We start from the raw sequence: 66,021 nt of genomic DNA, 5'->3' as shown, positions 1-66,021 counted from the left end.
TGTAGAAGTGCAAACTCCACAAGTACGTGATTATATGTAAAGGATTTTACTTTTAGCCTGCTGTCTCTGTGGTCTGACAGACCCGTGTTCTCAGGTTTGGGGTTTCCTGGTATATGACACTCAGCACTTATCCGTGCAGAAGTCATTCCACAATAAGCTAAAGGTTTACACCATTAAATAACAGAAAATTACAGTGAGCAATTTGAAAACTCAGAAATCATTTTTAGGTAAATAGCAAACATGCAAGTGCATTTTACGGGAACGATGAAGTAAGAAACAAGCCGCCCTCCCTGAATCCCCGGTGCTCAAGTGGCCTCATCCTCCCAAAACCCTTAAATACCCATTTTACAACCCCTAAAAGGCGACGGCCTGGTTTGATACAAAATAAACTTGTAACCAAAGGAAAATAGTTAATGTCAGTGGAAAACAAGGAATCTTTTTAGAAATAGGACAAAACAACCAGTTACAGGACAAAAAGAAGAAACACGGGGAAGATTTAAGCTTCGATGTTTCCAAGGCCAAAACTGCAAACAAAACTCCACCTTCAAACTGTGAGATAAAACACAGCTTTATCTACAAGTAAACAAGAAAGATATCGTAGCTGAGCCACAGAAGAGGAGGAAAGGGGCTTGACCAGAAATGGCAGAGAAGCACTGCCGGTTTCCTCTGTAAACCAAATACGTCTGCCTCCTCAGACGTTCACATTCACTCACACACGAATAACACCAAGCAGCACGAGTTTGAAATGTTCACACATTAGATCCCTGGCCCAGGGGAACAGGAGATGGCATTCTTTATGCAGTGGCCGACAACACATCCCAGCTGGGGCATTAACAGGCACAAAGGAAGAGTGCTCTCATGAGGACACCTCCTAAAGGTCAGCGACTGTAACACCCATTACAAATTATTCATCTAAACTTTAGATTCATAGCAAAATCCTCGCTTTATCTCTTCTCCTCACGCTACCCTTGGAAGAAGGTTAAATGAACAATTGAGATTTTGTACATTCATTATCAAATTGGCATTCAGGATGAAAGACATTCAAAATGCTTATTGGTGCATTCTGTAAGTCCAACTTTGACTAACAGCATTTCAGAAAAACAACATTATACCAACATTCAAACATGGTGGCCATTAACCTGACTCCGCCAGATAGATTTGCTCCGCATATCCATCTGGAAACCTTCCGTTGAAGTAATTTTGGGAAGGGGCGAAAATACTGGTTAGCTGATTGGCCTATGTTGGTGATAGACGGGCCAAATAAACCAATCAGATTCGTCGTCGCTCTGTTACGAGCGACGACGAAAACACAACCACATGCCAAGCTACTCTTGCTGCTGCAGGTAAAGGCTCGTTAGCTCAGCAGAGAAATACTCTGTAATGCCGATAAAACTTGCTCGATAGCCACGCTAACGCTAGTTTCATCGGCTGAAGCCGCCATGTTCTTTAGACTGAACTGTCGCGTTTCTCGTTGCGTCACACCTCAACCCGCCTCAAAGCCAACGCTGATTGGACGTTCGTTTGGTGAACGGCTCCAAATTTTCTTTAACGGAGAGTAGCCAGACTGATCTGCGAGTGAAACCTTGAAAGCTCGCAAGATCAGGATGGTCTCACGAGGCTAGGTGGCCATGGCCTGCTTTGGTGCTTTAGAACCTGGACGAAATGCAACTGAAGGAACCATGATAGCAGAAGATCCTAAAGGAGAATGTCAGGCCATCAGCTTGTGACCTTAAGCTGAAGTGCACTTGATTCATGCAGCAGGACTTCCACTATGTTTGAAGTTAAATACGTTTATTAAAATGGGTGGGGTAAAGATTCCTCCACAGGGCTTTAAACAACTCATTACCAGTTCTTGTAAATAGCAGTTGTTGTAGCCAAGGGTAGCACAACTACTCAAATCAGAACTGTCATGCTATTAATGCCTTTCAGATGCCAGCGTTTCCATTCTGGATGTCTGCTGTAGCGTGTAAGTGAGATCTGCTTAATTTTGCTTCTATTAATGAAGTGAATCGACCGTAGAGGTGGTCACTTTACATTTGGACTCTTCAGCCACTCTTGATCTGTTGCTTACAAAAGTGTTCCCCTGGTCTAGGTGCTATACACCTGCTGAAGCCAAAAGTTAAGCTTCATATAAATAAAGGTGCAGCTCCAAATAATGAAAATACAATAGAATAGAATAGAAATATCCTTTATTGTCCCACAGTGTCGAAATTCAGCTGTGCCAGCAGCAAAGTTAAAGACAAATGGAAGCAGGCAGGGGTAAAATTATTAGAATATGAGACTACACTGTTATCAAGATTAAAGAGATATGCAACTGAGAGGAGTGATTTGAACAATGTAAAAAAAAACCTGCATGTATATTTGTGCAGAAAACAACAGACTATATGCAAGAAATGAAAAAGCTCTGCTAAAACAGCAGGGATGTACCCACTCATTGGGTTTGTTAGGAGCAGTGATGGTTATAAAGTCTAACAGCTGCTGGGAGGAAGGACCTGCAAAAAGCTCCTTTGTGCACCGAGGATACCAGTCTGTCACTAAAGGAGCTCTGCAGCTCCGCAGCATTTCATGGGGTGGGAGACATCGTCCAAGATTCATGCTATTTTTGCTGGAGTGCTCTGTGTCCTACCATCTGCACTGGGTCACGGGGGCATCCTGGGACAGAACCGCCCTTCCTGAATCACTTCATCTCAACTTCCGAATGTGGCCGCCAGGGGAGGTAAAGGAGAAGTCCGCCGTGTACAGGGTGAACAGGAAACGTGCCAGCTCAGTTTACTGAGGCTGGCAGAGACACATCCCTGTGTCCTTACATATGGTGGGTGGCTGGTGAGGTCCGGTATCCACTGGGACAAGTGGTGACCTGGCAGTTCCAGCTTTTCCTTCAGAAGTCCCAGGTGGATGGTATTAAAAGCACCGGAGAAATCAAAGAACATGATCCTCGCAGTACATCCAGGTTTCTTCAGGTAGGTCAGAGCTCGGTGAAGGAGGTAGATGATGACATCCTCAGCCTTGATGCCACGTAGTTAGGTAAACTGCAGTAGATCCAATGTAGATCCCACCAGGGGGTGAAGATGGTTCAGGACCAACGTCTCAAGACTTCTCATCAGATGCAAGGTCAGTGCAACAAGCTGAGATCCTTCAGATGTGTGGTATTTACCATTGATACCACACCAGAGGTCTTCCACAGCAGTGGTACTTTCCCCAGTTTCAGGTTCATGTTGGACATATATCCCATGATACCACACAGTTGATCTGTCCAGCGCCTCAGGAGCCCGGAGCAGATGCCATCTGGACCTGCAGCTATGCTCACCTTTCACAATATGTTCCTCACCTGAAGTTCTGAAAGGGACAGGATGGTGATGGCGAACGAATGGGGGTTGTGTGATGGAGTCTTCTGAAGCAGAGGGGCTGAGAATTAAGAGGTCTGGGAAGAAAAGCAGGAAGCCATGAAAGATCAAGGGGTTGCAGCAGGGGTGATGGAGCAGGGCGAGGGGTGAGTGTCTGATCAAACCTGTTGAAGAACCGGTTCAGCTCCTTCACCCAGATCTAGGTCTGGGTGAATGATCTAAATCTCCTACAGCCTCAGAGTTTGGTTTGTGACCTAAATGTTTTTTCATGCTCCTCCAAACCCCGCTGATGTTCTTGGTACTGCAAGAGAACAGGAATACAACGAGTACTCATGTCTGAGCTTTGTTGGAGTAATTTTGTAGGTCTTTGATTATCGAAACGGACAAATAAAAAGCTGAATTACAAACAGCGTTTAGGTCCCAAATCAAACACTGCTAACACAATCCTGCTGCTGCACCACCAGCAATGACGTAGATAAACATTAGTGAGACTAACCTGACTCTGCCAGATAGATTTGCTCCGCATATCCATCTGGAAACCTTCCGTTTAAGTAATTTTGGGAAGGGGCGAAAATACTGGTTAGCTGATTGGCCTATGTTGGTGATAGACGGGCCAAATAAACCAATCAGATCAACGAAGCATATGACGTACTCGTCAACATGCTTCGTCGTCGCTCTGTTACGAGCGACGACGAAAACACAACCACAAGCCAAGCTACTCTTGCTGCTGCAGGTAAAGGCTCGTTAGCTCAGCAGAGAAATACTCTGTAATGCCGATAAAACTTGCTCGATAGCCACGCTAACGCTAGTTTCATCGGCTGAAGCCGCCATGTTCTTTAAACTGAACTGTCGCTCCTCGTTGCATCACACCTCAACCCGCCTCAAAGCCAATGCTGATTGGACGTTCGTTTGGTGAACGGCTCCAAATTTTCTTTAACGGAGAGTAGCCAGACTGATCTGCGAGTTAAAACCTTGAAAGCTTGCGAGATCAGGATGGTCTCACGAGGCTATAGTGAGACCAGAATGCATGCACAAGTCTGACGCTATGTATCCATGATGATTTTTTTTTTTGTTTTTCTGTTTTTTTGTCTAAAAACTCAGTTAACAATCAGCTTTCAATACAGTGATATTAAATGTCGTTTTATGCTCCATGTATCGTACAAACACTACTTGCTACTTTTACAGTACATGTGACAAATTTGTTAATTTACTTTTGTGAATTAAAGGTTACATGGGAAATTTAAAGCACCTCTAAAAACCGCCTTACTCTATGTAGGGCATCGTAGTGATTCAGTGAATGATTGAGCTTTTTTTCTGCCACTCCGTCACACTTGATTGCGGTTTTCACACCTGCATCTGTTTAATCAATCTCGTCTCTCTCAGTTTATGTAGTCTAGTTCCCTTACATGCAATACACCCATTATCAAAGATGTTAAGTCTTCTCTGTTTGGTCAGTATCAGAGAGACTATACCCCTCCAACAACACAGATGCACAAAAAACAGAGGACGCAGTTATATCTAGCTGCTGACATTTCAAGCTCTAACTAAAGCAACAGTAAGCGTAGTTTAGAATGTTTTTTAAACAGGCAGATATGTGGTAAACAGCCCCACCACACAGCCAACCTGCTGACGTTTCCTCTCACAATACATTTACATCAGACTACCTAGACCTGTAATAGAGACAAATGTCACAAGAGCACTTGACTCAATTATCACTATGGATCAAGAGGTTATTACTTGAAAAGGTGATGTGGGGGGGGGGGGGGGGGTTGGAAGGGTGCAAAGTGGAAAAATAAACCTAGAACTGACTCCTAACAAATCTAAAGAACTAATATATATATATATATATATATATATATATATATATATATATATATATATATATATATATATATATATATATATATATATATATATATATATATCCCTGTTACGATACTTAAAACATTGATTCAGATAAGACTTCCCCTCGCCACTGGCTGTCAGAATAGGTAGAAAACGTGATGAAGCAACTTCTATTTCCAGCTCAGACTGTAGAGCACAAGGTGAGTTTGACTTAATCATCATGGAGGACGGGGCTATACTTTCTAATGTCTGTTTTTCCTTTGCTTTTGCTGTTTTACAACACTAACAGAGCCTCTATATATTGCAACACACTACTTGGAGTGATCAAGTTTTTTTGTGTCAGAAAAAAAAACAAAAGCGTGCATTTAATGCCCCACGGGGGGAGCGGTACCTGTACTTGCTACAATGTTCAAGCACCTACATGCTCATTGTTGCTGGCATCATAAAACAACCATGTTTGTTAAGCCGTGGTTGGATTTAGAAGGATGGGTCACTGGGTTGTGTCTGTGAGTCTCTGAGGCAGACAACCTACTTTTAAGACCAGGCTTGAATTTTCCTTTTTGACAAAGCTAAAAGTTAGATTGTTTTAGGTTATCCTGAGCTATATCTGTAGTTATACTTCCCTAGCCTTAGCCTTAGCTGCTGGAGGACATCAATACCTATTTCTCTCACTCTGCCGAGTTCTCCTGCTGTTCTCCAGTTTTGCATTATTTGTTTTTATTTAAACTTTTAAGTATTGCTCTGTGTTTTTTTCCTTCTTCATAGTAGGTGCATCTGGTCTGGCAATCTGTTTCATCCATGGGGGCAGATCATCTGTCATTATCCTCTCTAACCTAAAAAATATCCCTGGATCAATGTGAGCTTCTATGCTCTTTTGTGTATCTGCTCTGTCTTCTCAAATCCCCATTCTGTCATGGCAGATGGTAGTTCACACTGAGCCCGGTTCTGCTGGAGGATTCTTCCTGTTAAAGGGGAGTTTTCCTCTCCACTGTCACTTCATGCTTGCTCAGTATGAGGGATTGCTGCAATGTCACCAACAATGCAGACAACTGTCCACTGTGGCTGTACGCTCTTTCAGGAGGAGTGAATGCTGCTTGACTTGATGCAATCTGCTGGGTTTCCTTCGACAGGAAATCTGTCTGTGTGATTTGATTGAATGTGACTTTGTAAAGTGCCTTGAGATGCCATGTGTTGTGAATTGGTGGTATATAAATAAAACTGAATCACAATAGATTAAAGCTATTGCTTTTTTGTTATACTGGCAGAAATCATCCGTCCATCCTGGAAGTAGTCAATACATTATGTATTCAGAAAAAGGAGGTTAAAAAAATCGATCTGTGTGGGAGCTGCAGGCCTGTAAAAACTCTGACCAATCACTGCTCTTCACAGAGAAGGGCAAGGCTTTGTCATAGTTTTTGGTTTAGTTTTTGCTCTCACTGTATACTTTGCACATGGCTGACAGTCATAAGAAGTTTATGAGAAGAAGAGGAAGGCCTCAGTAGAAAGAAATAAGACCAGGATGGATTTATTTCACATGAGCAGGGTAAGAGAGTCTAGCACATGCACAGTTATTGAAAAAGGGGAAACTTTCGGAAAAATTGCCAAAGCCTAACTTAGCTTTAAAAGGCATGTACCAAATGATATAAATATGGCATAATTTCTATAATTGTCACCATCTATGCAAAGAAATTAACAAAAACATTACAGCAACTACATCAGGCCATTTGGTGGTTTTGTAATATAGTTTTTGAAATACACACACACACACACACACACACACACACACACACACACATCCTTGATTTAGTACTTACTGAGGACCTAACCTTGACTTGCATTCATTTCCAACCCTTTCTATAGGCTTACCCTAACCCTATCCATTCCCAACACATACTGATATTAAAAAACCTCTACATTTATAAAACTGTATAAAAACTTATTGTCCGATGAAGTTCATTTTATAAGACGGAATCACGATGTTGCTATCTGCCAGCTTGGATGCCTTGTTTATGCTTCAGGCTCAATGCACAGACTTGTCGTGTACAGTACACACTGCAACATGTGACTTTCCAGGTTCCATGATTACATTTGTGAACAACAACAACTAAACATGTCTGCCTCTAAATATTATCTAATATCTAACATATATTGACATGTTTAGAAACATGTCTATCACCAAGGAGCAATTTGTCGTGCAGACAGCAGTCACATAAAAACAAGCACACAACACATGAAAGAAACAAAATGAAAAGTCTGAGTTCGTTCTTGGATCCTCGAAAGATGTCTTCAGCCTATTCTTTCTCCAGCTTTGCATCCTGCACCTCCTTCCTGAAAGGAGGGCTGCAGGCGGCCAAGATGATCCATGCCTTCTTTAGGATTCTGGGGTTAATGCAGGCAACATTACTGCATACATTTGCAATACTCCCCAGACAATTGTTTGACTAAAAGTGGTCCGTGCCAGCAGATAATAAAACCAGAACTGAAATTAAAAGTGTGAAGCTTTCGATTAAAGTGCAGACACTGGTGAGACTTTCTGGTCACTGACTCCACCTGTGGTTAGAAACTAAATTAGTCATCGATAACCACCCAGGCATTTGCACTGTGGCACCAGCACAACAGTTTGTTTTTTGATTGTTTTTGAACACGCATTAGTTCCTTTATTAGCTATGACTCGTTATTTGCGTTGCTTTATATGTCAGAAGGAGGATCATTACCCTAGTGAGTAATGCGAGTAGATATCAATGGAAATCAGGTGTGCTGGGTATGAGCAACTCGTTCTTCTCCTCCAACTTCCTGGATGCCTGCTCACCCTGCCTAGGACTCAAAAATAGAGGAGTTGCACATCACAAGCCAACACAATCATGACAACATGCGCTTCCAATTGGTAAAATAAGCCGACAGAACGGGTTTAAATTTTCACAGTTATGCTCATGATGTTCAGCTATAGTTATTCATAAATCCTGATGAATCCAATCAGGTAAGTAGACTATTGGATTGTATTGATGACATAAAAAATTTAAATTTTAACTTCAGACAAGGCAGATGCTGTCGTATTTGGAACAGAGTCTTTGCAAAAGAGACTGCTTAGCAGTTTCTCTTGATCTAGATGGTATGTAAATTGGCCTCTGGTGATAAAGTCAAAAACCTTGACCAGTATATATCATAACAAATAACATATTTTCTCCTTTTCCGCTGCTTCCTCCCCCAGATGCTCCACTATACCTGGTTATGCACTTGACCTTAAAAGTGCAAGTGAGTGACCTGGAAATTCATAACCAAGCAATGGGTTGCCCGCTCCACCTGGAGAGGAGGGGCCTGATCCACAAGCAGAATCAGCTCCGTATAGATCAGTAGAACACAGACGCGTCTGCCCAGCCTAATGTTCGCCCTGTCCACCTGTATCAGAGCTGAGGTCTTTGGCTTGTGGTGAGGGGAAGTCTCTATAGAGGCTTGGGACATAGGGGGCTGATTAGGAGAGTATGACTCAGAGTCTGATGTGAGACAGCAGAGGTGGGGGTCTTTACTGGGGGCACAGGAGACACACAGCCAGACAGGCGGCACTTGTTGTGGAGCTAAAACGGAGGTGGGAGGAGGCTGTTGTTGTGGGTTAGGGGTGGCAGAGCGTTTTCTTTCACTTTTCTAGCAATAATGATCGCTAGAAAGGTGACACGTTGAACTTAACTGATCATGTCAAGACCCCTAGAAATGAAGTAAACAAGGAAATCATGAAAACAAAGACAAAAGAAAACCAAATCCCTAACACCTACTAACATCATAATATGCCTGATTGCGATTTGTCTTATCTGCAGGGCCAGTGAGAATTGTGGCTTATCTCAGTAGTCAGCCCATGACAAAAGAGGTATTTCTGGCTAAATTGCAAGTCCATCAAGTAGTAGACAAAGAAGAGTAATTACTATAAAGCTGTCAGTTAACTAAATATGTATGTCTTTTCTAACTTCAGAAGAGAAAAGCAGATAGTCCAGTGATTTTTTTTTTTTTTTTTTTTTTTTTTTTTTGCATTTCAGTCATTTAGCGATACAAATCTCAATCTCCGGACAAACAAAATATCACAAAAAGACTGAGTAACACTGACTAACACTCATCTGTTGACAGAGCTGAGTGAAGCGTGGTAGGCTTGAGTAACATTTATGGTTTGCTTTTATTTTGACTAAGGAGACAAAAATATGTATTTTTTTATTCGCACATTTGGTCAAAACGATCTCTTCTTTGTCTTGCATTTGTCTTAAATTGACATACTGGTCCCAATACGTGTAACACAGTGGTAAAAAAAAAATGCTGTGTGCTTCAGTTTTGCAAATGTTTGTTACATTTGAAGAGAGATTATATCTGCTCTGCCAGCAAGCACCTACACAATAATCTACATAAAGGCAGGTGCGTTTATATGGAAGGTATTGATTGCACAGTCATCGTTGCCCTTTGTGGTTTTACACTGACAAATCGCTTTAGAGTACTGTTGAGAACTACGTGAATGTTCGTCATTTGCTACGTCACGTCCTGAAGGAGGTGTCGGTACCGCAACCTCTTGTATGGGCGGTTACATTATGTATGTGAGAAACTGAGGAAAAGAATCGCTCGGTATCTGTGGTTGTACGGCGAAACATGAAGAAAAACAGAAACAAAAGCTAAAATTGATCCCACAAAGACACTCATTTATGGTCTATAGTTGCTGCTTATTTGTGCAGGCTTTGGAGGACAGTAAATAAAGCATGCACAGCAGACCAGTTAACCTGATAGTCTCATTTTTGGATTATCAGAGAAGAGTACCAAGAGAGAATCCACACATGCGCAGGGAGAACATGTAAACTTTGTGCACTCCATAACCCAGCACCTTCTTGTTGCGATGCAACAGGCCTACTTTGCAGCCCCACCATAAAGATATGATAGTGAAAAAGGAAATCCAGATATCCGATGTGCTTGTGCAACACAGTCCTACGTTCCATTGCCCACCATCATCTCAAGCTCCTTCTGAGGGAATGGCTTCAAAGAGGAGAGGTTCACTGACTGTGGCAAAGTTTCCCCAAAGTCTTGTACTGGAACGACAGAGACCTCATCAGAGTGGATTTTTCAAAGTCACCACATGACTCCAGGCTCTGACGGTTTTCACGTGGAGCATGGTGAGACGCACTGGGAGTGAATTGTGTATCGCGGCAGTTACCTCACAACAAATACCCTGCGTGCTAACTACATGCAGCGCATGCAGAAATATTAGAGAAAACAAATAACATAAACAATTATTACAGAAAGATAGAACAGTTATTGACTAAAATCTGACATTTCATTAATGGATTAGACCCATCCCAGATGCCAAATAGGAAATTTTGTCAGATTTATGAAGCCTTTTAGCATCCTCCTTGTTTTTTCCGAGGCCAGAGAAGATTTCCATCCCACCCACTCGCCGGTGCCATAATAAACAGAGACCCCGGGTTACACTTCACCTGTTGAGTGGTCATAATGTTATGCCTGATCAATGTGATCATTGTTAGGTCAAGGATATTTCTAACACTCTATCAAATGTGACGTGTGAAGTGAATATTTTAATATCAATTGACTAACTGTGATACAGTTTGGTACAAGGAAAAACTAATTATAATGAAGTTTTGAATTAAAGAGCTCACCTACTACAGTTTCTTATAAAGAAGCTACAGAAACGGCACAAGGAAAGTCTAACAAAGGCTTAGCTGGAAACAAGTAAATCTTTATTACCAACATTTACAGAATCTAAACACAAATATATTGTAGACCTACACAAACAAAAACTAAGACATATATATTGCTTATATTAAATATAACATGAGTAAAAAAAATTTAAAAAGCACAACCAAAATATATAAGTAACTGAAAAAAGCCGATATTTATCTTCAGGTGCTAGTAAGTTGGGCTAAAGTTCAAAAAATCCCCAACAGGTTTGTTCCGTGTAAGGTACGCCCAGTTTCTCTGAAACTGCACAGCGACTTCCTGGATCAGTGACAGTTGCAGACAGTTTTGTGGAGGTACTCCTTCCTCTGTTTTTTTTTTTATGTCTGCAACAGATGTTCAGACTGAGAAGCAGTGGTGAAGCTTGCATGAATGGCGCCCCGGGGAAGTCATTTGCTCTACAATTCAATCCATTAATGAACATATATATACAAATACAAAAAAACAATTGTTCACCCTGTAACTTTCTAGAAGCATTAACGCTATAAATATTGTATAAATGTCAACATAAATATGACAAACAATCTAAGGGTATACTCTTCATAAAAAGCATTACATTTTAAAAAGAAAATAATAATTCTCAATCTCAAGGTAAATTGTGGCAAACAGCCTGTACTTTTATAGCGCTTTCAGTAGCCATGGTCTGACAAAAGCGAGGCTGCCATACATCGGCACCAAAGTGTTTTGCCCAAGGACACAACTAAGATGGTGGGGGCAGGGAATTGAACTGGCAACCCTCCAGTCACAGGAAGAACCCCCTAACTCCTGCTCCACTCAAAATAATAGATCATCCAGCTGTAGAATTTAAACCACAAGAGGGCGCCACTCCCTAATGACTGGATTTGCTCATTGGTAAATTCAGTGCAGGTGCAAAAGGTCACTTGAAACTGTAACAGCTAATCGCTTATGTTTTTCTCTCTTGTGGCCAAATTTTTCTCTCCTCCAAGCAGAAACTCACACCACCTACATAATAAACCAAATTGATCAAAAATAGAAGCTTTTAATAAAGCAACTGAAGGAGTAAAAATTGTTTTTTGTCTCTTAGAATGAATCAACTGCAGCTTTTCTTGGGTAGATTTTACTCCAAATCAGGCATCTCCTTTCTCCGTTTACAATGTAAACAGAGGAAGATGATGTTTCATACTCCTCTTACTGACCTTATCTAAGAAATATTTCCAGCAAGTCACAACCTACATGAAAGAGTTCACATTTACAACATCTGTCTTTCCATAAGCCGGAACAAGAAAACAGAGGAGGCATTTCTTGGTGGGGGAAAAAAAAGAACCACACTTCGCTTCACTTGGTGATTCCCCTAACCCCACATATTTCTGAAAACATCTTTCTTTTTATCTTGTTCTGTTCAAGACAGACAATGCGACTAGTGGAACAAATGGAGGAAGCATCACAAAAAAGAACATAGAGGCGTTAAAAACGATGTAAAAAAAAAGAGAGACACATGTTATTCTATGGTTTTTGCTTGTAATGTGTCTATTATACAGCAATTATAAAATACTACCAGTACTCAAAACCAGTACTCAAAATTCTCAGAATTGTCCTAACCCTTTTAGAGCTCCGACGCTTTATGAAAAATGCTGTAAACATTTCTGTGTATACATCTGCATGTATATATATATATATATAAATGCATGTAAACACGCAGATGTTTACACAGATGTACATTTTATGAAAAAAGCCAATTGGTTGTGTTAGCAATAACATCATCAAGCAGCAAGGTATGACAACAGTTGAAGGTAAATGTCTACCTTGAATAGTTTCACAGTTTTAAAAAGTGAGGTATAATTCTTGCACTTTAATTACCCTATATTGTCTTACAACAGAACAAACTAAGGTCAAATATTGACCAGAGCATATGTTGAAAACGCACCTGTTACAATACAGGTGACTTTGATGCATGTTTGAAAGGCAACAAACGACATAAGCAGGACTTAAAAGATTTATATCAATCTGCTCCGGTGATGATTCTCTGACATATCACATGAGGATTTGGCTTCTAAAGGAAAGCTTCACCTCAGGGCTCCGGGTAGAGTTTCAGGGAGGACTCACTGCTATCGCCGCTTTCCTCAACTGGCCTCCGACACAAAGAATCCTTGGCTGCATTAGAAATGTAATTATGATTAATAAAAATAAAAAAAACATTTAGGACCCATTTTATCACCACACTGGATTATTTCACAATGACTAAATTGTACCAAATGATCCAAAAATAATGACCTCATCGTTCAACAAAATGCATAGCATTGTAGACATTTACTAAAATAGTGATTATATTGCTTGTTTATGAGTTAAAAGGGATAATTAGCTGTAAAACAGAGAGGCTGCAAACATGCTAGCATCTTATCCCAGTATTAAGACTGAATGAGCTGCCTCTGCTCTGTCCAAAGTGACTTTATTCACTGACAAGACTCCTTTGCTACAGCCAGTTTTAAAACGTGGACATAAAGGTGGCTTCGATCTTAATATTATGTCAAAAACGTATTTTTTCCCTAACATCAGATCATTTAAGACCATTATAACCACAGTTTTATCTTACTCTGTACTGCAGGTTTTGTCCGCCAGCAGGGAGTGACATGCAGCTTGCAGGTCACTGCTGTCAGCACGAGCAGTCCAACAATCCCCAAAATGAGAATGGCCGTTCCTGGAACACAACGAGGCAGGCCGGCTACAGATTACATCCCCCTTTGGGTCTGAGAGTAACAGAAGGTAGAAACGTGTCTTACCTATGTGGTAGGTAGTGTTTGAGTTGGGGGAGCTGGGCTGCATTGTGTTTCTCACAGTGGTGCGTTTAACAGGAGCTGTGGTGGTGCTAGAAAGTATCTTCTGTGTTTGAACCCCCTCGTGTAGACGACGTGTTGTTGAGAGTGGGAGGAAAACCTTTTTGATTGACGCGGGGGATGTAGTGGTGTGACCACCATTCAGCTCCTCATTACAGATGACATCAGAGGTCGCAGTTCCAGCCTTTTTTATCCCTGCGGATTTGCAGCTGGGATAAAATAGAGAAGAATACAGCAACTTGTTTTAGTTATATGTGTGCCTGAGATTTACGTGTAAAACAGTGAACATTTACATAATTGAAGCAGATGGAGAAGAAAAATAGGTCATACTCTTTCCATTTTTGACAGGATGAATCAATATCTGTGCTGAAATATCCTTCTTCACATCTTGAGCAAACTGGCAGTAGAAAAATATATATTTTTTTAGCCTTTAACTTGGATAATAAGAGCTAAAATCTTGTTATATTCTATACTTTACCTCCATCTTTAAGTCCAGATCCTTTGTCACATTTACAGATGGCATAATCACTCGAGTACTGAACAAATCCTTCACGGCATCCACATACTGTGTCGGTATACTTGGTGCACTTCACTTTGACAAAACTCCCTGATTCTGCAAATCAAAACAAACAAAACTCAGAATTGTAAGATTTCAACTATAGACCCGTTGTTTTTATTTACAAAAAGTACTTCAAAGTAAGAGATAATAGATAAGATAAGAGATATTCACATCATTTTCAGATCTATTGATTCAGTGGATTCATCGGTTGCTGTTTATAGAACAGGTTTTTCAGTACATCTTAGACAAGCGTTGACTCCTACCTTCATCACACCTTAGACATGCACTACAGCTTCTAGTAGATTTCGCTGTTGCCTGAAAATATCCATCCTCGCACGGCACACATTGTGTTCTGCCTCGAGATTCAACCACTCGCTCACCTACATATGTCACATGGTGGAAGAAAAACAACACTTTAATAATGATTTAAAAAAAACAAAACTTAAAACACTGCAGATAAAATGACTTAAACGAATACAGCATTACACAGAAGAAGGAGAAGTTTTTAAAACTCTAAAATATCCAAAGGGTTATTTTTCTCACCTTTATTGCAAGATAGCGCATCCGACTGAACAATGATTTTGTTAAGTGTCCAAAGGAATACGAGCAGATTGCACAGACCCATTTCAGTCCTTGCCAGTGGTTCCACGAGGTGCTTTGAGTTCGACAACACGAGATACTGAAACAGGAAAACTCTGAGACGTGTTGGTTTTAAGCGAACCCACTCATGATCTCACTCATCTTTTCTGGTGTGGGAGTCTTTCCCCTTTAAAGAAAAGTCAACATATCAAAACAACTCAAGGCGCAAATTATTTTGCTCTTTCTTGCATTTCTGATGATTGACAGTTTTAAAACCCTTACTTTTAAAAGAGTTTGTTTATTCCATTTTTTTTTTCATTTTCTGATTTTTTGAGTCCTTTCTTCTGTAGTTATAGTTGATCTCTGTGTTGCTCTTTGTTTGTATTTATTAGTTTTGTTTTGACCCCTCTAGCCATTTGTCCGGTGTCTTCAATGTGTGACATTTAAAAAAATGTCTTTCATTAAGAAATTTGTACTGAAGGAAGTTACCATATTAGGTTCTTTGCCCAAAAGTGGTAAATAAAAATCCAAGAAGTGTAAATAATAAAAATAAATCACGAAAACACATAAGGTGTATAGAACATGTAGGTTTGAACATTAGAACATCACTTTTAGAGCACTACAACAGAAGTGACTTTACAGACATTTGTCAACATACGCAGTATCGCCTTAGACACTATTAGGGCTGTTTTTCATGATATCTAATCAAGCAGTTACACTCCCTGTTCATGCAAAGGTGGACCTTGCAGACCCTGCAGACCACATTTAACAAGAGAATGTTGCCTTTAGTGCTGCAGTACTTGCAAGTACTAAAGTTTGGCAATACACAGGGTTATGGAAGAAGGATATATCAAAGTGCGCAACCTCATTTGGTGTCCCTGGATAGGTTTAGGGACATCAACAATGGTGGTCCGGCTGTCAACAGATGAAGATTAACTTCTTCTGGAACTAGATGGGGAAATCATCTGGCTGCTGGCACCCTTGAATACCTGGATTCTGAAATCTTTCCGAGATTAGAATCCAGCCTGTACACAACCCATGCATTTGTGAGACTAACATCAATGAGATATGCAAACAGAAACTGGTACCACCTATTGGACTTCACGTGGGTGTGGTAGAGGTGTACCAGCATGTCACTCTTATCAATGCCTCCCATGTTGGCATTGTAACTTTTGAAGATAGCTGGACAGCTCACTGGCTCCTTCATCTTGGACTCTCTGCAGTATCTGATGACTGAAGACATTGGCTCCACCATCATGTCTGTTGATGGCAGACTATTTTGTTGTCCTTCCACCCGATGGCCAGTATGCCATCATCGCTGGTACTGTAGTCACAAATATCACGAGGGAGAGCCTTTTTCATCCATCTCCTTGATGGACTTGAGTGAAGGTGTTTACCCTGTGTACCGCAATTGTGGTCTAGAAGGTACCACACCAACCTACGGCTGGTGAAACATTTGTCAGCAAAGATGGCTGTGGTAGTGGGGGGAGAGGACATAGTATTGGACAGGTCAACTTTGTGCCAGGTGGTTGGCCTGATGCTGACTTACTGGGTTTGCTTGGCTCCTGGGTGGTGCTCGCTGCCCATTATCCTCATCGTCCTCACTGTCTTCACTGTAATTCTCACTGCCACTGTCCTGAAGCACCTCCACTGCAGGCTGGATGCATTTATTCTTGGCACAGAGGCCTCGGTCACTTGGGGCTGGAATGTCCTGGTTGTTGTCATCTTCCTCATCATCATCATCATCATCACAATCATCATCATTGATGATGATTATGATGATCACTGATGACAGCAGGGTATTTTTTTGGAATCCAGAGCAAAAGAAGAGTCTGATGCACCCCAGGTCTCTCCTGATTGGAAAAGGTCACAGTAGTGGGATTTGTGATCTGGGCTGATATCTTCTGAATGACTGAGTGAGGAACACTTGTTTCTTAGCTTTACTCAGGGACAGGAAGGAGGCCAAAAGCAGTGTGCAGAAGTTACCAAAAACAGTCACTTGTACAACGAAGGGTTTAAAGGTGCATAGTGTAAGTTTTGAAGTTAAATATTTTTTATTTTCTTATCCTTACTGCAGTTGTCTCTTTAGGCGGATCCATCTGGGCGTGTGCATGGGTGTGACGCGCTGCACCTGATCGTTCATCTAGCTACTTTGTTCAGTCTCCACTGTAATCGACACACTAGCAAGAGAACATGCGCTAACTTCAAAATTTGTAACTTTCTTACCTCAGATGACCACGCCTCTAAACAAAAGAACTGTGCAGTTGCAGCAGCAGATGCTTTTCCTCTTCTCCCATGCATGTGCACAACACTGATGTCATAACAACTTGTCGCCAGAGGGGGGAAACTTCTCCAAAAATGCGGGAACTTGTGCTATGCCCCTTAAATTTAAATTCTGTTGTGCAATATTTAGCGTGTCAATCTATAAGTTTGTTTCAAATGCACCCAACTGTGAGTTACACAGTTTCTATAGATAGACTCAAGCAAACAGTTTCACCGTACTTTACCAGTCAAAAGTATGGACTCAATGTCTTATTCAATGGCTTGTCTGTATTTTTATAACTACCTCTGGGAACTCTTTCAAGACCGTTGGAAAACCATTTCAGGTGACTAAACTTATAGGGGTTGTATCTGCAATGTAGAATGTCATAGAAATAAGGTAAAGCCATTGAATGACAAAGGTAATTCCGAACTTTGGACTGGCAATGTATAACTTTTCAGCAGAGCACCTGTTATTGCGCTTAGAACTAGAAACGGAATAAACAATCTTTTGCCCCTCTGTGGGGAAATTCAGGCATACCAGCAGCAACGTGAAAGGCAAATGGAAGCATACAGATGTACAAAAAGGTAAAAACACTAAACCAGAGTAAGAATTAGGGACAGAATATGAAACAACACTATATAATTATCAAAAAATAGCCTACTCAGATTAATTAAATGTGCTGATGAATACGGTGTTTTAAAAATGTTATAATCGTGCATGTGTATTAACACCAACATATTATATGAAAGAAGGAAAAATCTTTACAAAAACAGCAAGGATGTAAACACTTATCGAGTATGTTGGGAGCAGTGATGGTTATGATGTCCAACAGCTGCTGGAAGGAAGAATCTGTGATTATGCTCCTTTGTTCATTTTAGGTGCAGCAGTCTGTCAGTGAATGTGTTTTCCAGTTGTGCAACAGCTTCATGTTTTTTGATTGGTAGATCGAAAAGATTGGTGGATGCAGACTGGTCACCTGGATGCATACAGTCCATAATTTCATCTCACTGTTGTCTGTGCACCCTTGTAATTACTCTGAGCCTTTGCATCATCCAGAAGATTGTAGGGGTGAACTGTTGTTTTAGTTTGGTCCCAGTTTTCTCCTCTTTATTTTAGTCAGGGGGGTAAGTTGTTGGCATTTTGTTTATTTACCGTCTCTAGGTCAGTTTGATTAACATTTCAACTAGTTTCCTTTTTTTGTTGTTTGAAAGCTCATCCTGAAGTCACACACAGCTCCTCCTCTCTATGTAAAAACCTTAAACGAATAACATGTTAGTAAAACATTTTAACCGTTCAACTTTCTGCTGTGGCTTCTTGATGTCCGATGAGGATGGATCATCTTTGTCTTGTGATCCGGCCACCCCTAGACAGGTGATAGCAAGCTGTTTGCTTTTTAATAGGAATGGGATTGAAATTAAGTAATAAAAATATAGCCTATTATAGCAACATTAAGATTCAAATGAGTATTTTCCAATGTTTTCAGTTATTGTATGGAAACAAAATACTATCTTCAGTAATTAGCTTGCTCTTTAGAAGTATTTGTTAGATTTTCTACCCTCTATCTGGACCATTTCCTCTGTTTTTCAAGGAGAAAAAAAAGTACACTGTGGTTAGGTAACGGAAACCCAGCAAGATTGTGTTGTTTTGCCAGTAAGAACATGACTATGCGTTGAATTGGAGCACACATGGAAATAACCACACGTTCACGATTAACCTGCAAGATATACAACCACACACTAGCATGCCTCTTAGCAAATTGATGTCATCAAACCCCACTCAGGCTTGAACTTTTGTTGCAATGAGAATGTGTTACAGACGAGATGAGTCACCAACTCTTTGATTGATAAATTGAAATTACTGAAAGATTGAAAAATATCTTAAATCCTAAACAAGCAGAGTTTTTGCTTCAGTGTTACTTCACTCTAAGGGTAAAATACTATACTTGAAGTAATTACTTTGAATTGGAGGGATGGTTCACCAAACTTTGTCGTTCTTAGGGTAGCAAATTTACACAAGTTTTAAATCTCCCTTATGCGCATTTCTGGCTCCTGCACACTCATGTGGTTTCATTTGTGGGAATTTTGCTATATACTATATTCTTTTTACCAGTTTTTCTTGCTAGAAGAAGCAAAATGTCAGATTTCTGCAAAAAACTGGTATGATATTCTATACTTCTCTATACCAATAAAAACTTATATGGGCGATTACATATGTTTTGTGCTAACCCTATTCATCTCTGACATTAGTCCATCCAAAATGACTAAACCGATGTGATGCACATGAATGTGGTTGCAACGCATATTCTTCTGAGAAACTGAAGTCTCATCAATGCAGCATTGTGAATCCTCATTGAGAGAAAATTTCCCATAAACCATTTTTTTGTTTTGTAGAAACAACAAAAACTGCTGATGATGTCTTTCTGGGGACTCAAGCACATAATTTGTAATTTAAGACCCTTGATTGAGAATGCCCCTGCTTTGCAAAGATTTATTCCGCTAGTTTTGGGGGAAAACACGCCAAATGAAAGAAAGGGATTGTATGCATAATCTGTCCGAGTGCCCAAGAAACTAATAGTTTTTTTTAGCACTGCGGATAACGTGTTAACATTGAGTCAAATATATGCATGTTATAAAAACATATTCGACACTGCCTCCATAAGACTAAAGAACCTATATTGAACCTCACAGTATTTAGTGTTTTTGACCCAAGATAAAGGATTAGACAAATTAAGGTATTGGTATGATATTGTGGTTGAAATATTTAACATCATAGTGTATCACTGGATATGGACATTTAAAGAAATAAAAACTATATATGTCCTCCACATAAAATCTATTTCTTTAAACCAGTTCCCTTCTGACTTTTTTTTCCAGCTCATTCACACAATTTTCGATGTGAAGTCAGTCATACCTCTATGAACAGGATGTGTTTTGAATTATGTTTACGACAGCTGCAACCTATATCTGGAAGAATGAGGTTAGCCTAAGCTTATCTGTTAACTAAGCAGAATATGTTAATCTGAAGAAAAAAACTAAGCAAGTCCACTTGGTAACACTTGTAATATGGGGGGAAAAAATACTATAGATATGTATTTAAACAGATATGAATCAGGCATTAACAAGCATACAACGTCAGTAAGAAAAAACCTTTTTATTGTCTAACATCTTAATAAGCATGACTTTCATATACTTAAAACCAATTATATAAAGTTATAATAACAAAAATAATAACTTGGTGTTTTCAAGCATTGTGTACTCATTGTTTTTTAATGCAGCATGTGAGTTAACTTATGATTTTATTTAGTCGTGTAATGTTTTTAATTTTTTTAACATCTGGGAAAGTCAAACAGGCAACAGGCATAGAATAGCCTACTTACGTTTTATTTTCTTCATTGTCTTCCTCTTCTGATTAAATCTCCAACCCATAGACAGAGGCACAGCATTGAGTTGTTCTTTAGGTAATTGGGAAGTCCAAATCGTCCTTGTAGTTTTATTTACACAGAAACCTGAAACTACAGAGATCAGAACCACATAACCTCAAAGCTGAGTGCTCTTAGCGCCTCCTGGCCTTACAAAAGCACATAAAAACATGTAATTACTGTTTGCGTGAAAAGTAAACAGCATGCATTCTATGTCTGGCTGATGAGATTAATCCGACCTTCTGAGTTAGAGATCCGGGAGTCAGTTTTGATTGTGTTCAGGTGTCGTGCCAAAGTTATCCCCCACAGTATTTGCATTTCCTGTGTCAGGAGTTGAGGACGTAGGGATCCAGTTGGGAGCGCTGCAATCAATGCTTGCTGCAAAGTAGGGGAGAGCAGGGACAGTTACAAACATTTTTTAGTCAGAGATGGTTTGGATTAGACAAACCACATTTTTATGCAATAAACTTACATCTGTCTGTTAATAGTCAAAATCATTTAAATTGTGTTTTCTAGGAGTCATACATTGCTCTGATTTTGTCTTGTGCTCCTGTGATAATATTCTTCCCTCTATGCAATAGTCATCGTAGTCTTGTTGGCATATCCGACTATTGTGTATGAAAGGTTGTAGCACATACTTGTCTGCTTGTCTGTTTTTCTGTGTACGGCATGTTTGGCTGGGTTGCTGCATTGAATGTCCCTCTGTGGAATTAATAAAGTTTTTCTAATTCCGAATCCAAAGTTGACTTAAGAAAGTATATTTTTCACAATTCGCATCTGAATGCAACCCACTCCGGGCCCGGGAACATTTGCAACATTGCTTGGGCATGGTGGCAATATGCAATATAATCTATTTCACTGTTAATAAATAGTTATGCATTGTATTTTATATTTTTTTTATTTAAAAAATCTATGATAATTATATTGCAGTGTTATTGGCTTTAATCGGGTATCTCTCTCTCTCTCTTTCTCTCTCTCTCTCTCTCTCTCTCTCTCTCTCTCTCTCTCTCTCTGTGTATATATATATATATATATATATATATATATATATATATATATATATATGATGAGTAGGCCTTATATGCTGATGTCAAAGATTCAAAAGTATATAAATATAATACAATCGGCTTTCAGGAGGAATGGGACAATTTGTGAGCCAATTAACTTCTATTTTCTCAATTGTTGGTACATGCATTCGTTAGTATTATATTTGTTTTTATATGATTAGACCATTCACTGCATCCTCCTCAGCAGATAAACACATGGTTTTAAAAAGGCACAGACACATGCATGCATGCATGCATGCACAGACACAGACACATACTTTAAACCACCTGTTCCTTCTCTAACCTGATGAGCTGTTTATTTAAGAAAAACACTGATGAAAAGACCTTATGTGGTCTGATTTATATTAGGGGGGATGGTTGCAACAGCTGTTGCAATCGTCCCCTTTCCTGTTAGGCATGATAAAATCTCATGTACCGTCTCTTACCTCGCTCTACCGCTCCTGAAAAAAAATCAGCCAAATCCACTCTGGTCTTATTTCTTTCTGCTGAGGCCTTCCTCTTCTTTCAGACATGAACGTGGTTTGCTTCTTGCGACTCTCAACCATGTTCAAAGTATACAGTGAGAGCAGCGGAGCTACAATGAACGGCTAACCGCTAAGCTAAATGGATGCATAGAAGCTCCCACAGAGATAAAAACAATTTTTAAACCTCCTTTTTTTAAATACATAATGAACTGACTTCTTTCGGGACGGAAGGGCGATTTTACCCAGTATAATAAAAAGTGCTGTTGAACAGGATTACCAACTATAGCTTTAATCATTTTTTTTTGCAAGCAATGTTGATTCTTGCATTATGTAGGCACAGTGTGGGGAATGGATCAGGGTTACTATGAATCTGGGGTGGACACGAGACTTATCTTATCTTAACTACAGTGGAGCAAAAGAAATATTATTATTTTTCAACCACTGATTGTTCAAGTTCTCCTACTTAGAAATACGAGGGGTCTGTAATTAAAAATAAACATTTAAGCAAAACAACTGAGTTCATATGCATTTTTATCAAATTTCTAGCGAGACGTATGGATATTAGATTCATAATCTTTGTTCAGTGATATTAAATAACCTTTCCTTTATTAGTTTCGCAGAGGTTTTTCTCAGAAAGATGTGAGGAAGTGACATTTCCTACGTAAGCCACCAAACATCACCGAGATTCCAGTACATATGACAACAACATTTAAGCAAAACACCCACAGTTATATGCATTTTCTGATATCTCTAGCAAAACATTTACATAATATATTTGTAATCCTCGTTCAGTGGAGATAGACAAGCTTTCATTTATTAGTTTCACTGAAGGTCTCAGTGTCACGTGTTCTCTCTGACCAAAAGCAGGGTGCGTTCCATTTGCTCTACTATATCCATCTGCCGAACTTGGAAAGAGGGAAATGAAACATTTGAAGACAGGAACTGCAATTCTTTACATTTCTATGACATTTCTAGCAAAAGTATGCATAAAATTCCCATGATATAATTTAAAGAAGTGTAGATGATATTTCGTTTAGTAGTTTGCCTAAGCCCAACCCTATGCCAAACCCATTTGTTAAGGCTTTTTTTTTAATAGAGGCTGCCATCTTTTTTGTCTTCAAAACATTGAAAATACTGAAAATTACAAGAAATACAGATCGACAATCTATTCAAGAGACATCAAGAACATTAATCATAAAACAATGATCACACAAAGTGCCAGTGGGGTACATAACTCAGTTTTTACAGAAGCTTTTTTAAGGACCTGAGTGAAGTTGCCCCCCCCCCCCCCCCCACCACCCTCTTCAAATCAGACGAAATTGGTGTCAAACGTTTGTGCTACGTTTGTGCTGGTTTGTGCAGCAAAAATTTTCGTTTGTGCATTTAAAAGATATAAACAAATGTTTTTAGAGGTCATCAAAGGTCAACCAGCCCCCCCACCTTCTTCAAATTAGACGAAATTGATGTCAATCAACTCAACTCCGTTTGTGCTGGTTTGTGCAGCAAAAAGTTTCGTTTGTGCTGCTTTCGTTTTGAAGATATTAATGAAAAGGTAAAGGTCAAAAGGTCAACCAGCCCCCCCACCTTCTTCAAATTAGACAAAAGTGGTGTCAAACGTTTGTGCTACGTTTGTGCTGGTTTGTGCAGCAAAAATGTTCGTTTGTGCCGCTATCATTTTTTTCCAGGTTAAAATTAAATTATTGTTATTCATAGGTTAGCAACTTATAATTTGTATGAAATTCACATTTTCAGCATGAACAGATGTTTACTGACCTTTGATGACCTCTACAACTTATTAATATCATTAAAATGATAGTAGTGCTGAGTACTTGACATGAGGCAGTTTATGACCTCCCTGTCTCCCCATGAACTTTTTAGAACTTTCACCTCTCATGCAGCCCAGCTCACACTCCACCTCCTCTTTAGTTCCACCTGTCGTTTCTAATTATCCAGGACTCAGTACACCTGCCAACACCTCTTCTTAAACCCCCCTTAGTCTGCTCTTCCCCGCTGGTCAAAATCAGAATTCAAACTGCTGAAAGTACTGTAAATATAAGAATATTACATACTGTTCAATAAATGATAAGCTTTTTAATTAAGAGTCATTTTCATTTTACGGTCCTTTTATGGGGGCAGCCACCTTGGTGAAGAACAGTACTGCCTCCTCCCAGTTTGTGACGTCAGGTCGCGGTATTGGCTGTAGAGCAAGTCCCAATGCCCTATCTGTCCCCTTGTAAGTAAATATCCATTTTCATGCCAAACTATGTTTTAACCCCTTATACAAAGATAGACATGATATTAAGCATTTCAATTTAAATTAATACTAATTTTACATTTTAGAGACATAAAAAGACAACAAATAAGCATTAAATACGTTTTATGGGTTGGGTTCTGCAATGTTATCAGGGAGTAAAAACTCATCTTTAGAACCAATCTCTGCTCAAAATGGTGATCTGCACCGCCTAATCTACTTTCAGCAGTTATCATCAGTTATTGCAACCGTAAACTGCAGAAAATACGGCCAGATCGGCTCCTTCTGAGTTCACTCTGCTCCTGTCAGGATGAGCTGCAACATGTTATGAGGCGGAGGGATATTTCAACGTCACTTAGTTTAGAGCCAAAACAAGCAACTTCATTTTCAGAAACAGGCCCAAAGAAACCTGTAACCCGCAACTCATGAAATTTACAAGCGACTGTAAAAAAAATTAGACCAAAGTCACATAAAATAAGAGGGCTTCACAACAGTGAGCATCCTTTCAGAGTGTGTCGTATCACTCCGCCATTATTGCCCATATACAGTGATTGAGACGACAATTTATGCTTTTATTTTCTTATTGATAAACCCTAAATTCATTAAATCACCACGAACGTTTAATTTTAGGTATAGCTAATGATCCCCTGATTTTTCCTCGTTGACCGGACTTCTCCTTTAAAATGAAAGCGGCACAAACAAAAAATTTTGCTGTACAAACCAGCACAAACGGAGTTGAGTTGATTGACATCAATTTCGTCTAATTTGAAGAAGGTGGGGGGGCTGGTTGACCTTTGATGACCTCTAAAAACATTTGTTTATATCTTTAAAATGATAGCGGCACAAACGAACATTTTTGCTGCACAAACCAGCACAAACGTAGCACAAACATTTGACACCAATTTTGTCTAATTTGAAGAAGGTGGGGGGGCTGTTTGACCTTTTGACCTTTGCCTTTTCATTAATATCTTCAAAACGAAAGCAGCACAAACGAAAATTTTTGCTGCACAAACCAGCACAAACGGAGTTGAGTTGATTGACATCAATTTCGTCTAATTTGAAGAAGGTGGGGGGGGGGGGGCTGGTTGACCTTTGATGACCTCTAAAAACATTTGTTTATATCTTTAAAATGATAGCGGCACAAACGAAAATTTTTGCTGCACAAACCAGCACAAACGTAGCACAAACGTTTGACACCAATTTCGTCTGATTTGAAGAGGGTGGGGGGGGCAACTTCACTCAGGTTTTTTACCTAGATGTATCTTCTTTCTTGTGCCATTTAACACACTGTTGCATGTAAACCAGAAGTTCTGATAAACAAAATACGATGTGCAGCATCAACTGGCAAGTCTCTAAGTTAATGCCTTCCTTTATCTTCATTTTCCCATAGTTCCCACCATATCTTAAGGACTTTGTTATGCTGAAAGATTTTCAGTTTTGCTCAAAGTGATCTTTAAGTTGACCACAACCGTCTTGATGTCGTGTTTGACTAAAATATCTGCCGCTTCATCACCTTTTCCACCTACATGTGCTGGAATCCATACAAACCTAACATAAACATTTTTACTACTTATGTGGAATAATATGTGATGTGTTTTAAACACTAGATCACCTCTACAAGATTTAAATGATTTAATGCTCAATAATGCGGCTTGACTGGCAGATGCAACAATAACTTTTTTTATTTCCCCATAATCATTGAGAAGTAACCACTTTACAGCTAGTGCAATGGCAGCCAGTTCAATAGTATACACTCCAAGATAGTCAGCTGTTCTGTAGGCCCAGATCTGACTCAGATCGTCGATGTGCGTTTCCGTCACACAATGATGTTGGAGTTAAAGGATGTCTGAAATCATAATATATTTGTAAACTTCGTGGAACCACTGAGAAAGACAAGAACTAAAATGGTTCTGTGCAATCTGCTCATTAGGGTTCCAAGCCCGCAGCGCAGGCGAACGGCTATGCCGTTCGTCTGCTCTGTGAGCAGAGAACCCTATTGTTTTTCTAGTGTTTTTAAATTATTTATTATTATTATTATTATTATTATTATTACGGGTAATTATTATTCTCCGCTAAAACGCGTTGGGCGGCCCATGCGGATTTGTAACGAATCCATTGAATCAGGTATCCAAGTACAGAATGTGCACCGCTACTCAAACCCAAAAATTCAGACCCCTCAACAACTAGGGGGCGCTATAATAAAGGACAATGCGTTTACGCCTGTAACCACCAAACTACTGGTCCTACACTCAAAAACTTGATGGCACTTTGTTTATTGGATGATTCTGCAAAATAAAGAGAATTGGCACACTCTTCGTTTCCCAGCTAGTTTTCGCGCTACATGGCTACAAAGGTTAAACCTTTCTTGTTAAACTCCTCCAACATTTTTTGTGCAATCCGCACAAAACTTTATATATAAGTGTGTCATGGACAAATAAAAAAAGTTATCGCGGCGGATTTTTGAATTTTGACTTTTTCGAAAAGTAACGCTAAAATAAGTGATTGTTAGCGAGCTAGCTCTAAATGTAATTGCTGATTATTCTAAAACCATAACAGATTTTGACATGTCCTTCATAACCCATAGTCCAAATAAGATTTTGCACATATGACCCGCATTTGAGGATCGTCCATCACTAGGGGGCGCTGTGATGTCAAGAAATCTACTATGCAAGAATGGCTGATCGGATTTTTACAAAACCTTCTTCATTCCCTTCTAGACATTGCCCTTAACTAAAGTATTAAATATGGTAATGATTGAAACAAGTGGGCGGGGCCTATTTCCAAAAGTGTGAAAAAAACTTGAAAACTTCAAAAATTCACCTAAAATCACTTGTGTGGTGTAACAAGCTCAGATTTTAAGGATGTATTCCTTGAATAAGGTGCAACAATTCTCTCACTGCATGTATTCCAGTTTTTGAAAGTTGCACACTCTGTTTTTTTAAAAGTTTGTAAAATGGAGAAATCAATGTATTTTCCACAAATATTGGTCAATGCCAATAAAAATGGCCTCTATCTGTAAAGCACAGCCAGAATAACCATGTCTTTCAGTTTGATAAAAATCCAGGCGATTTTGACCAATTTACAAGATTTTAAAAATTAATGATACAAGATTATAAAGTTTAATTTTTTCTTTCTCTGAATCCATTTTTTTAATGACCATCAAAAAAATTGTGTGGTTAGATAAAACACTCTTGGACATTCATGAATATTTTCAGAATTTTAGAGCAAACCGTTGATTTAAAATAAATATTTATTTAGATAGTTTGACAAAAACCTATTGTAAAGAGCTTTTCAGAAAATGAAGCAAGGGCTCCATCTCGTGGCTTGTTTTTGCAACTACAACAACTCTTACCATTAATAGTCTAAGTAAGGGGTATTCAATTAAAACTTAGATGTCCACTTCAATAATTTTGTATGTATCCATGTATGTATCCATGTATCCATATCTATCTATCTATCTATCTATCTATCTATATATATATATATATATATATATATATATATATATATATATATTATATATATTTACACTAATGCTTTAAAAAATTCCAGCAGAGGACCGCATTTGATCATGAATGGATCTCTACAAACACACACACATCGGACACACGCGACTTTGGGCTTCTTTTTTCTAAAAGCGCTTCTAAATTTCATGAGTCACGGGTTGCGTTTTTTTTGGGCAGGTTTCTGAAAGTGAAATCGCTTATTTGGGGTCTTAAATAAGTGACGAAATAGGGGTTATTAAGTGGCCTGCCTGCACTACATTTGAGTGTATCCAGCTGAAATATCCCTCCGCCATAGGAGCCGACGGTAGTAAAGGCAGACAGAGCAACTCTGCACGTATTTTCTGCAGTTTACGGTGCAATAACCGGTGATAACTGCTGAAAGTAGATTACTTGGTGCAGATCACCATTTTAAGCAGAGATTGGTTCTGAAGATGAGCTTTTACACGTTGATAACATTGCAGAAACCCAACCCATAAACCGTTCTTTAATGCTTATTAATTTGTTGTCTCTGTATTTGACAACCCAGGGATGAATCACGTTTCCAAACGAAGGACCTGGAGTTACTAACAGTTGCTAAACAGTCTCATTCAGGGTATTAAGCTCCTGCCCAGTTGCAAGCAAAGTGTAAGGCTGGAATGACCTGGAGATTTAAAACCTTTTTCCAGGCTTAAACTCTATGAATATGGATAGAAACAGCAAGCAAAAATATTCAAAGAAATTATTGTTGTTGGTGTGAAAGCTCAGAATTAGATGTGTGTGTGTGTGTGTGAGAGAGAGAGTGAAGAAATGAACAAAACTTATGACTTTATCGAAATGTTCAATTTTTAATAATTTATATGTATGCATAATACCTTTTGTTTAAGAGGCAAAAAAAAAATATATCGGCATGAAAACAGGTATTTACACATTTGTTTACACATGGTGTAAACATCAGGGTATCATGATTACTCATATAGCCATTATAGTCCAGAGTTTAACATTTGGCACCAGGATGTTTTCATACCAATTCTGAAAAGTGCTTGAAAAATAACAAAAATATTTTTTGTACAAGCATGTATTTTATTAGTGTCATTTATTGCAAAATTGCATATTAAAATGCCCAAATAGGCTATTACACTTTCAGAAATAAAAGGATAAAATATGCAATTAATTTGCGATTAATCTCGAGTTAACTATCGACATCATAGGATTAATCACAATTAAAATTTTTAATCGTTTGACAGCACTAATATTTATATATATATATATATATATATATATATATATATATATATATAGGATCACTCTTAACAGACTGTTCCTTCAGAGCCAAATCTGCGTGGAGGTCAACTAACTGTAAGCTAACTGACTCAGAAGTAAATCTATGGTTCAGCACTACAATACAAATATACAGTCAGTTTATCAACATCCCACTGTTAATTCTTCTAGTTCAAACATACTACATGTAAATTAAAATTATGACTGTTCATTAATATCAAACTAAACAGTACACATTTTAAACCTCGTTTACATCTTAGTTAAATAGCTTGAGGCTGTACATGTGTAAATTCCTACGTTGAGCGAGGTACTTGAACCCATCACACACGCAGTATTTGATCCAGTCCGACATTTCTCTGTGTTCAGCGCTGGGTTTCGTCCATACAATGGATGATGGAGAGTATTGGATGTAGAAGGATTTCATGCTCTTTGGTAAGGTGATAACTGTATTTCATCTCATGATTTACAAAGACTTGGAAGAGGATTAAAAAAACCTATGCTGTAATTTGTTAAATTACAGGTCATAGTTTCATAATTAAAAAGGATTTTATATTTTTGTTTTACATGGGTTAAAGATGATTCCGGTGTTTTGAGTTGGGAATTTTTTTTAAAGTGCATGTAAAACATTGCAATGGAAATGTGAGGAATGAAGAAAAAACAATGCTGTAAAAATTGATAAAGTGAGTTTATTTAGCTGAATGCAATAATAATATTATCGTGTGCAGGCTAGGTTTTTTTGTTGTTGCTGATCAAAAAGCTGGATCAGACTACTGGATCAGATTCCATGGATTCTCTCTGAAAGGACATGGCGAGCCTGTGCCCCAAGCAGAACTGAACCTCCATTGACAAACTTCATTCTTCTTACTGACATGAACTTGCCAGTGGTAACAACACAAACCACTGAACAAAGAAAAGAAAAAAAACAACTGAACTTGCAACATAACTTGACTTGACTGACGACTGAAATATATTATATATAGTCACAGAGGGTGTTGGGGTAGCTGGGGCTGAGTTCTTCCTGAAGTCCACAACCATCTCCACTATTTTTACAGCGTTGAGTTCTAAGTTGTTCTCCCTGCACCAGGTCACCAGATGGTCACCCTCCCACCTGTAGGCGGACTCGTCACCATCAGAGATAAATCCCATGAGAGTGGTGTCGTGCGCAAACTTCAGAAGCTTGACAACCGTTGTTTTCCACCAGTCGGACGTGCTGCCGCCTCGAGACCACACAGAGAGACAGCTGGTCAGAATGCTCTCTTATGGTACTTGTGTAGAGGGTTGTGAGGATGGGCGGGGGCAGTTGGGCTCTCCTCATCCTCCACAGGAAGTACAAGCGCTTCTGTGCCCTCCTCACCAGATGTGGTGTTCACAGAGCAGGTGAGGTTGTCCGTGATGTGCACCCTGATGAATTTGGTGCTGCTAACCACCTCCACAGCTGAGCTGTTGATGAGTTTGTGTCATCTGCGAACTTCATGATGTGATTGGGGGTGAACCTGGGAGTGCAGTCGTGTGTCATCAGAGTAAACAACAGGGGGCTGCAGACGCAGCCCTAGGGGGAGCCCGTGCTGAGGGTGATGACATCAGAGGTGGTCTGTCAGACCCGGACTGACAGCGGTCAGGAGGTGAGGAAGTGTTGAGGGGTGTACTGAAGCCCAGATGTTCCAGTTTTTCCACCAGATGCTGTGGGATGAGGGTGTTGAACGCTAAAGTCCAGGAACATGCTCAATGGGGGCGCGGCATAGGTGGGCTTGGATGAGGGTGTTGAATGCTGAAGTCCAGGAATATGCTCAAAGGGGGCGGTGCGTGGGCTTGGAACCCGTTAATAACTGCTTGCAGTTCTAGTATTCCTTTTGACGCTTAACAAAATCATTGTTCAGTCGGATGCGCTATCTTGCAATAAAGGTGAGAAAAATAACCTTTTGGTTATTTTAGAGTTTTAAAAACTTCTCCTTCTTCTGTGTAATGCTGTATTTTAAATTAGTAATTTTCCTGCAGTGATTTAGTATTTTTTTTTTTAAATCATTATTAAAGTGTTGTTTTTCTTCCACCATGTGACATATGTAGGTGAGCGAGTGGTTGAATCTCGAGGAAGAACAGAATGTGTGCCGTGCGAGGATGGATATTTTCAGGCAACAGCGAAATCTAGTAGAAGCTGTAGTGCATGTACAAGTTGTGATGAAGGTAGGAGTCAACGCTTGTCTAAGATGTACTGAAAAACCTGTTCCATAAACAGCAACCGATGAATCCACTGAATCAATAGATCTGAAAATGAAGTGAATATTGACAGGAATTTGAGAGTCTTCTGCTCTTTAGTTACTTTGAAGTACTTTTTGTAAATAAAAACAACGGGTCTATAGTTGAAATCTTTGAAATCAGAGTTTTTTTTTTGTTTTGATTTACAGAATCAGGGAGTTTTGTCAAAGAGAACTGCACCAAGTATACCGACACAGTATGTGGATGCCGTGAAGGATTTGTTCACCACTCAAGTGATTATGCCATCTGTAAATGTGACAAAGGATCTGGACTTAAAGATGGAGGTAAAGTATAGAATATAACAAGATTTTAGCTCTTATTATCCAAGTCAAAGGCTAAAAAAAAAATATTTTTCTACTGCCAGTTTGCTCAAGATGTGAAGAAGGATATTTCAGCACAGATATTGATTCATCCTGTCAAAAATGGAAAGAGTATGACCTATTTTTCTTCTCCATCTGCTTCAATTATGTAAATGTTCACTGTTTTACACGTAAATCTCACGCACACATTTAACTAAAACAAGTTGTTGTATTCTTCTCTATTTTATCCCAGCTGTAAATCCCCAGGCATTAAAAAGGCTGGAACTGAGACCTCTGATGTCATCTGTAATGAGGAGCTGAATGGTGGTCACACCACTACATCCCCCACGTCAATCAACATATAAAGTCACCTTGGACCGAGCAGAGGCAGCTCATTCAGTCTCTATACTGGGATAAGCTGCTAGCATGTTTGCAGCCTCTCTGCTGTACAGATGGTTATCCTTTTTAACTCAGAATCAAGCAATATAATCACTATTGTAGTAAATGTCTACAATGCTATGCATTTTGTTGAACGATGAAGTCGTTATTTTTGGATCTTTGGTAATATTTAGTCATTGTGAATTAATCCAGTTTCATAATAAAATGGGTCCTAAATGTTTTTATTGATCATACTTACATTTATAATGCAGCCAAGGATTCTTTGTGTCAGAGGCCAGTTGTGGATACTCTACCCCGAGCCCTAAGGTGAAGCTTTCCTTTGAAGCCAAATCCTCATGTGATATGTCAGAGAGTCATCATCGGAGCAGTTTCATATAAATCTTTTAAGTCCTCCAAATGTCGTTTGTTCAAAATCACCTGTATTGTAACATTCAAGTGCATCAAGAATTTGCTGTAATTAAATAAGGTGTTTTGTTTTTGTTTTTTACCTGAGATGGCAAGTGTGCAGCTATGCTCTTATCACTTCTGTTGCTTTTACAGTAATTCAAATTGAGTTTAATTATTTTCTGTGTTGTTTTTTTTTTGTGATTTGCATTTGCAAAGAAGATCAAAGGCAGTAATGTTCTATATTTGAAAAAACTACAGTGTTTCCAACCGGTCTCAGACAATATTTTCAAGGCCAAATAAATTACAGATTGAGCCCAAAACCAGGAATAAAAAAAACTTCTCAAGCTCTCAATCATGGACGGATGGATGGATATGGACAGGAAATTCAAGAATAAAATAAAAAAAATTACGCTTACTTGAACTGATAGCAGTAGCTACCATAAGTGTTTGGTTGATACAAAATTAGCTCAGTGTTTTACCAATATTTTCATTTCTCTTCTTATTGCAACTGTTTTCAAAGCATTAAAATTGAGAAGCTATTTTAAGTTGGCAAGTTATTGAAATAAATTGAGAAGTTGTTGGTAATAAAGAGAAACACATTGATAGATACTGTATTATTGTTTTTTGTGTGTGTGTGATGCGGGGGGGTCATGTCCGAGTTGAACACAACCCCACTCTGTTAGATTATTTTAGAGTCGGGTGTACTGGTTAACAGACAAGCATACAACAGAAATATCAGCAATCATATGAAAATAGTTTGTTTTTAACAGAAGGCCACTGTACCAGTGTCTTCACAGCTGCAAATGGTATTAATCAGAGTTCAACCGTGGGTTTTCTGATGCCATGATAATGTCATTCTCAGATTTCTTTAGATGATATATAAACTTTTGCATGAGGTTTCTCAGCACAGTCTGCAGAGTGTTGACTCCTGCTTTCACAAACACTTGCACTGCATCCTCACTGTCTTTGCAGAAGTGCTCTCCGTACATCATTGTAGACAACCTGAAGTATTTTCAGACTTGTCTTCTTTAGTATTATTGTGTATTTGTACTTTTGAGTAAGATCATATTTTTCATATTTTACTAGTAAAGTGAGGACTTTCATATAAAGTGAGGATGTTTTCTTGGTCCTCTCTTTTCTTCTAGGCTAGGGTTTAGGTCTAGGACTGAGGTGTCATTTAGGTTTAAGTTAGGGCTAGGTACATACTGGTAAAGGCTAGGTTTAGGGTTAGGATCAGGGCAAGGCCACAGAAAGGGTTGAAAAGGAATGGAAGTGAAGGCTCAGTCCTCAATGTGCATTTTAAACAAGGTTATGTGTTTTTAGTGATGTTGCCACTGTGTCCTGTAGGCGGTGCTGTAACAACATCCCCATGGAATATTTACATGCTAAGATAAAGACAGTCCAGTTGCGCGTTATGTTCCAGAATGCAATGTCAAAGTAAATAACAGAATAAATGATGAATTGTCAGCATTTACCGGAGAAATGTTAGAAAAATTGCTGGATTTGCAATGAATAGAGGAAGTGAGACCATTAAGATCAATTATCTGTTCAGATTCAAGTTCATCACTTACCAATATACACAATTATTTTTTTTAAAAGTAGACATTTTGATTGAAATACAGCAATTACTGTATCAAATTCAAATGAAGGGTATTATTGTTACATTTGTGTGGGTATCAGCACATATAGGAAGTAAAGAAAATTAAATGGCAGAAAAGACTGATAAGGAGGCCCCAAAAATAGAACCATTGATATAGTGATCAACTTAAGTAAGACAGAAATTAAATGTATAATTAAACGAAGACTGAAGAAAAGATGACAAAAGCAATGGGAAGAGGAGAGGAAAGGAAGATGTATTCAAAGGAAAGTCAGAGAAATGAGGAAAGCAGAAAGGAAAAGAAGAGAGAGGAAACAGTTATGTCAAGGCTTAGATTTGGACATATTGGGTTAAACAACACACCATTCAAAATAGGAAAACATGTTTTAGGTAGATGTAAATATTGTTGACAAGAAGAATCAGTAGAACATGTAGTAAGATATATGAAGAGGAAAGAAGGAACTTGGTTAGAAACCTCACTAAATTTGGCCTGGGGGACATTCTACAGAATAATTTAAAAAAAAGAGTGTAATCAATGTTTATTGAAATATGTAATAACATGACTAATTAGGAGGATTCAATAATTATTAATTAATATTTTACCTATACATAGATATGTATAAATAAGCCATTTTGATATACATTTTTCCATTCCGACACACTCTCCTCACCAGTTGGTGGCGGTAATGCGCACTGAAAGGATGTTGGCCAACCACCAACAAACCCACGAAGAAGTCCTGTTGCGCGACATGCCGCAAATCGTAACGCACTGCTTACTGAGCAATACATGATATTTTGTTGTTCTTAAAAGAGAAACTGTCCCATCAGGCGTTCACCAAGTGAGTCCAAACAGTGTCCGACTTTCGATTTCACAACAGTTTCGATTTGTAATGCTCTTTATAGTTGACACACACGTTTAATTTTTATTTATTTTTTAAGGAAGATCCGCTCACTGATCGTGTTTTCCTGTGTGACACAAGGAACTTCTCTAACCACATTCTGTTGTAGAAGAAGAGGGTTTGTCCAGTGATCCTGTTTCTAAGCCCCCCCGCTCCCAAAAACGATGCTGGTCACCGTTTTCTGTGCGCCGAGGGATCGCCCAGAAACCACGTTTGCCCTCGACGTGTCCCCGGAGCTGGAGCTGAGGGACTTTGTAGCACTTTGTGAACTGGAGTCGGGGATCCCAGCTGGGGAAATCCAGGCAAGAGCCGCACTGGACGTAGCCGCGGAGCTAACGCGGCTAGCGGCTAACGTGGCTAGCATGAATCGTACTGTTGCTGATTTGACGTCTGAGCTGTTGCGAAACACGACTTAACAACAAACATATTTTTAGACGCGGGTTTCGCTCGTTTAACGGCGCGTTTTAGGTCGACATTAGCCACCAGAGTAGGAACGCGGCGTTAAACATTTAAAACTAGTTGTTTGTGAACAAATGAAGTGTTCCGGCGAAGTTAACTGTGGCTAAATGTGTGTCTGATCGGCTTATAGAGTGAAAATGTAAACTGTTAGCTTAGAAAAAGGCTGTTCTAGCTCGGCCCAAGACATCTAACAGCTTTATCACTACTATTAATGTATAAATCTCTGATTGTTTTTATCTATGCCACAGCACAATTACTGGGGTGTTACTTATTCAGATAAAAGCTATAGAGTACATGCAAATGGAGCAAAGCTAAACGTCAAAATCTTTACAATGTAATGGGAATTTAAAAAATATATAGATTTTAGAAAATTATTGCAAAGACCAATCACTGGCTTTTCTAACGTGTAAACTGTAAAAACAAATCAAAGACGCAGCAATCAATTGGCCAGAGGTTTGGGATTAGGGTTGGGCAATATATTGAGATAAAAAAAAAAGAGAGATATAAGACTATATAGTTTGTATCAAGATGATCTATGTTGTGTTGTAATTATGCTTTTGTGCGTTCCAGCAGGTTATGTTTTAGCTGTTTCTCATATTTATCTACAGCTGTTTGTTAGAAAATTGTGCCTGTGAGACATTAAGGATAAAGCTTTGAGTCAGAGATGCCTTTTTGTAATTAATGAAAAGCGAAAACGTATCGAGACAAATGTCGTATATCGGAATTTAGCCTAAACATATCAAGATAGTATTTTTGGTCCATATCGCTCAGCCCTACTTGGGATCAGACTTCTTTTATTTTTTTCCTTGGTCAGATCTGATCAGTGATCAGCATTTATTTTGTTCATAAATGTATCAAAATTAAGAAATCCTACAATTTTCAAGTCATTCAACTACTTTAATGCTCATTTAAGTTGAGTAACAATCAGAAAAAAGATCAGGGCATAATGCATAATTCTGTCACGTTTGAATTAATGGATGCTACTTTAAGCAACCTTCTGCTTCTGATTTATAGTTATAGTGATTTATGCGTTGTAACCCTCAAGAGGAAATAAATCGCTCTCGTTAAAAGACAGAAACGTCTGTATCCACCAAGAAAGGCCTGATTGGTGGATCTCTATGTTGTATGTCATGTTTTGATTTAGGAAAACCTAAATAAAATCAATTAACAAATAAAGGTATGGTCGTTTGGTCTAATTCAGTATTATCAACTAATTTGGTATGATGGGAAAAGAGGAAAGCAGTCTTTCCAGATTTCTCAAAAAACTTTGTCAGCCCCTTGTCCAGAGGATCCCCGTACTTCAGTTCTCTGGATTTGTTTTTGTTTTTTTACTGCACTTGCGTAATCTGACACCAGATAGTCATGTATGATGGGTGAACTGTATGGTGAACTCTATTATTCTGTCACTATTTTATTCAGTTTAGACAAGATTTTTACAGCTTTTAGCAAAGATTCAGCTCCAATCTATAACAGCAAGTGTTTTACTCAAAATCTTAGATTCGCAGATCGTCCCTGAGCTTTTCCAAACGTACATGATAAAGGATTTGTTAGTTTGCATCAGATGTGTTGCCACTACACTTAGGCCGTGGTCAGGATCTGACCATGGTAAGACAACTTTGAGTAAAAATCACAGTATTTCTTAAAAGTTTTGAATAAAAAGGTTTTAGATTCAATTCCACTTATTTAGATTAGAAACTCAACAATTACTGCTGCAAAAAAAAAAAAAACTAACATTGAGTGTTTCACTTCTAACAACGTACAAATTCTCTTCAGATTGTCAGGTAGAATGACTGACTTAATGAATAAGTTATTAAATAAGAAATAAATAAGAAAATGCTTCTTATACCCACAAAGAATTAAAAAAAAATTCTGTAAAAGCCACGAGAGATGTTGATCAAGACCACTGAAATAATCACAAAATCCAGTTCGTATAGCTGCACAGTTTACCTAATCGCAATTGTCGGCGCAGTTCAATATGTGCAGAGTCCCATTTAGATGCAATATTTGGTTGACTATAATATTTCAAGTACCCGCATTCAAACTCAAAGATGCTCGTAATCCGTTTTTGTCAGTCGAATGGAAGTCTGCCGTGTTTTATCTCCATGCTTAGTGGCCAAAAGGCTAACGCTCAGGGAGGAATCCCTGTGACGACTGACAAAAATCTAATTACCCATTATGCAAAATCACAGATGACCGCATCATATTAGCTCTGTCGTCATCAGGGTGTATTCCGTAAAAGCTGTTTCCTAGTATTTTTAACTCGTTTTACTTTTCACATAGTGATTTCTGCATGCCTGGACTAGTGTGTAATCCCCTCAAACATGCTGATTGAATATTCTGAACCATTTTTCCGTTCAGATCACGTATGTAGAACAACCCCTGAAAGACCCCACCCGTGCCTTGGGGACTTACGGTGTCAAAGATGGAGATGTGGTGGTTCTTAGACAAGCTGATAGACGGCCTCCACAAACCCAACCGGCCTTTCCAGGTACATACCTGCTGAAATTCCTTCCAGCTGTCTGGCTTATTCGTTTTTTTGTTTTTTTTTCTCTATCCTGGTAGAGCATGTTTGGTGCATGGAAGAGTGAAAAGTGCTGCTGCGTGGCAGTGAGAATGTCCCGGGTTTGAATCCCGGCTCTGTGTTTCTTTCTGCGTGTGTTTTCTCTTGCATGCGTGGGTTCTCTCCAGCTGCTTCAGCTTCCTCCCACCATTCAAAAAACATGATTTATTAGGTGGATTGGTCTCTCATAAGTGTCCTTGGGAATGAATGTGTGCGTGGTGGATTTTCCTGTGTCTCTGATGGACCCAGTGGCCACTGGAGATGGGCTGATATGGACAATGGATGGATGTTGGAAAAGGCTAACTTCTCTCCCTTTATCCTCACCAGGTCTGCCCCGTATTGACTTCAGATCCATCACAGTCCCCGGCACCTCGTCTTCAGCCAATCAACCTGCTGCCCCGCTGCCGCAGCCACAAGCTCCTCAGCCGCGCGCCGCACAGCCTTCCACTCCGACGGCCTTTCGCGGCCCCTCGCCGCAGGGCCTGGACAACCCCGCCTTACTACAACAGATGCTGTTATCGAATCCACACGAGCTTTCTCTGCTCAAGGAGAGAAACCCTCCGCTTGCTGAGGCCCTGCTGAGTGGAGATTTAGGTGAACGAAAAGAATATGTTTACGGCGCCTTGTGAGAGGCGACATTAGTGATGCAAATTTATAGGGGTTCTATGAAATAGACCAACACAAAGTAGACTATTATTGTGAAGATGGAAAATAATCAACAGATTTTAAGATTTATCACAAAACAAATGACATGTGAACCATTCATTTGTATCCAGTAGCCCAAAGTCAGTACGTGACAGTATCAGCTCTTGCTGCCGTTACAGCTGCAGATCATTAAAACCTGTTTCTACCAGCTTTGTACATCTGGAGACTGAATGTCTTTCCTATTCTTCTTTGCTGAGTAGCTCAAACTCAGATGTGATGAGTGACAGAGATCAACAGTAGTTTTTAAATTCTACCACAGAGTATCAATAGGATTTTAGCCTGTATTTTGCCTGGTCCATTCTAGCACACAAGCTTTGATCTAAAACATGTAATCATAGCTTTTCCGAGGACAAATACACTCATTTCAACAACATTTTACTTACCTTTAGTTCCCTTTTTGCAGTTTAGTTTATCCAATTAAATGTTATTTATATTGCAGCAATTCACAACAAGTCATCTCAAGGCACTTTACAAATTCAATCAAATCATACAGACAGATTGGTCAAAAAGTTTCCTAGCTAAGGAAACCCGGCAGATTACATCAAGTCTTGACAAGCAGCATTGACTCCTCCCGAAAGAGCGTAGAGCCACAGGAGAGAGTCGACTGCATTGTTGATGGCTTTGCAGCAATCCCCTATACTGAGCATGCATGAAGCGACAGTGGAGAGGAACACTCTTCTTTAACAGGGAGGAAAAACCTCCACCAGAACCAGTGTGAACGGCCATCTGCCTACCGACTGGGGATTAGAGAAGACCGAGCAGAGACACAATAAGCACAGAAGCACACATTGATCCAGGAATCTGTTCTACATTAGATGGTAATAGCGGATAGTCACAGCTAGTAGAACGCCAGACCAGGTGTACCTACCATGAATAGAACAAAGACAAAGAGAACATGAAGTTAAAACTTCAAATTACAACAAACAATACAAATTGGAGAGCAGTAGGAGAACTCAGCAGAGTGAGAAAAATAGATCTACGGTATCATTTATACCATTTTAAATGCTGACTTAAGTTAAACACCAGTGCTCTGTGTTTAACTTAATGCCGTACTTGTGGAAAACAAGCTATTCACTACTCAACTGGGCGAGGGCAGGAAGTACTGGTATGTGCACAAAAAGCTGGAAGTCATGGACCTCACTAGAGAAAATCAATACAAAGCCAATTAAATAAAACATATTCCAATTTGCTGTACTAAAATGTAGTGTTCGCTGTTTCTAAGGGGTGTCAGGCTGTAGGGGGTGAATACACAGGAAGCCACATTTTTTTCTTCCAGTTCACAATTACATCCTACTTTGTGTTGGTTTACACACACAAAATCTTATAATAAAAAAAAAAATCCCCTTTCTTTTTAATATTAGAGCGTTTCACCAAAGTGCTGCTGGAACAACAGCAGGATCGAGCCCGAAGAGAGCAAGAGAGAATCCGACTCCTGACCGCTGATCCGTTTGATTTGGAAGCTCAGGCCAAGATCGAGGAGGAAATCAGGTAGGAAAGCGTTTAAATCCAAACACCGTAACGGCAAGCCGAAGGCAGCTTACTGCACAGCGATGCACAACATACCCTCCTGCACCCACGACACAGCTTCAGTTTCTCTAATAATAACTGCATGTCGGGGTGCAAAGGTTTGAACCTCATTGACTCGCATGTTAAATCAGATTAAAAACCTGTTGCTACATGTAGTCCACAACTGTTGACGCTCTCTGTTTTTTTAACACTCTGTGAACCAGGCAGCACAACGTGGAGGAGAATATGACAATTGCAATGGAGGAGGCCCCAGAAAGCTTTGGACAGGTGGTTATGCTGTACATTAACTGCAGAGTCAATGGCCATCCTGTGAAAGCTTTTGTTGACTCAGGTAATGAACATAAAATCCTGATGCCCGATAAACGTTTCTACAAGTTTGTTGGTCAAGAAATGGAGGTTAAGGCCGAGCAGCGGTTTAGTCTCCAAACGTTCAAAAACATCCTGGCTTCAGTACCCAGAGATGAAGAGGGGGTGGGGGAAATCAGCTTTATTCAATATTTTGGTCAAGTTTATTTTATTTATGTTTGTCGTGCTGGCTCTCATATTTGAAGAAATGTAAAACACTGCATTAAGGCGGCAAAATCAAAGGTTAATCAAAGACTCTCTTATTGCGACCGTTAAAGCTGACATTCAGTGAATAAATGGAAAAAAGCAAAGTATGTTCGATATGTTTGTAGTGCTTTGGTTCTGACTCCTAAATTTCCCCCGTCAGTCCTGTTTTGTCCTCTTTTGCAAATCTTTTGGTTTGTTTGTTTCTCACATGAAGGAGCGCAGATGACCATCATGAGCCAGGCGTGTGCAGAGCGCTGTAACATCATGCGGCTGGTGGATCGGCGCTGGGCAGGGATCGCCAAAGGAGTGGGCACTCAGAAGATCATTGGCAGAGTTCATTTGGGTTCGTTTCAGGATGCTGCAGAGACACACACACAACTGGCCAATATGTTAAAGTGCCTCTCTGGCTTTTATAGCCAGAGGGTCACTGTCCACTCTTAAATTTACCAATCCTGGGTTGTTTTTTAGTAAGCAAGTACCACAGTCTTTTTTTGTGCTTGTAGAATCAAATTTTTTAAATCTTTACATGCAAAACTAGGCTAAAGGTAACTTATTTGCGTGTTGAATGTCCCGATATCGTCAGGCTCTCGATTGGTCATTTTCTTTCTGAAAATTTGTTTTTTTCCGTCCTCCTGCTTCCAGCTCAGGTCCAGATAGAAGGGGACTTCCTTCCTTGTTCTTTTTCCATATTGGAGGACCAGCCAATGGACATGCTGCTAGGCCTGGACATGCTGAAGAGACACCAGGTGTGCTATCCTCTCCCCTCGCCGCCATACCGTATTTTTCAGACTATAAGGTGCACTTAAAATATGAAAATTTTCTCAAAAATTTATGGTGCACTTTATATATCATTACTGTTGTGATTACTGACTCGATTTTATGTTGTACAATGTGCTAAAAAAATCTGTTAAAATGTGTAAGTAAGGTTGTGGTTAGCAAGGAAGCCGCTAGCTCAGTTGATATTCGGAGCATTGCGGTACTCTGTGTCACTACCTGATCGGACCCCGGAGCTGTCTACAAGACTGCCTGACTGTAATGTCTAAACTAGAAGTTCAGACATAAACGGAGTACGCGCTAGCAACAATAAAACAAGTAAGTTAATTCAATATAACATTGAAGTTTATTTTGGCCTTATGTCAGAAACAGGCCAGTGTTGTCCAACTACTCTGTCCTCCTGGCAGAGACGGATAGCTCTCCCTCTCAGGTAGTACGAGTGTACGCAGAGGGTCGTAGTGATATTACACACTTGGGAAGAACATTCAATGCACCTTATAATCCGGTGCGCCTTATGGTCCGAAAAATATGGTACTAAAAATATTCATGTGATATAATGCTTATGTTTTGAGCGTCTTGTTAAACTGAACGGTAATGGGGTGGAATAACTGAAAATGCACCTGATTGGTGTAAAGTAGCTGTGACAGAATCAAATAATTTTTTTTGTATGCTGAAAATCAACCAAAGTTTTTTTTACTTGTAGTTAACATTGATGATATTGTCTTTTATTAAGATGCACCTGTAGAAGGACATTTACAGATCATGAAGGAACACTTTTTCTCCCCTGTAGTGTTCAATCGACCTGAAGAAGAGCTTGCTCGTCATCGGCACCACGGGCACTGAGACGCGCTTCCTGTCCGAGGCGGAGCTGCCGGAGTGCGCCCGGCTGGCGTACGGCGCCGAAGGGCGCGAGGACGCTCGTCCTGAGGAGCTCGCTGACAGAGAACTGGCAGAGGCACTTCAGAGATCCATACAAGAAAGTGGTAAGAAAACTGTGTCCGTTTCCTATTTTCACAGATTTACTTTTTTTTTTGTAAGCTCTTGTTAGATTTACATTTGCATGTGCCACATAAAGCTTCTTACTCTCAAACCTCATTTACTCATCTGAACTCCAAGTCATGTGATCACTTCATGTCCCAGTTCCCCCGATAGTTTGAATGTGTTTTAGGAAAGAAGAGAGCAGAAACGCTGTCAAGTAAAAAACTAAATATCACTTTGAGCTGATTTTTTTTTCTGTATTCAAAACCAAACTTCTCTGGTTACAGAGAAACTGAAATTTTTAAACTGAAACCTAAGTCCCGTACCTCGTCATTGTCGAGGCCCCGTCAGCTGTGCTGCTCATGGTGGGTGTCATCCTCTCTGTATCGAGTCAAAGTTTGGAGGAAATCCCCTATAAAACGATGCCTGACTTTACAGCAGCGTTTTGTATTATGCAGAGACATCATGGTCGTCTAGTTTGTTTTCTGAGACGAAGCTCCGACGTGCGTCTGAGGAGATCGAGAAAACGGCGCTTGAAGCCGCCTACGTAGATTAACTGAAAAGGACATGCGTTTCAGAAAGAGACGTAGGAGGTTGTTTGACTGTATCAGATTAATTAATTGCAGAGCGAGCACAAACATCCTGTGACACGAATGCAAAAGCACAAAAAAATGTTTTCCATTAACAGAAACTCTGTGTTAACTGTTCTCTAACGGTGCATTTTGTTTGCACTCAGAAGTCTGAATTTCAAGACGAAACGAGTCGAGCATAGCCCTCCTGAAGTCAGATCTTTAAGCAGCTACAACTACAGCATGGCTGCCACATCTAGAACGTAATGAAAGCTTCAAGAATAACCTGTTTATCTGCTCTTCTCACCGTCTGTCTCTCATTTAACTTAAGAGGCTCACACAGTTCCTCCCGTGCTTCATTTGTTGCTTTAAGGCATGAAATGGAGAGAAATAATGTTCAGGATTCACCTTCCTGTCAGAAATGCTCAGAACAAATTAACGAACTTGGCTCCATTTAAAAAAAAAATAAATAAAAAAATGTATATATATTTCAACTTGCAATAAAGAAAACACATCGTATCAGATTTGCACTGATGATGCGAGCCAATGCTACAACAACTGGCCGACGACAACCAACAAAAGCCACAGTGCGACGTGTTAGATGCGGAAAGCGCTGCGTCAGCATTTCCAGGTATGAGTTGTGACGAGTTCAGCATTAATGGCCCCAAGATGTTCATAGACACAGAAAAAGTCAGCCGTAATTATATGATCTGTGTCAGTTTCTAAGTAAAATTACGAATATACAAGATAAAATATTGGTCATCAGACATAACAGCAATATTAATCGGTCCAAATTTTCATATCTGTGCATCCCTAAGTGAAATATATAATGGAGAACAGAATATGTCAGAGGGGTTCAGACAAAGTTTTACTGCATTAAAAACATTTAAAGTTTAAGTTTACTTGGGCAGTGCAGACGATACGTTTACATACATTTATCATGGGCATAAGTATATTCACTTTTTTTTTCTTAGTGATGCATTGGAATCCTTTTTTCATGGTGGACGAGACAATTTCACTTTTTAACTTTAGCTTTTAAATTTAACTTTTACAGACACTGAAACTGGACGCACAAATTTGAGTTTGCTGTAAATTTCCTGAGATTCTCTCAGACACGAAAATCTGAATTAAGGCTCAAATATACACTTAATCGCAACATTTTTTGTACCCCGATAGAGATTTAATTTAATCTTTTAGGCTTAGGAACGTGTTTCTTCTGACTGGAAGCAATATTAGGGTATTTATGAGTAACACAGCCAGAGTTTTAGCTTGAATTTTAGGGTGACGGTAAAGAGACCTTCCTGCCTAAAAGGCCTGGAGCTCGTGTGAAAGATAAATTGTTAAAAATACCAGTGAAAACATGCAAAAAAACATGTTAGCGATTATCATATTATTTGATAAACTACAAATAATGGTCAACTGTAGCTGAATGAAGTCCTTTGGTTGAAGATCATGGGGGGGAGGGATTGGATTTTCTTAATTCTCGGCTTTGGCTTTCAGTACCAAACATTAACGCCAAAACACACGCAGCGCTTTTTAGTAATATGGTGGCTTGGAGAAGCAACATGATTGCTTGTGATCTGATAAACGCTGTAGATCTCAAAACCTTCTGCAGTTCAGTTATGCTCAGCGCTGCTTTCAGCCGCTGTGTCTCTAGGAATCAGGCGTTCATCAAATGTGACCCTGATGTTAAGAGTTTGAAAATGTTCAGCTGACACGACCTCATTCAGGAGCCTCTGCAGTTGACCGTTGGGTTTATGAATGCCCCCGATTAGGAACCCGGCCCGGGCTCGAGTTGTTTTCAGATGCCGCTTTTCACATGTGATTCGTGTGAAAAGGCCGACAGTTTTGGTTTGGTTTGGTTTGGTTGCATGCTCTGTGTGTGACTGCTAACTTTCTCCGTCCCTTTGCATGATGTGTGTGGTGTGTGCCCCCTAACCCCTGAGCAGGACAGCACTGATGCATTTGGAGACAGCTGAAGAGGGCCCTACCAACCAGGTACTGCAAACTCACAAGACCATTGGCCAGAGCTAAGTCCATTGCTGTTGAATCATTTAGTTGTTTTTGTTTGTTTTATTTTGCTGTTATTTTGCTGCTGGATGGTTGTCGTACCATTTTTTTTTTATGTTATTTGTGTATTAAACCTGAGTTTACAACATTAAACGTATTAAAAGTAGCATCATTGATGAATAAAACGCTCACAAGCTTCCAGTTGACTAATTCCCAGCTTTGTTTTCTCTAACAATAGACACTGCAGATGGACAAACTACCTCACCGCAGCCCCCGCCATTTACATTACCAAGACCCTTAGACCAAAATGCCATACCCTCCTCTTCCTCCCAAAGCCCTCAGTCACAGAGCCCGGGCCTGGATCGCTCCCAGTCTGCGCCGGCCACCGTGCAGCGGGCCCCGGCGTCTGGCCCCCCGGAGCTTTCTCAGTCTTTATCCCCAGAAAAGGATGCTTCTCCGCCTCACGGCGTCCATCCTCACCCTCTGCCTCTCCGCAGCAAACCCGACGCGTCCCCCGTTGCCAGTCCTCCGTCGGACATGTTCCCTCCGTGCAATCCGCCGGCCGACATCTCCACTGGGTCTCAGGACCCCAGCGGCGAGGCGCCACCGGGAGCCGCAGAGGGGGTCGCTGAACCCGACGAGGCGGAGAGCGCCTCCATGCAAACCACGCCACAGGAGTGTTTGCCCGACCCCCCCATGGATCAGGAGGCGACCGAATGTGACGCAGCGGGCAGCGGCGAGGCCAAGGCGGTGGAAATGGAGGCTCCCTCCGCCTCGGCCGAGCGGGAGCAGCCCGACGGCGACCGCTGCTCCAGCTCTGACAGCATCCCCTCTCTGGCGGCCGCGCTGAAGGAGCTCCACGAGCTGCTGGTGCAATCGCAGAACCGCAGCGTCTCCTGCTCCCCGTCCCATCCGCACGGGCCAGACTCGGACAAAGCGTCGCCTGAGCCAAGCACCCCGACGCCGGAAAATACCCTGCCTGCTGCTTCTACTGCCAACGCAGCTGGCGCAGGAACGAGCGATGCCAAAGCCAACTTCGCTGCTGCGTCCGATGAGGAAACATCTCAGCGTCCTGCGCTCGACCTCCCTGCTCAGGTGGAGCGTCTGCACGGCGACGCGGCAGCAACGGGGGAAGGGCTGGGGCCGCGGCGGCGCCCGGACAGCTCGGAGGATGGAGCCGGACAGGACGGAGAAGAGGCCCGTGCTGGCGAGGTTCCTGAGCCGGAGGTTTCTCCCGTTCCCGCTGCGGTCCCGGAGTTCAGGGAGCCGCCAGAGGGGCAGCACGGAAGAGGGGTCGCAGACGGACAAGCCTCTGGCGCGGACACCCCAGACGGCGTCCAGACCGAGCGAGCCTTCCTCAGCCCCGCGTCAGCGACTCTTAGCCCGCCGGAGGAGGTTTCCAGCACCTCGTCCTCCTCTGCTCCTCTTCTCACTCAGGCCCCGCCGCCGTCGTCGTCGTCCCCGGCCCCTCCCCGTCCCGTCATGGAAGCGTTCCCAGCCGAGCACATCCAGAGGATCCAGGCAGCGGGTTTTTCTGCCACGGAGGCCGTGGAGGCACTCGAGCAAGCCCACGGGGTCGTGGAGATAGCTCTGCTGGCCCTCCTGGCTCGCAGCATCACTGTGCCCACCTAGACTCACGAACGGCCTGCGAGTGCCCAGCCTCCCGACTCAGCATCTGTCTTACTTCTACCTTGGTTACAGATCCAGAAGTCTCGGCCTCCTGTTTAAAAGGGAGCTCATAAAAAGTCACAGGGAAACGCTTTACGCTGTCTCTCGGTTTGTCGAGAAGAGAATCTGAGAGGAAATACGACCGGCAATGCGTTTTTTTGGTTATTACAGATACGTGAGGTGTGTTTGCATGCAGATGTTTCGGGTAGCCCACCCATTTAATTGGTTTTTAGCAATTTGGCATCATAGATTTTTTTTTTTTTATATATATATTATTTTGTCTGGTTGTGTTGCCCAACATTGACTGGTCAATCCATGCAAATAGTCCAGTTGATTTTTTTTAAACCATCACATGTCAAAAGTTTCTCTTTCATCTGAAACCGCTGCGGAAACATCCTAATTTGTCGGCCAACGACGTCCGTGCTACTTTTTCTGGTTTGGAGCTCATATCAGAGCGCAATGACGACAGGGCCGCACATCGGGAACATAAGCGGCTCGTTTTCAAAGTCACCGATGTTTTCCCACATAAACTTGGAAACCCTTAAATTGAGACGCCACCATCAGTAAAGCGGCGCTCGTATTTAAGGTTGACAGCAGGTGGCGTTTTATGATTCAGCATGTCTCTTACAGAAGGTATCTTGTACTGTTTGTATGACTCTCTGCCATCCGAAATCTTTGCAACGTGTAGATTACAGAACCCGTCTGTAGCTTTCGTTCTGAAACTTTTCATTTTGTGTCAAATCCTCATAGTGTCTTTTTACTTGAAATCGTCCCGTCTTTCGTTTCGAGCCTGGCCATCATGCCAGTGCTTCATATATCCAGGATTTTCATGGCTTTATTTGGGTCATACCTACTATGTTCAGGCAGATTTCATTATTTACTTTTATCTTGTATGAAATTTTAAACTGCAAATAAAATTAAATCAGTATTTGTATAAGCTGTGTGTGTTTTTAATTTTTTTTTAACTCGTCACTTTCTGTAGCTACTGCACCATGATCTGACAATGAATATTGAGTAAATTTATCGCAGCAATAATCTTAGACACATTCACTACACTGTGAGCTATATCAAGTGTTTATTTCTGATGGCTGAATGTTGTAGCTCACTGCAGATGAAAACCCAATATTGTGTTTCTCAGTGAAGAATATTACAGGTTAGCCAGAAATTATAACCCTGGCAGATTTAGATTAAAGGTAATATTTCAATTTTATCAACATGTTTCTTTTTCCTTTTAAGCAATAATACTGTTTTGATGAGTCCTGGCTGTGTGCCGATAGTTTGTAGAGGAAGCTAAAAAAATTAGGGTTATTGCAAAGAGGTAAAATTAATTGGATAAAGTTAAGTCCAGTTACCAGTGGAGACACGCAAAACACCTGTCAGCAATCTTAAAGGTTTGCTTTAATTCCACTAAATGCATTTCAATTGAATATTAAAATTGAAATACATTTTTGCCATCCCAGTGTTTTTTTAATGGGAAATAATGTTTTTTTTTTTTTAGTTACAATTGGGTTTTAAATTGGGTTTGGCTGCAATAAAACAGATTTTAAGTATGTAAATGTTGGTTATCTGAGACATTTACTGGAGGGTCAGGCCCAAAAGGCCAATGATAAAGAATCTTTGTGTTCAGTGATGTATCCAACCATATTCATGGAGGTTTGGTGGAAGAAGAAAGTGCACAAGCAATTCGGATAACTGCAACCACGAGAAGATTGTGAAGAAAAGCCCATTTAATCGTCTCCAGCAAGAAGATGAGAGACGGCAGATCGTATTAAAGCAACCTGGGCTTCATTTACAACTCCGCAGAATCACAGGTTGATCACCTCCATACACCGATCGTCTGAAAGGTCATACGTACTATGTTCAGGCAGATTTGATCATTTATCTTGTATGAAATTTTAAATTGCAAATGCAATTAAACCAGTATTTAAATAATGTGTCAAAACCAGTCAAATATTGTAACTTCAAGGTCGGCTTTCTATCACCTGAGGAACATTTCCAGGATTAAAGGATTAATGTCTCAGCAGGATCTGGTCTATGCCTTTATTTTTAGTAGAATTGATTACTGCAATGGTGTTTTCACAGGTCTGTCTAAAAAGTGGATCAGACAGCTGCAGCTGATCCAGAACGCTGCTGCACGCGTCCTCACTAAGACTAAAAAAGTAGAGCACATAACCCCAGTTCTAAAGTCACAGTATGAGCAGCTCTTCCACCTAAACTTCCTGTTTGCGGTAAGGCGTATTGCGTCACTTCCTGTTGTTGCTGTGTGAACGACGGAGCTTTGCTCCAGGCTCTCTCGCTTTTTATCTTTAAACCTCTTTGCTGTAACATTTGTTTCCAAACATAAGCACTTTTAAAACATTGTCTGTGGCTGCTCATCACGTTTGGGAACTCCTCGTGTTTCACACGGTTTGTTCTTTGGCGTGATAATAGGGCGCTAGCCTAGCTTTAGCCTAGCGTTAGCCTAGCGCTAGCCAAGCCTTAGCCTCATAATGGCTTCTCCGGCTCTGACTAAGTCTCCTATCTGCTGCTCTCTGTGTCAGATGTTCAGCTATTCCTCTGCCTCCTTTAGTGATGATGGTACATGTAATAAATGTAGTGTTTTTGTAGCTTTGGAGGCGAGGGTGTCAGAATTGGAGACCCGGCTCCGTGCTGTTGAAAAACCAGCTGATAGCCGCTCTTTTGCTAGCGCGGAGCCGCATAGAGTAACTTCACGTAGCGAACCTAAAGCAGTAGCACCCGAGCAGCCTGGTAACCAGGCTGGCTGGGTGACAGTTCGTAGGAAGCATAGCTCTAGATTACAGACCCCAGATCACCACCAACCCATCTGCGTTTCTAATAAATTTTCCCCTCTGAGCGACAATCTCGCCGAGGAGCCGACCTTAATTATTGGCAGCTCCATAATGAGAAATGTGGCACTAAAGAAACCAGGGACCATAGTTAAATGCCTACCAGGGGCCAGAACAGGCGACATAGAATCCTACCTAAAACTACTGGCTAAGGATAAGCGCAAATACCGCAAAATTGTTATTCACGCTGGCGGTAATGACACCCGGTCACGCCGATCAGAGGTCACCAAAGTTGGTGTTGCTTCGGTTTGTGAGTTTGCTAAAACAATGTCGGACTCTGTAATTTTCTCTGGTCCCCTGCCTGATCTGACCAGTGATGACATGTTTAGCCGCATGTCATCATTCAACCGCTGGTTGTCTAGGTGGTGTCCAGAAAACGACGTGGGCTACATTGATAACTGGAGAACTTTCTGGGGAAAACCTGGTCTGATCCGGAGAGACGGCATCCATCCTACTTTGGAGGGTGCTGCTCTTCTTTCTAGGAATCTGGCCGGATTTATTAGTTCTCCTAAATGCTGACAACCCAGGGTCCAGACCAGGAAGCAGAGCCGTAGTTTAACACACCTCTCTGCAGCTTCTGTACTGTTACCCACCCATTACCCTATTGAGACGGTGTCTTTCCCACGGCCAAAACTTAACAGATCAAAAACTGATCTAAAAGGAACAAATCATAAAAACCTAATAAAAATCAATATGGTTCACCTTGAACCTAAAAATAAAATAATAAAATGTGGTCTATTAAATATAAGGTCTCTCCCTCCAAAGACTTTGTTAGTTAATGAATTGATTTCTGATAATCAGATTGATTTGTTTTGTCTCACAGAAACCTGGCTACAAGAGGACTACGTTAGTATAAATGAGTCAACCCCCTCCAGTTATTCAAATTTCCACATTCCCAGATCTGTGGGAAGAGGAGGAGGAGTGGCAACTATCTTTCAGTCTGATTTATTAATTAGTCCCAGGCCAACTAATAATTACAGTTCTTTTGAACATTTAACCCTCAGTTTCCCTCATCCAAACTGCAAAGCAATAAAACCTCTTCTGTTTGTTGTTTTGTATCGTCCACCAGGCCCTTACACTCAGTTTTTGGATGAGTTGTCAGATTTCTTATCTGATTTGGTGTTAAATACTGATAAGGTTATTATAGTGGGTGATTTTAACATCCATGTTGACACTGAATGTGATAACCTTAGTGTAGCCTTTAAAACTATCCTAGATTCAATTGGTTTTGCTCAAAATGTGCATGAACCGACGCACTCTTGGCTCCATACTTTAGACCTTGTTCTGACATATGGCATTGATTGTGAAGAATTAACAGTATTCTCTCACAACCCTGTCCTGTCTGATCATTTTTTAATAACATTTGAGTTTAATCTAACTGAATTCTCCACCCCCAAAAGAGGGTTCCATTATAGTAGATTTTTATCGGATAATGCTGTATCAAAACTTAAAGAGTCTGTCCCCTTTTTAATATCCTCAGTATTGCAGAAATGCCCTGTAGATGGCAGCATTGCTGTTTCTTCCCATTCACAAATCGATACCTTTGCTAACAATGTGACTTCCTCATTGCGTTCTGCATTAGACAATGTAGCTCCCTTGAAAAAGAAGGTGATTATTCACAGGAAGCTGGCTCCTTGGTTTAATTCAGAGCTGCGTTCCTTGAAGCACAATGTTAGGAAATTGGAGAGAAAATGGCGCTCTACACACCAAGAGGAATCCTACTTAATCTGGAGGGACAGACTATTGTTGTATAACAAGACCCTCCGCAGAGTTAGAGCAGCATATTTTTCATCATTAATTGAAGAGAATAAAAATAATCCTAGATTTCTCTTTAGTACAGTTGCCAAACTTACCCAGAGCCACAGCTCTGTTGATCCATCCATTCCCTTAGCTCTTAGTAGTAATGATTTTATGGGATTCTTCATAAATAAAATTGATGCCATTAAAAATAAAATAATTGGCATCCTCCCAAACATGATTACCTCGTCCTCAGTAAGTGAGGCAGCATTGGAGGAATCTTTAGAATCTGTGCAGTGTTTGAACTGTTTAGAAGCAGTAGAGCTTTCTGAGCTATCTAAAATTTTAGCTTCATCTAAACCTTCTACCTGTATGTTAGACCCAATCCCAACCAAGTTGTTTAAGGACATATTCCCTTTGATCAGTGGCACTATTTTAGACATGATTAATCTATCCTTAGTAAATGGATATGTACCACAGGTTTTGAAAGTAGCTGTTATTAAACCTTTACTTAAGAAACCTTCTCTTGATCAAGATGAGTTAGTAAATTACAGACCTATATCTAATCTTCTTTTCTTATCTAAAATTCTTGAGAAAGTAGTTGCTAATCAACTTTGTGAACATTTACAAAGTAATGACCTACTTGAGGAGTTTCAGTCAGGCTTCAGAGCTCATCATAGCACTGAAACAGCTCTGGTGAAGGTCACTAATGATATTCTCATGGCCTCAGATAATGGACTTGTGTCTATACTTGTCCTGTTAGATCTCAGTGCTGCGTTTGATACAGTTGATCACAATATTCTCCTACAAAGACTTGAACATACTGTAGGGATTAAGGGGAAAGCATTAGGCTGGTTTAAATCTTATCTGTCAGACAGATTCCAATTTGTTCATGTTAATAATAAATCTTCCTCAAACTGTGGAGTACCACAGGGTTCAGTCCTTGGACCAATTCTCTTTACTATATATATGCTTCCGATAGGCAAAATTATCAGACAGCATGGGATTAATTTCCACTGTTATGCTGATGATACTCAGCTATATTTATCTATAAATCCTGATGAATCCAATCAATTACTTCGACTGCAGTCATGTCTTGATGACATCAAAAGCTGGATGACTTTAAATTTCCTGCATCTAAATTCTGACAAGACCGAAGTTTTAATCTTTGGGCCAGAGTCCTCAAAAAATAAACTTCTTAACCAATCACTTAATCTGGGTGGCATTAATCTGGCCTCTGGTAATAAAGTAAAAAATCTTGGTGTTATTTTTGACCAAGACATGTCATTTAAATCCCATATTAAACAGGTTTCCAGAGTTTCCTTTTTTCACCTCCGGAATATCGCCAAAATTAGAAACATTCTGTCCAGGAGTGATGCTGAAAAACTGGTCCATGCATTTGTTACTTCAAGGCTGGACTATTGTAATTCTTTACTATCAGGAAGTCCACAAAATGCAGTTCAAAGCCTTCAGCTGATCCAAAATGCTGCAGCAAGAGTTCTGATGAAAATCAACAAGAGGGATCATATTTCTCCAATTTTAGCTTCCCTTCATTGGCTTCCTGTTAAATCAAGAATAGAATTTAAAATTCTTCTTCTAACGTATAAAGCCCTTAATAATCAAGCTCCATCATATATCAGAGCTCTGATTACTCCGTATGTTCCTAACAGAGCACTTCGCTCTCAGACCGCAGGTCTGCTGGTGGTTCCTAGAGTCTCTAAAAGTAGAATGGGAGGCAGATCCTTTAGCTATCAGGCTCCTCTTCTGTGGAACCAACTCCCAGTTTTGGTCCGTGAGGCAGACACCCTGTCTACTTTTAAGACTAGGCTTAAAACTTTTCTTTTTGACAAAAATTATAACTAGTGACTCATGTTACTCTCAGCTACCTTTATAGTTTTACTGCTATAGGCTTAGGCTACTGGAGTATATCAGGATCTAATTTTCTCACTATATTGAGTTCTACTGTTCTTCAATTATGCATTATGTGTTGTCATTTCTGCTTTAACTTTCTGTTCTCTCTCTTTTCTCTTCATAGTAGGTACACCTGGTCTGGCGTTCTGTTAACTGTGACATCATCCAGAGAAGACGGCTCACCCGCTACTACCATCTAATGTAGAACAGATTACTAGATCAATGTGTGCTTCTGTGCTTTTTTGTTTCTCTTGTTGTGTCTCTGCTCTGTCTTCTGTAACCCCAGTCGGTCGAGGCAGATGACCGTTCATACTGAGCCCGGTTCTGCCGGAGGTTTTTTTTCCCGTTAATGGGTGGTTTTTCTTCCCACTGTCGCTTCATGCTTGCTCAGTATGGGGGATTGCAGCAAAGCCATGTACAATGCAGATGACTCTTCCTGTGGCTCTACGGTTCCCCAGGAGTGAATGCTGCTTGTCGGGACTTTGATGCAATCAACTGGTTTCCTTATATAGGACATTTTTGACCAATCTGTATAATCTGACCCAATCTGTATAATATGATTGAACTTGACTTTGTAAAGTGCCTTGAGATGACATGTTTCATGATTTGGCGCTATATAAATAAAATTGAATTGAATTGAATTAAAGTCCTTACACTGACTCCCTGTATCTCAGAGAATAGACTTTAAAATACTTTTGTTAGTCTATAAATCCCTGAATGGCTTAGAACCTAAATACATCACAGACCTGTTATCAGTGCAACCCTCCAGACCACTCAGGTCTTCTGGCTCCAGACTATTCTGAATACCTAGAACCAGAACCAAACAAGGAGAAGCAGCATTTAGTTCCTATGCTCCACTTATCTGGAACAAACTCCCAGAAACCTGTAAAAGTGCTGAAAGCCTGAGTTGCTTTAAATCAAGATTAAAAACAGATTTGTTTAGGATTGCCTTTGACTGTTCTAGTTAAACTGTTTTACTGAAACATCATTAGTTCAACTTTGTAACCCAACTGTTTTTAAAATCATTAATGTTTGCTTTTAGTTTCCATTTTCCTATGTTTTATTTTGTTAAAATTTTCTACATTTTATTCCAACTTGCTTTTATTCTGTTTTAATCGTGTAAAATGCTTTGCATTGTCTTCGTACTGAAATATGCTATACAAATAAAATTGACTTGCCTCATCAGCAATTTTTAATACATTGAATTAATTTATTTATTTATTGCAAAAATGATACTTAATTGACATTGTATCTGTTGGGAGATCTCTATCCCTTCTTTTCATGAACCATTTAAATCAAACTAATTTGTAAAGGGTGTTAACAATTTTGGGTTTGGCTGTAAGAGGAAAGTTTGGTGGAAGAAGAATGTGAAGAAAATTTCACTTAATTTTCTAGCAGGACTAGGAGTAATGTCAGGAAGAAGATGAGAGACACCAGACCATGTTAAAGCAACCTGGGCTTCCTTAACAACTCCACAGAACGACGGGTTGATCACCTCCACAAACCGATCCAATGAAGCAGATTTATTTTGGTGAGACTAAGAATACCAAGGTTTTGGAAGCCGAGATAAAAAAAAAAGCAAAAGAAAAAGTTAGTTGAAATAATGAGTACAGTTACCCGCAAGCCACCAGGTCAGTTTATATTTCCTTAAAGGCATACTATGCAACATTTTTCAGTTAATTAATGTGTTCCATACCGTTTTGGATGATTAAATGAGTCATTTCAGGTCGAACAAAGGTTTTCTCGGCAGCCCTGGGGGTCTGTGGGGGAAATACCGTACTTGCAATTGCAAGAGCTCACGGCCCACACACACAGAAGTCTCGCTTTATGGCGAGAACTCCATGTGTTTTTGCCCTGCCATTCCCTATATGCACGCGCGAATGCAACAACAAAGAACCACGTGTTAACGTCAAATAAACATGCAAGCATATCGAGTTTTATTTTTTTATGTTGGCGAGACGCTACCGAGGCGGCAACGGCGGCGGCGGCTGTGGCTTGGCGAGGCGGCGGCGGTAGCGTCTCGCCAACATAAAAAAATAATAATAATGATAATAATAATAATAATAAAACTGGCGAGGCGCCGGCCGCCGCGGCTTGGCGAGGCGCCGGCCGCCTCGCCAAGATAGCGCTGCGGGAAACCATAATGTTCATACTTTCACTGTGTTAGTCATTGTTTGTACTGCCGTTTTTTCCACTTTTCGTTGCGTTCGCCTGTCTGCTAAGCTCAAAACAACCGCGCCTGGCTTCACGGAGAAACCAGAACAGCTGAGCATCTTTACGACAGTGCACTTTTAATTTCGTCCTCTGGGGGGAGCCTCGCTGGAAAATCAACCCCGGTTGCATAGTATACCTTTAATTCTCCTTTTTCTTTTGACCCAGTTCACAGTGAGCCTGATTCTGTTGTTAAAAAGGTGCCATTCCTTTCTACTGTCCCCACATGCTTGCTCAGGATGGGAGATTGCTGCAAAGTCCATGCCTTGATGCACTGCCAGGGATTTCTTAGACAACTCTTTACCGATTTGACTTTCTACACTTTATAACTTACTTTTTGCCTTTTTTTATTTTTTTATTTTTACTTTGCATCCTATTCTATTATATAAAGTTATTTAAAAAAAAAAAAACGAATTACCATATGCAATCTTTGAAATCGACCATATTTATTTGACTGCTGTGTGAAGCGCTTTGATTTCCATACCAGTCTAAGTAAAGGTTGAGATAGGCTCCTCTTACAAGTTATTGATTTTGATTGAAACGGATTGTTTACTAATCTAAATGTGACTATATGACTTAAGGATCTCAAAATGAATGTGTTATTCAAATTCTGCATAACAGATTAGATTTGTTGTATTTTGGTTCTATAAATAAATTGAATTGAGCTGGATCAATGACAGAAATAACTCAGATGTCTGTCATATTTGCCCTCCATTTAAAGAGGAAACACCCCTCCTTCGCCGCCTCCATATCAGTTCTACCCGGATCATCCACCGGCTGACTGTTAAGGAGCGCGCCCAGTCTGACTGCAGATGATTAAGTCGCCTGCAAAAGCCACACCTGCTGCTGCTTTCCTTGATAGCTGCCTGGAGCCCAGATTGGACCCAAGTGGAGGGAAGTCTGCTTAGCGTGATTGGTTCTGCTGTACCTGTAGGCTGTGGTCCATAGTTATCATATAAGTAGAGTTTAGAAACTATCTCTATGTCCTGCACAGAGGCGTGTGAGAAGTTTTAGGCCCAGATTCATTCACCATGACATCTTTTAATGGCACACCAGACAGAACGTATGGCTTCAAATGGGAGGTTACAGGCAATCTGGAGCCGAGTGATCTATTTCCTGTCGGGTTTTCTAATCTGAAAATTAACTTAAATGGAAGCGGTGGCACCACAGACCCTCCTGAGGATTACAGGTGAGGCCTGAGCCATGATAGGAGGTGAAAGAAGCAGACTTGAGCTACACAGGATTTTTAATTATGACACTTATTCCTATCAGTCCTTGCCTAGATTTGTCTTCTGCTCTGAAAGTGACCCCACTGGAGCAAACATGGCATTTACAAAGTCCTTCAGTAGGCCTACGTCCTTTCCCTGAGCCTCAAGAGGACGAGCCATCTTCGCCTCAAGTGGATAGTCTGGAAGAAGGGTGACTGAGGGTGTGAAATGTGCTTTTGTTTTTATAGACTTGTTTAACCTAATGTAGTCTCTTGTATTAAATCCAGGGAAGAGAGTTTAGATGAGGAGTTGTCCAGTGTGACATTCATGTCAAAGTACATCAATGATTGTAAGTTAAAATTTCTTATTTTACATAAAAACGTCTATGCAACGCAATGAATGGCGGCTTTGTCCCCAACCCCCACCTGTGTTTTTCTTTGCAGTCCCGCTGTATCAGGACTACTCCCTACAAACCGTCAGAGATGAGATTCAGAAACTCAAGGACTGGTTTGTAGCTGACTCTGACCTGGTGAAATGCGAGCCTTTTCGTGGTCGTTTGTTTCAAAGACCTAAAGTCCATTTGGAGGTTGCGTCTCCCTATCTGACCCCCGATTCGACATCATCGTCTCCAACCAATTTTCACGGCCGGCGGTCTGCTGTGAGACGCCACAGTCATTCTGGAGTTGTAGCTGCTCCTCGGTCTCCTAGTCCATCAAATGAGCCCAGTGTTCAAGAGAGAGCTTCTTCTTTGAGAGTTGACAGGCACTCAGAGTTTAAAGCAGAGATTCAAACTCTGAGTGCTCCATCCCCAAATCCACCGCCCAATATTAGGCTGACTTCTTACACGCTCTGGCAAGACTTGGATGAGGTGAAAGCGTCGGGTCTGCTCAACATGTTGACGCCCAAAGAGATCAGCCTTCAGGAGGTGTGGCTTTTAAAATATGAACTAAAATCCTTCCAATAGATTTATAACGGGCTTGTTTTCTTTACTTTAAAAGTCTCTGTTTGAGCTGATCGGCTCTGAAGTGTCTTACCTGAAGAGCCTCGGAGTGGTCGTCAATCATTTCTATGCATCAAAGGAGCTGAAGAAGACCATTTCCAAACTGGAGCATCATACCCTGTTCCACAACATTCGCCATGTGATGGAAGCAAATACAAAGTGAGCTCAGATGTGAAGGGACCTTTATTTTTTATTTTGGCCAGTATGAATGAATGGTTATAATTTGACCCGGTTTCTTTTTTTTAAAGGTTCTACCTGGATCTGGAAGCTCGACTGGCAGAGAGCCTGATAATATATCAAGTTGGAGACATTGTGCTGCAGCACTGTGGAAACTTCCAGCGGCACTATGTGCCTTATGTGACCAACATGACATACCAGGAGTCCCTTGTCAACCAGCTGCTGTAAGCATGTTTTTCATTTGATGCAGCTGGGTTAACCGGAGATGGATAACAACTTATTGTCCACAGTATACCGGGGAAGAGAGATTGATTAAAGAAAAATCAGTCGGACTGGAAGTTTCCAACCAAGATTAACAGCAAATATGCACTTGGCATCACATTTTGAGATGCTTAATGTAAAGTGCATCTGTATACATTAAAACATTATTTCAGTTTAAATCAAATGGAAATATGTTAAAGTATTCAAGTTGAAATAGTGCTTGCGGCAACTGAAGCCTGAAAAATGTTTTAATACAGAAATGTTGCCCCCCTGACGAGTCAGTGCAGTGTAGCCAATACTTGGCCAGTGCTTCTCTAACAGAGGGATTAAGGAAGCCTTTTGCTCCGATACATAGTTGGATCTGGTCGATCATCTTCCTCTTGACATCATAGTCGCTATGGTGTTTAGTTTGCTGGCTAACTGAATACTGGAATACCAATTTCATTGAAGCCGGTATTGGTACGTTTGGCAGGTGTCATGTCCAACAAATCAAATGCCCAGGTAGGACATCTCTGGTTCAAGACTGATTTACCATGGGACAGTTGTAGCCTACAGCATTCTGAACAGTCAAATTTGGCTTTGTTAAATCCATATTCCCCATGACTCTTATACTAAATCAGCAAATTATAATTTTTTTATTTTTTTTTATTTTTGGAAACTGAACTTCTGCTTTCCGTTAGCGGTGGGCTGCAGCTATCAAAATTAACTGAAATGAATGGGTTTACACCATCTAATGCAGGTCCATTTAACTGAAAATAACTTAAAACTAACTTTAGCGGTACCTAAACAGGTAGGCTGTTTGTTTTTAAGGTCTAGACTGTTGTCCAGGTTTTTGCATTGATGTGATGGTAACTTTTTTTTTTTTTTTTTAACTCTGATTTTAAGTACCATGCTCATCAGCTGTCATTGCACATAACTTTCTTTATAGGCAACAAAACAAAGACTTTGTCTATGCTCTAAAGAAACTTGAGAGTGACCCAGTCTGTCAAAAACGGAGACTTAAATCATTCCTGGTCCTGCCGTTCCAGAGAATAACTCGCATCAAACTTCTAATGGAGGTAAAACTTTACATTTATTTAACATAACGCTTATCTATAATGGTGTCATATTGGTTTTTTTTAATGCATGCCTCTTTAATTTTTAAAACGCTCTTTAATTTTAGAGCATCTTGAAAGCAACTGAGCCCAACTCTGAAGCAGCTTCAAATCTTAAAAAGGCCATAAAAGGCATCCATGAGGTACTCTGCAGAAATGATCAACCTTATGTTTTCCTTCTAGATAGCATTAAAAAAACGTATATAATTCATTAAACACTAGGAGTCAGTCCAGATGGATGTATATTTGACCTTTTTCTAAAAGCCTTTTAAGTAATTCTACTTTGCAATACTAACACTTAAAAGTAACAAAACTTCTGAGATCCCATTTCTACTTTTTTTTTTTTTTCTGAAAAAGATTGTGTTTGAGTGTGACCAGAAGGTGGAGAAGATGAAACGTTTGGAGGAACTCGTCCGCCTGGAACCGCTGATGGACTTTGGTGACATTAAGGTGTTTCAACATTTTCCTGCAGAGTTTATAACGGACTCCATGCGTGGTGCAGTTCTAAATGTGTCTCTTTCCATAATAGTCGGTCCCTCTGGTGAAAAGCACGCGTTTTCTGATCCACCACGGAGCCTTGGCCACTGTGGAAACTTATTATTCAAAACTGTCAATCACCAGAATCTACCTCCATCTCTTCAACGACCTCTTGATCATCTCCTCGAAAAAGTACTTTTTTTACTTACTGAGGGTTGGGTTGTCTGTGTTCAGGAAGTGAACCTGCCAGTTTTCTAGTGGGGTGGTTTTGTTTTTATTTTTTTTTAACTCTGAATAAGACCACCCTGTGTTTTGTCACATCCAGGTATCAGCGCTTCACTGTGCTGGATTATGCCCTCTTCCCTGAACATGTGACTGTTCTGCAGAATAAAGTTCTGGGACTTCCTTCAGAATCCTTCCTATTAAATCTGTCTGAGAGTCAGATAGGACCTCCGACTGCCATGATACTGATTGCAGATGACAGGTAAAATTGTGGCAAACTTCTACATTAATCTTAAAAAGCTGACAAGAGTAAAACTTTTTTTTTTGTTTGTTTTTTTTCTCCAGCTTTAATAAGGAAGAATGGATAAAGGCACTTTCTAAGAAGTAATGGCGGTTGGATTTGGATTGTTTTTAAAAAAGAGATACTTCTTGTACATCTTTGACAAGTTTTGATCCTTTTTTTTTTTTTTTTTTTTTTTACTTCAAGTTCAAAGTTCTTTCACGCATTTGTGCACTCGAATTGTTGGATAATGGCACTTTGACAAATGTTCAATGTAATCTAGTCATTGGAAGTATAAAGGTTTCACTGAAGTTTAACTTTAAGCAATGTATTTTATAAATAAAGATTTTATGAGCTGAGTAAATCTGCTGAAAGTCTCATTCTATAACATCTTAGCAAAAAACCTCCTTGTGGTGAAATGAGTTGAATTTTAGCTTTTAATCACAGCTTGAACCTTTAAAAAGCCTTATACATCTAAAAAGCCAAATTTTCCACATAAGTTGACGCACACCAGAGTATCTGTTCTGGTCCTCCTGGCCTGACTTTTTTTTTTTTAAAACACCCTTTGTTTTTACTAGTAAGACAAAAACTTAAACCTTGGAATGGGGGCTTAAGCATCCAGGGCAGTATGTTCTGCTAATGACTATGAAACACTGCATTTCTGATCAGCATCTGTTCATCACTTGAAAACCTCCAGTATTATCAACTGTATTTTAAGCAGTTCTGTTAAATGTCCAACACATAGGTCATTAGTGGCTTTTTTTTTTTCTCCCCTCTGGTAAGGCAAGCTGTTAATGGAAACTCAACTTTCCTCAAAACAGGACACGAGACAAAGATTTTCAATACTTTTAATTTTTTTAATTTGTTTTATGAAATGTTGTGGCTTAAACAATAGTGGTAAAGACTGAGTAGTCGTTGCTAAAGAAACTAGCTACTCGGGGTGCTGGATCAAAGTGTAACTTATTGGAAAGTTGAGTGGAAGGAAAGTGAGGTAGAGAAGCTGCACAGGAAAAGGGTATAACTGTATTTTTGAGAAGATGTGAAGAGATGTCCATGATCTTGGTGTAAAATAAAACCCATCTAGAAAAATCTAGTGTCTCTAACTATATTACAATTAGTTTAGATTTTTACAAAGGATCCATTGTATCCCATGTTGCAACTGCAGCTCCAGTTATTATTGTATGTAAATAGATGCTAGATGCCCTCTTCAATTATTTGTCCAGTACCCAAAAGGTTTTGGTCAGTGCCTTTTTTTTTTTTTTTTTTTTTTTTTTTTTTTTAAGGCAAAGTCACTGTATCATGCTGTGGATGCTGACCAGCTGCTCCAGCTCTAACACAGTCCTGGTGCCACAGGTTCTCTGCAAGGCAGTTGAGGATGGGGGCTACGTCACCCAGCCCATCGCTGACCTCCCCACCTGAGCGGTGCACAGGTAACCTCCATGTCTCCTGGAACTTCCTGACATCCCTCTCTGGCACATCGCAGTGCATGAAGAGGTCAAACCTGAAGCAAGCGTTGAGGGGAAAAAAGGTTTACCCATAAACTGATACCTAGTATGTTTTACCAGCATCTTTTGTTTGCAAAGATGGTCAATGTACCAATGCTTATTACAGATTGCTGTAAATAACGAGGTATGGAAAAGGATACTTTGTGCCAACCACCACTTTGACAAGGCAGCCATAAGATGGCTCGGTCCATTTAGATATTTGATTTGACAAATCTTCAAAGGATGTCCTGTCGGTGAAGGAGAAAAGGAAGATGACGGCATCCACCTGTTCCTTACAGGACTGGAAGAGGGGAAAGAAGGAAACATGAGGGGATAAAGGTCACAGTTTGGTGTCTTATTCTGTTTAACCCCTTAATTCCCACCCAACTGAGGATCGCAAGAAAACACTATTGTATACATACTGGAAGCAAATGATCAAATCTCCGCAAGGCGTTCTCTCCACAGTCCCACAGCTGCAGACGAAAGAAAAGCACTCTGCCATTTTCCCTCAGCTTCACAGGCCAGTACACCACTGTTGTTTGAATACCTTGAAAAGCACCGAAACATGCCGTGAAGATTTAGAAGCAGCGGACTCCGGTCCTTGTCAGAAAATGATCAGTGCTGCAAATCAAACCTACCTGTAGTTTCATGGTGCATTTTAGGAATATTCAGGCCAGCAAGGCGTGCGGCGAGAGCAGTTTTCCCAACTCCACTCTTACCCGAAAGGAAAATCTTATAATGAACTGTGTCCACTGCTGCGTGTGGAGGCATCACAGGAGACTCCAACAGACCTGTATTAATGCAAGACACAAACAGTCAATGCAACCACTATGCTGTCTTTTTTTTTTTCTTCTTCTTCTTCTTTTTGGGGTTGGTTTTGAGAATCTGAGTTACTGGTTTGAAGTGATGTTGATTATCTTAAAAAAAAAAAAAAAAAGGCAGAAGAATCTTGAGGAATTTCAGAAATGTCTTTACCTTTCAGAATAAAAAAAAAAAAAAATTACATCTAAGAAATGACCAGGAGTATTTGCCAGGAGGAAGTGTGTACAACAAAAACAAGGGCTGCAAGTCAGAACCTTGAGGTACGGCATAATGGAGTAGACTTTTAATTTGAAGTAGCTGGTAGTGAGACCTGTCATGATCTATAGTTTGGAAATGACACTAACAAAAAGACTGCAATTGGAGCTGGGGGTGACAGACCTGCAGATGTAAGGATTTAGTACTGGAAATAACTGAATCAGTAAATGGAAACAACTCAAATATAAAGTGTTGTAATTACCAAAATTCTTTCGTTTCTTGTGCATAATTTTGTTGAAATATTCCTTGCTTTCTTTACATCGATGCCAGTCGGGGACAATGAATGATCCAGGAGGAGGAGACTCCCGTGCCATCATGCAGGCTATGCAGCTAGCATCACAAAGTCTTCTGTTCCGTTTTAAAAATAAACACCCGATTTGTTTTTAGTTGACGAGGTTGTGGTTGTAAAACCACGCTTCTTAACTTACATTTACAAAACATCAATGGTACACTGAACATGAAAGAAAACTGCTGTGGTAAAAATGGAAAACAGAAACGATTTTAGCAGCAACGCTAACAGTTCCGTAAACTAGAACCCGTTCCTTGACAACCGTTTTTCGTCACTTCCGTTTAGAATGTTGCATTCAGGGCCTGTCGAACTCGACTGGACTGACTTTTCATCCGTACTATTACAGAACAAAAATGTAAATGCAACCATAATAGTTAGGAGAGGTTTGGTAAATGTAAGTTTGGATCAGCTCATATGTTTCTCTTCTTTTTTCTTTTTTTCCATCGGCAAATTGTAGGGTTACAGATTTGTATCAACTTAAAATAGCATTTTTAATACAGAACTTTTAATAATGTTGAATTAATATGGGTTAGTTTTACATCATATGTTTTGGAGTATATAATTTTATGTATTAAAACAAGCGCAACATTCTTAGTCTAGGAGATTTCGGAATGTAATCTTCCCGTTTTCGGAGTCCAGTGAACGCTCTAAAAAGACGTTCCACCATTCACCACTTGGTGTCGCTAGAAAACTGCTTTTTGGATGAGATAAAGGCGTCAACGACGCAAGACCCTGAGAAAAAAATCAGAACAGCTGAATAAATTAGGTTTGGATATTCTTTCACTTTTGTGAACGCACTGTCTCCCTTGCAATTTCAAAAACTACCCTAGAGGTAATATTTGTGGGCGTGTTTATTTTATTTTGATGATGCAGAACAACTATTTAGCTTACTTGCTTTCTAAAAAAAGAAAAAAAAAGAAAACATGAATACAAGTATTAGCAATTACGTTATTTCTCTCTCGTCTGCTGCTTTAAGAAAAATAAGTTGAAGGTAGAAAGTTTAAAAATAGTTTTTTGTTTGTGTTTTGTATTATTCAAACAGCAGACAGTATGGAGGACCAAGTCTTCCATATCTAAAAATAAATACAGAAATAAATAAATGCTCAATAAATAAATAAGCATACAATTAATTGCCACCAAATTAATAAATGTAGGTAGAAATTAAATTATACAGTGAGACATAAATGTATATATCTCTTTTAATTAGCTTATTTATTTATTTGCCTTTGTAATAATTACCTTATTTATTTATTGTGCGTTATAATCTTCAACTTTATTTATTAATTACTTATATTTTTTAAGTATTTATTTATGTGCATGTTATAATATTTTTGTCTGTTTTATTCTTCCTTTGTATTTTTTTACCCTATATATTACTGTGATGCTATTTATTTCTGCCTGTCCTTTTTACATTTCTGTATGCATTTCTGCCTCATTATGCAAATGAGGAGGGGCTGTGTCTTAAGGGCTCAACTTCTTCCCATTGGTTGGTTAGCATTTTACTGCGTCGGTCAAATCTACATGGCTTTTCCCCGCACTAAAGCTTAAGTAATGTCAAACTCATCAGTCAGACGTTCAGTGTCCGACCTCTTAAGGAAAGCTGCTAATAGACTGGAAGAATTAGAACGCTGTACATTTGGGATCTAAATGTTTTTCGGTGGTTTCAGATTCGGCTTTTCCAGATCAGTAACTCATCGGCGGATGATTTCTTCTACAAAACAGACACCTCTCTGGAACCACAGCAAAGCAGACAGTGAGCTACAACCGTAGTTTCCTCAAAACGAGTCTCCCATCGCCCTGGGTGAATTACATTGGACCCTATGCAGAGCTCGCTTGATAAGAAAATACTGTCGTTGATTATAAAAGGCACAATATGAATTATCAGATTCACATCCAGGCAATAAAAAGCACTACAGATTATCATTATTCTATCCATGTTGGTCTAATTTGTGAAGGAGGCGGAGTTTCATCAAGCCGATCCAACATTTCCCCCTCAGCTGCAACACTTGGGGTTCACCCTGCGTCTTTACGCATGATCCAGCACCGCAGTGAAGTTGGTTTGAATTTGGATATTGGACATTACAGCTCCGCGCAGTCAGCGGGATCTAGCTCATGGTTAATCCGGTTGAGGGACTCCGATTTCGGCCAGCGTCTCTCAGCTGCTCCCTCCTCCCACACGCGGTGGTGCAGTTAGAGACTGTCAAAAAACTTTATAACCAAGCACTCTTGAGAAATAAAAACCAATAAATGTATTATCTTGTGACCAGCTAAGATAAACTAATATAAATTGATGTCAATAGATAAAATCTGTAAGGCACATTTGTTTTTATTCATTTTTAAGCTATTTTCAATTTTCAAGACAAAAATTGGGACTTTTCCTTACAGATGTTTTTTAGTGGCTTGATTTTATATTAGTTTTGTCATAGGTGGTCACAAGATACGGAATTTATTGACTTTTGTTTCTCAAGAGTGCTTGGTTCAAATGTTTTTTGACGGTCCCTAAATGCACCACCGCGTGTGGGAGGAGGGAGCAGCTGAGAGACGCTGGCCGAAATCGGAGTCCCTCAACCGGATCAACCATGAGCTAGATCCTGATGACTCCGTGGAGTCAACGGGAGCTCTGCATAGCTCTGCATAGGGTCCAAATGTAATTCACCCAGCGCGATGGGAGACTCGTTTTGAGGAAACTATGGTTGTAGCTCAATGTCTGCCTTGCTGTGGTTGCGGAGAGGTGTCGGTTTTGTAGAATAAATCATCCGCCAATGAGTTACTGATCTGGAAAAGCCGAATCTGAAACCATAAAAAAACATTCAGATCCCAAACGTACAGCGTTCTAACTCTTCCAGTCTATTAGCAGCTTTCCTTAAGAGGTCGGACACTGAACGTCTGACTGCTGAGTTTGACATTACTTAAGCTTTAGTGCGGGGAAAAGCCATGTAGATTTGACCGACGCAGTAAAATGCTAACCAACCAATGGGAAGAAGTTGAGCCCTTAAGACACAGCCCCTCCTCATTTGCATAATGAGGCAGAAATGCATACAGAAATGTAAA

At 40.1% G+C, this 66,021-nt stretch overlaps 5 protein-coding genes and 1 long non-coding RNA gene across 10 annotated transcripts; 3 read left to right on the top strand and 3 right to left on the bottom strand.

Annotated features, from left to right (window-relative positions):
* Nucleotides 1-12,627: 12,627 nt before the first annotated feature.
* On the bottom strand, nt 12,628-15,673 carry si:ch73-361p23.3 (tumor necrosis factor receptor superfamily member 4). The gene is made up of 7 exons (XM_012873282.3): nt 14,799-15,673; nt 14,519-14,635; nt 14,175-14,309; nt 14,027-14,093; nt 13,643-13,905; nt 13,456-13,560; nt 12,628-13,016 (listed from the first exon to the last, which is right to left on the bottom strand). The coding sequence occupies exons 1-7, from the start codon at nt 14,878-14,880 to the stop codon at nt 12,934-12,936; spliced, it is 852 nt and encodes a 283-aa protein (XP_012728736.2). The 5' UTR covers nt 14,881-15,673; the 3' UTR covers nt 12,628-12,933.
* Nucleotides 15,674-20,293: 4,620 nt separating this feature from the next.
* Nucleotides 20,294-23,880, bottom strand: LOC110369181. Its single transcript, XR_002428786.2, has 3 exons — nt 23,820-23,880; nt 20,755-20,893; nt 20,294-20,608 (listed from the first exon to the last, which is right to left on the bottom strand). It is a non-coding gene; the product is annotated as an uncharacterized LOC110369181 (long non-coding RNA).
* Nucleotides 23,881-24,260: 380 nt separating this feature from the next.
* LOC118567255 (tumor necrosis factor receptor superfamily member 4-like) lies at nt 24,261-32,126 on the top strand. Its single transcript, XM_036151944.1, has 6 exons — nt 24,261-24,279; nt 30,903-30,962; nt 31,125-31,241; nt 31,463-31,597; nt 31,678-31,744; nt 31,866-32,126. Exons 1-6 carry the CDS (start codon nt 24,261-24,263, stop codon nt 31,975-31,977), a joined length of 510 nt encoding a protein of 169 aa, XP_036007837.1. The 3' UTR covers nt 31,978-32,126.
* A 2,594-nt stretch (nt 32,127-34,720) lies between these two features.
* Nucleotides 34,721-47,633, top strand: ddi2 (DNA-damage inducible protein 2). 5 transcript variants are annotated; one of them, XM_021321899.2, is made up of 10 exons: nt 34,721-34,834; nt 35,004-35,196; nt 37,712-37,841; nt 38,241-38,507; nt 39,980-40,106; nt 40,349-40,476; nt 40,912-41,040; nt 41,340-41,443; nt 42,262-42,454; nt 45,267-47,633. In XM_021321899.2, the coding sequence occupies exons 2-10, from the start codon at nt 35,059-35,061 to the stop codon at nt 46,658-46,660; spliced, it is 2,610 nt and encodes an 869-aa protein (XP_021177574.2). In that variant the 5' UTR covers nt 34,721-34,834; nt 35,004-35,058; the 3' UTR covers nt 46,661-47,633. The 5 variants fall into 5 exon arrangements, with proteins under 5 accessions (XP_021177574.2, XP_021177572.2, XP_021177571.2 ...); XM_021321897.2 differs by having other exon boundaries at nt 34,743-34,834; nt 34,935-35,196; XM_021321898.2 differs by having other exon boundaries at nt 34,756-34,834; nt 34,976-35,196.
* An 8,635-nt stretch (nt 47,634-56,268) lies between these two features.
* Nucleotides 56,269-60,317, top strand: si:ch73-15b2.5 (rho guanine nucleotide exchange factor 19). The gene is made up of 12 exons (XM_012873298.3): nt 56,269-56,590; nt 56,674-56,820; nt 56,897-56,958; nt 57,053-57,534; nt 57,608-57,768; nt 57,858-58,010; nt 58,976-59,105; nt 59,210-59,284; nt 59,499-59,591; nt 59,671-59,810; nt 59,944-60,102; nt 60,186-60,317. Exons 1-12 carry the CDS (start codon nt 56,433-56,435, stop codon nt 60,226-60,228), a joined length of 1,803 nt encoding a protein of 600 aa, XP_012728752.2. The 5' UTR covers nt 56,269-56,432; the 3' UTR covers nt 60,229-60,317.
* A 1,051-nt stretch (nt 60,318-61,368) lies between these two features.
* cplane2 (ciliogenesis and planar polarity effector 2) lies at nt 61,369-63,233 on the bottom strand. Its single transcript, XM_012873302.3, has 5 exons — nt 62,884-63,233; nt 62,243-62,395; nt 62,027-62,151; nt 61,766-61,905; nt 61,369-61,621 (listed from the first exon to the last, which is right to left on the bottom strand). Exons 1-5 carry the CDS (start codon nt 62,996-62,998, stop codon nt 61,399-61,401), a joined length of 756 nt encoding a protein of 251 aa, XP_012728756.2. The 5' UTR covers nt 62,999-63,233; the 3' UTR covers nt 61,369-61,398.
* Nucleotides 63,234-66,021: the final 2,788 nt, after the last annotated feature.

The sequence above is a fragment of the Fundulus heteroclitus genome, chromosome 20 (genome assembly GCF_011125445.2).
Source record: "Fundulus heteroclitus isolate FHET01 chromosome 20, MU-UCD_Fhet_4.1, whole genome shotgun sequence".
NCBI lineage: Eukaryota > Metazoa > Chordata > Actinopteri > Cyprinodontiformes > Fundulidae > Fundulus > Fundulus heteroclitus.
This window is presented reverse-complemented; position numbering and strand designations above follow the sequence as displayed.

Coding starts and splice junctions, on each gene's coding strand:
- si:ch73-361p23.3 (XM_012873282.3), bottom strand. CDS start 14,880: ATGGGTCTGTGCAATCTGCTCGTATTCCTTTGGACACTTAACAAAATC. Junction 14,094..14,174: donor ATCTGGACTTAAAGATGGAG/GTAAAGTATAGA, acceptor TTCTACTGCCAG/TTTGCTCAAGATGTGAAGAA. Junction 13,561..13,642: donor AAACACTACCTACCACATAG/GTAAGACACGTT, acceptor GTTGTGTTCCAG/GAACGGCCATTCTCATTTTG.
- LOC118567255 (XM_036151944.1), top strand. Junction 30,963..31,124: donor TGCGCTATCTTGCAATAAAG/GTGAGAAAAATA, acceptor TGACATATGTAG/GTGAGCGAGTGGTTGAATCT. Junction 31,598..31,677: donor ATCTGGACTTAAAGATGGAG/GTAAAGTATAGA, acceptor TTCTACTGCCAG/TTTGCTCAAGATGTGAAGAA.
- ddi2 (XM_021321899.2), top strand. CDS start 35,059: ATGCTGGTCACCGTTTTCTGTGCGCCGAGGGATCGCCCAGAAACCACG. Junction 35,197..37,711: donor TCCCAGCTGGGGAAATCCAG/GCAAGAGCCGCA, acceptor TTTTCCGTTCAG/ATCACGTATGTAGAACAACC. Junction 42,455..45,266: donor GAGATCCATACAAGAAAGTG/GTAAGAAAACTG, acceptor CTCTAACAATAG/ACACTGCAGATGGACAAACT.
- si:ch73-15b2.5 (XM_012873298.3), top strand. CDS start 56,433: ATGACATCTTTTAATGGCACACCAGACAGAACGTATGGCTTCAAATGG. Junction 56,821..56,896: donor GTGGATAGTCTGGAAGAAGG/GTGACTGAGGGT, acceptor TATTAAATCCAG/GGAAGAGAGTTTAGATGAGG. Junction 56,959..57,052: donor GTCAAAGTACATCAATGATT/GTAAGTTAAAAT, acceptor TTTTCTTTGCAG/TCCCGCTGTATCAGGACTAC.
- cplane2 (XM_012873302.3), bottom strand. CDS start 62,998: ATGATGGCACGGGAGTCTCCTCCTCCTGGATCATTCATTGTCCCCGAC. Junction 62,152..62,242: donor AATGCACCATGAAACTACAG/GTAGGTTTGATT, acceptor GTGCTTTTCAAG/GTATTCAAACAACAGTGGTG. Junction 61,906..62,026: donor GATTTGATCATTTGCTTCCA/GTATGTATACAA, acceptor CCCCTCTTCCAG/TCCTGTAAGGAACAGGTGGA.